Source organism: Lolium rigidum, chromosome 4 (genome assembly GCF_022539505.1).
Source record: "Lolium rigidum isolate FL_2022 chromosome 4, APGP_CSIRO_Lrig_0.1, whole genome shotgun sequence".
NCBI classification, from domain to species: domain Eukaryota; kingdom Viridiplantae; phylum Streptophyta; class Magnoliopsida; order Poales; family Poaceae; genus Lolium; species Lolium rigidum.
In genome coordinates this window covers 139,647,866-139,709,483 of record NC_061511.1, presented here as the reverse complement: position 1 = coordinate 139,709,483, position 61,618 = coordinate 139,647,866, and the positions used below count along the sequence as shown (strand labels likewise).

At 42.4% G+C, this 61,618-nt stretch overlaps 2 protein-coding genes across 2 annotated transcripts; both read right to left on the bottom strand.

The window, feature by feature from the left end:
* Positions 1 to 1,048: 1,048 nt before the first annotated feature.
* On the bottom strand, positions 1,049 to 6,312 carry LOC124705814 (trafficking protein particle complex subunit 13). Its single transcript, XM_047237501.1, has 12 exons — positions 5,934 to 6,312; positions 5,767 to 5,851; positions 5,021 to 5,151; positions 4,823 to 4,925; positions 4,725 to 4,739; positions 4,217 to 4,362; positions 3,925 to 4,120; positions 3,691 to 3,765; positions 2,753 to 2,869; positions 2,211 to 2,255; positions 1,325 to 1,423; positions 1,049 to 1,238 (listed from the first exon to the last, which is right to left on the bottom strand). Exons 1-12 carry the CDS (start codon positions 6,281 to 6,283, stop codon positions 1,218 to 1,220), a joined length of 1,383 nt encoding a protein of 460 aa, XP_047093457.1. The 5' UTR covers positions 6,284 to 6,312; the 3' UTR covers positions 1,049 to 1,217.
* Positions 6,313 to 6,683: 371 nt separating this feature from the next.
* LOC124705813 (mediator of RNA polymerase II transcription subunit 16) lies at positions 6,684 to 17,055 on the bottom strand. The gene is made up of 16 exons (XM_047237500.1): positions 16,923 to 17,055; positions 15,746 to 15,814; positions 15,444 to 15,532; positions 14,949 to 15,061; positions 14,673 to 14,774; positions 14,211 to 14,298; positions 13,514 to 14,104; positions 12,490 to 13,108; positions 12,339 to 12,418; positions 11,578 to 11,660; positions 10,798 to 11,034; positions 10,300 to 10,477; positions 9,592 to 10,118; positions 8,627 to 8,803; positions 7,356 to 7,733; positions 6,684 to 7,261 (listed from the first exon to the last, which is right to left on the bottom strand). Exons 1-16 carry the CDS (start codon positions 16,952 to 16,954, stop codon positions 7,121 to 7,123), a joined length of 3,504 nt encoding a protein of 1,167 aa, XP_047093456.1. The 5' UTR covers positions 16,955 to 17,055; the 3' UTR covers positions 6,684 to 7,120.
* Positions 17,056 to 61,618: the final 44,563 nt, after the last annotated feature.

Below are 61,618 nucleotides of genomic sequence, written 5' to 3'. Positions count from 1 at the left end.
TCTCTAAACCACACCTAGTTGATCCTCTATCTGGTTTAGAGTAGTAAAAGTTATAAGAGTCTGCTCCTCGGTCCTTCATATCTACTCCTCGACCAAGCTGTTTAGTATAATGTCGACCAAACCCTCCCCAATCTCCTCGTACCATTGCTGTTGTCGCCTCCGCCTACACCCGGCACCTTACTACCCACTATGACTCGCTCGCTGAAGGTTGTCGCTGATGGAATCGAGCTATAATCGGGCCACCGTGTTGTCGCCAAAAACTCCAACCATCAACCTCCTCCGAGTCACTCCATCGATGGCCGGTCATCTAGCAGACCCTACGCCGCCGGTCGATCCGTCGCAAATGACGCACGGCCAGCGTTACCGCTGACCCAGACCGCCACCATGAGATCCATCATCTCCGATTCTAGCGTGTCTGATCCAGAGGAGGAGATGGAGGAGGCTGAGCCGTTTGGAGTGCAAGCACTCACCATCATTGGGACACCGGTACCGATGGTGGAGGCATCCTTTCTTTCCCACCACGAGGCCGCACCAATGGCGTTCGGCACAATGCCTACAAGGTATCTTTGCCAATATCAGTTCCTTTGCACAATTTACGAATCTTATGAAAAAATTCTAAACATCCATTTGACAATCCAGATTTAACCTTCAGGGCGAAAACTCATGACCAATCGGACAATGGCGGTGTTTGTGCATAGTTACCTTCCTATAGACGTCATTTTGGAGAAGCTTGTTCAGAGTCAAGGTATTGTCATCTGTTTCGAGTCTCTGATTGCACCAACAGGGTTTTTGTTTTCTTTCTTTTTTACGTTTTTCGGTTATGTGCATCCTTGATGTTTTGACTCGCTCTAGTCATTATGTTGTTAATGAGGCTAGGTGTATTTGATACCATGAGAGTTTGCAAGTTGTAACATCTTTTGATGGAGGAAGTATTCTTGTATTTTTTTCATTTATTTTGCAATCTTTAATCCAAAGAGACCCTAAAATGTTAAGGGGGGAAAAACAACCAAGTTGTTCTTTCATAAGACTCCATCAGTCCGTGCTAGAATTACAGAACGAGCATGCGCTGATGCATTCAGGAGCTTGGTATAAAAGAGATGTGTTCAGTTACAACATGATGATATATGTCGCCCAACAAACGTAAGTACAACAGAATGGTTCACCCTGAAAGTCTAATCTAACACGCCAAATGGGTCTCCGGATGTGGATGCACTATTCTATTCTGCGTCGACGAAAATCTGCAAATGTTCAACAAACCAAAATGATGCCACTCACTTTAGCAAGTGGAGAGATGGAACTTGTTGGGAAAGTTACTACACTTTACCTCTATGTCTTGCAAAGGTTCATAGTGTTTCCTTTCCTGCACGGCATACAAGGTAATTCCAGAGATCTTTTGCACGCCTAGTTGGGTAGCTACCATGCTCTGCACAAGGTTATCACAGAGATAATCACTACTCATCGGTCGCATTCATACAAGGCCTCAGAAAAATGCATCACAATCTGCCTCTGATTTAATAAACTTGTAGGATAAGACAGCATACAATAGTAAAAAAAGAACAATCTACTGATTTTGATCATCAAAAGCAAAGATTTTGCTACAAGGATGCTTGTATGAAATGCAAGCTAAAATCTGGTAACTTGGTAAAGGTCCGGAGAACAGGGATATGGCACTTCAGAGAGGCTCGGGGACTATAGTTTGTGTGTTTCAACTAATTCATGACCTCATTATATATGAGTACATGGCTCTTTTTATAGGGAATATTTGACATGATGCCCTTAGAAACTAATCACTAACTTCTAGGAGAAATATTTCATCGGAAGGGATCATTATCTCAATCTCCCTAAATATTTCTATGTATATCTTCCTTAGCTCTTTATTTGATGGATTAGACTAGGTTCTGTTGTGCTAGGATGCACACGAATAAAACCTCTGCCCATAACCCATGACATGAAAACTCTAGATTGTTTCACATCCCAGTTCTTACATTATGGAAAGTGCAATCATACACTGACACAGACAAAGAAAGTCTATAAAGATTCACGGAAACAAAGTTGGAGTTGCTGAGCCACTAAGTGCACTCGTAATTCATCAAAACAATCACTTTTAGACTATATGCCATACCAAATAGGACACATTTGATGTTTCATTTGTCAAACAACAAGCAAGATATATATGCAGAGTATAAGCTATGTATGCATAGTGTTCTCACCAGGTCAAAGTTGATAGATTCAAAAGCCTCCACTAATGGCAAAACCTGTGCACAAGACAGATAAATTTAATGAGATTAGTTGCAACCCATCTCGTAGTTTACTCCAACGTAGACTTTCATTGTTTTTTAACTATTATTTAAAAATAGCGAAGAAACAAGTTCGATGATCTACACTAGCTAGTACAGATTGCTTACATCAGATATTAATAGCAGGGTGCAAAATTATTATTTACCTAAAAGCCATTAGCCTGAAAACAAAAATAAAAGATAATTCTGTTTAAGGTTTTTTAATCAGAACCACATGGCGCGATACATATCTAGAGACTACATTTGCATAACTACACCACACATGATCAGTGATTGTATCGAAGTGCAAGTCAAATGGAGCACCATCACAATTTTCACGGGACAATTGTTCAAGGAGCTGTCAGAATACAAACCATGTTCTAAATGAAATGCTCACTGATCAGACCAATCTATCTGCAGTGATCTTATCCTTGTATCACCGTAAATATTAAATAACATATAAGTCAGCAACTAACCAACTTCTGTAATCCATTGACCAGAACAGCTTTCTGTTCACCAGATATGCTTGGAGCTAGAAATACTTCAAAAGGGCCAACTGTTTTCTCTGTTTGGTTTGTAAGACATAGATTGACCTGTAGACATTAGTATAGATTAAGCAAATGAAGCAATTTGCAAAGGCATTGTCGTTATATAGGTAATATTTGTGCACTGAAGCCTAGTGGTAGATACTAGTCATAAAAATGAAAAGAGAAAAGTGAAACGTGACCGATTTAACAAAGGGAAAGCTTGAGATGCAGATGGAAGTGGGTTGTCAACTTGTCATCCAAGCAAACAGGGTTCAAATAAAAACAGTAGCTCGGGAAGACTAAGGACCAGAGAGTCGGTTCAAGGATGTAGTGAGGTAGAATTGTTGTTCAAGGCGGAAGGTAAGCTAAGAGCACGTGTGAAGTATGTTATCGCCCATTGCTGCAATTAGCCAATTACACAAGCCAACTAGGAAAAGATAACATCTCATCAGGGACATGAACGAACAAATACTTGACAAACTGGATATAGACTGACCCATTTTTATATGTGAACATCAGGGGGAAAAGTCGGAGAACCCTAGTGGAATTAAAAGAAAGATCAACTATATAGAGGGTCCACATCCACATGACCTGGCAGAAAGATTGCAAGACCAGCCCAATATCACACCCAGAAGCAGGATAAGCTAAGAATATATTACAAGGAAAAGCAGAAGCAAACTCAATCATTTTTAACCTCCATCTAGAACTCCCAAGAAGGAAAGTTCCTTAAACTTCACAGAACTCTAAGACCTAAGGTTTTGCCCTTCCACCACAATTGTGAAAGAAAATTCCATCATGCATGACTAACTAACTGTATTAGCTGACTATTCAGGACGAGTATTTTAGGCTGTAAAATTTTAGATGAATGTTAACCAAAAATTACTTACAATAAATGGTCTTTCTATAAATATGACAGCTGGAACTTTCACAGCACGAAGGTCAACATCTTTGCTTGGTGTGGGCTGCCAAAAAGAAAAGGCAGGTAAAATTATAGAACTCGACAATCATTTTTATTTCAGGTTTAACAGGAAAAACTGAATCGACACTGATCTAGTTAACAGGTTTAAAGGGTCAACACATAACATTAATAGTAAAAAAATAGAGGCCGGGAGGTTGCTGACAGTGCTATGAATGTTCTGAGTTTGCAGACGCCCTGGTTCGCCAAGATTTGTCCGCCATGTAATCTGAAATTTACCAAGTATACTGCTTCCCTCTGTCTTTGTTTGACCAGACTCATCGGACGATGGTCTAAGCTGATATAGATAATTGTATATTCCTCCTCCAGCTCTAATCAGAATTGGTTGTTTGCAGAGGTCCCTGTATAGAAATAACAAACCCAGAAGCCATTCATTTATTAATGTGGCAGAATTAAAATGCTGGCATCGACAAGCTTGTTTTCAGCGCTCAGATTACCGTATTGTAGACTTCACCACTGAGGGATGTTCATCAGCTTCTAATATTGTAGCGCTCCACTGTTGGGCAGGTTCAAAATCTACTTGATCCATGTAAAGGTTAGATTTTGTGTGATTCTCAATGCAGGCTTCCAGATATGTTGTATCCTGTCAGGAATGATCATATTATGAAGTTCAATATCAGCATGGTGAATTATTAAATGGAATAAACAATACATAGTACATAATAACATTTTAAAGGGAATAACCCCACTAATTTAAGATAATAGATTGTTACAACAGATTAGAATAAACCAGGGGGAAAGAACCACTCGGTCAATATGAAAAGAGAAGGTGGACTTCAATTGCTACAGCATATAATCTAAACATAGAAACAAGGACATAGTAATCTATATGCAAGTGTGTAATGATCTTTGAAAGCATATTCATTTGAGAGTCCCTAAAGAAGATGCCTATATTTAATCAAAGGACTTACAGTCATTTACACTTGCAAGCATGAGGTAACCTACCTTGATGGTGCGAACCTGAAAAGAAAAGCAAAGAAAAATTATTGATTCGACTAGAAAACATAAATCAGATATACATATAAATGTGAGAACTAAAGTACCTTTGTTCGAACAGACAATGGGTTTGAAACAGTGAACTTGAAGAACTGAGGAAGATATTTACGCTCCGCATCACCGTCATTATACAAAGCAGTACAGACAAGCCTGGATTCAATCACCACAACCAAATCAAAAGTGAAGATTGCTATATGCACCAAAACAATAGTTATGAAAGTTAAATAAAAGGAAAAGGAGCATACGTATGTGCACCCAGTTCTTTGACATCATGCTCGACGATAAAATCATATCTACCCCCTGATCTAATCGATTCAACAGGAGATTTTGATGTATCCAGAAGAAGTATCCTCTGTCTCTCGGTTTGTATTTCTGCCTAATGTGATTAAGGTTAGCAAAAGTTTATGACTGAATAAGCCGAAGCTGTATGAGAGAGCAAAGCCTACAATTCATATGAATACAAAGCAATACTTAAGTGCCACAAAGTTTAACGCAGAGAAACCTGCCAATCTATGGACAGAATTAGTGTCAATGCATAACAAGAACCATCCACATCAAAACTAATGAAACTACTTGGATGCATAATTTCTTACATGCGCTGATCACATAACACATATTTCTAACTCGACTAAATCTTTGGAACACAGCACAATGAAACTATAATGTACAAATTATTACAACTGACTGATCCAGTAACTGAACATCCATTACCATAAGCAAAGCGATCCAGCAATTGAACTTAACGATAGGCCATGACTGCAAATGTGCGAACTAAGGCTATCATTGGTCATGACTGCAGAGATAAGAGCAAAGGCTACCTTCCGACATGAACGCAATGACGAGAATACATGGCAAAAGCATTAACCTAGCAGTTTAACTGAATGTGCTGGCAATTTGCAACAAGCAGTAACTCGACCCATTTGATGCAATTATTTCTGTCTAAAAATGATGCAATTCAAACATGGTGAGACAAAAAAAAAAGTGTCAACACCTTGATAATGACTTCCCTGGCTTCCAAGCCGGAGCTGTTGTTGATGCTGATGTAGCTGCAGAATGTCTCCCCCAAATAGATCGCCCTAGCCACAGACACACAAGCATCAACGCAAGCGCTTACCCAGCGTTGCACACAGCATTCTAGAAGGAAACGGAAGAGCGAACCCGAAGGCCTGTGGGAGGACGAGGAGTCCGGGGGGAGCGAGGGCGTCGGCGGTGTCGTGGAGGAGGAAGCGATCGCGGAAGGTGAAGTCCCCGGGGACGGTGGTGGACGCGCCGGAGTCAGGCGGGTGGAGGAGTCCCTGCAGCACGTCGGCGGCAGCGGAGGGGTCGGGAGAGGTGAGCGCGTCCTCGGGGAGGAAGACGTCGCGAGGGTCGAAGCGGAGGAGCGCGGCCGGGTCGGGCCGGAGCGAGGGGCGGGACAGCCGCATCACGCGGAACGCCAGTGAGTGATTCTGCTGCGCCGCCGCCGTCGTCGGGGCCGGCGGCTGCGCGCCGGTGTAGGGCGACGACATCGCCGGCGATGTGCAGAGAGATCTGGATGTGATCTCGTTTCAGAAGCTGCGTCGCGGGCTCCCGGCACTCGACAGACTAGCTGCTAGTTAAGACGAAACCACAAGGTGCAATCAAAAGTTGTTTCTTTCCACCGAGCGTATGTAGGAGTACATCAGTAAATTGCTTTTTCGCGATGGAGCTGAAGAACTTGTTGATTTGTAGTGTAAGAACTTCGAACCAGTCCTATTAAAAAAATTACGCGAGTTCTATTTGAGTTTCAATGATTGGAATTCCTGTTCAGCACGCCACGATCACGTCAGCAGAAAGGAATAAACGAAGCATAAAACCCATCTTAAAGTGAAACGTCTTGCCACAAGATGATACTACCTGCCAGAGGAAAGGTTATTTAACAACATTGGCTTCCATGAAACATAACATTTGCAGTAACTTCACACAAATTTTCAATAAGATTGAGTGTATTTTTCGTTAAAGCAGTCCAGTACCCGTAAAGGATCAGGGGGGATCACCATCTTATATGACTAGCAGTTTACCAAAATCAAGCACTAGCAGTACTCGTGTAAGTGCATAGCCCATCTAACATCTTTCATCCAACATTGGGATACATTTATACACATAATGATCGCACAAACCTGTCTCCTAATACAACTACATTTTTACACAGCCGTCAGAGCTAAGCCTGTGTATCTGCTTTGAGCCTATGATCTCTGCAGGTAAATAACAGCGCTGGGGCCTTAAGACGAAGTTGTCCAACAAGGGAACCAACAATGCTGGTTCAGACTTGGCTAAACAAGCTACTGACTAACTGGGAAGAATCAGCGTGGTGAAGGTGTCAACAATCACACAACTTTCACCCATGACCCACCACACATTGGACATGCCTGTGTCCACCTGCTGATCCACCATGCCTCACGTTCATTTGCCGGGTTTGGGCCACCAGGCTGCGCAAATGCACAAGTTTGCCGCAAACACCGTATGCACTGCAAAAGAGAGGGCAGCCATATTTGAAATTAGGCACACGTAAACTGGATAGGATACGCTAAGAAAGCTGGATGCAAAGCAACTCATACTCACCTTATACCATTCACCTTCAAGACCTGTTCTCCACACGGCTGTGATAACATCTCGTCGAGACCCCATCACACCTAGATAAGTTCCAAGACCCATAGATGTTTTCAGACCAAATGCTGCATCTCTTTCAGATAAGCGGCGCTTTCTTGGCCAAAGACTTTGAATCCCAAGGTTAGTGTTGCCATCCTCTTCCATGTCGGATGAACGAGAGTTGCCACCAATTTTCAGATGTGGCATATTATCTAATGGACCAAGATCATCTGGTTCTGACCAGGGCCCTCCAAACATGTTGCGCCTATGCCATTCTTCAGAAGGAGGTTGCAGTTCTAATTCTCGAAGTAAAAGACCAGCAGCATCAGCTCCTCGTGGACGAGGCATATTCTGCAATAAGGGCAGAATTAAATGGACACATATATAGCACAATGCATATTCAGATCAGTGCACAACCTCTCCACACAGTTCGCTCAGAATGGCACGCCCAACTCATAAAAAATACCTGTTGAGGCTCTGAGCTCTGAAGTCTGAACCTCTAACAAGTGTTACAAGCAGAGGTACAAAGAGTAGATTGTACTGACAGGTCGATGGACCATAGCCCACCCTGCTATTTGCATATAATATTTCACTTGGTTTTAATTATCATGTATTGCAACTTGCAAGTACCGAAATCACTCAAGTAACTAAAATGCAGAAGAAATATTCTTTTAGGAGCTCAATACAACATTCATTATATGGGCAAGTTAAACGGATATCCATTTTGGCTCATAGGTGTAGATGAACCCATTACCCAAAAAACATATTTCAAAATGTTAAAAAAGTCTGAACAAAAATTCTAGGTGTACATTTCGACATTCTCTGTCCACACACAAAATCTCACAAAAAAATAGAGTAATATTTTATGTGACTTGTGTAAAAAAGACAAATTTCGGTGCTTCAATATAGCTTCTCACGAGATTTTTTTGGGGTTTTTTACACAGCCCACAAAAAATGTCTTTTCCCCACAAAAGTTTTTGTGCAAACAAAACATTTTCGGATGTACATTCAGGAAAAAAAAAGATCAGATTTTTTGACGTTTTGCAAGACATTTGCAATGCATTTTTCATAATAGGTGCATTTAGACCCATGAGCGAAATCACCATGAAAGTTAAAGTACTACAGAACAGACGAATACTAGATTCTCTGTTCCTATGATCCCATATTATTTCAAACATTGGAGACCAACAGAATATGCATAACTTACAACAGGCAGAGCGTCGTATAAGAAGTATGTACTGTACCTGCATATGGGGACCAAGAGATGCTTCCACTACCTCTGGCAGCACAGTGTAAGTGCCATCGATGAAGTGCAACCTTATAATAATGTTGCTGGTACCAACCTGAGAAACAGGCAATGGATGCTGCAAACTTGACGTCCTTCGACAAAGATCAACCAATATGAGAAAAAGGACCTTCACCTGCAACAATGAAACAATAATCTAGTCATTATACTTTGTATACAACTAAGTATTCCACGAACAAACTTAATTAGTAAAACTATAACAGAAGCATGTCAGCCATATCACTAGTAGAGATATATAGTACTCCCTCCATTTCAAATTAACTGACCCCGATTTGTCTAGATCCGAATGTATCTAGACACAAATGTGTCTAGATACATGCATATCTAGACGAATCTTCGGCAAGTAATTTGGAATGGAGGGAGTAGGTAATTATCCGATCAAATCGTTTGTGTCTAGATACATGCATATCTAGACGAATCTTCGGCAAGTAAGTCGGAATGGAGGGAGTACGCAATTATCCAATCAAATCATTATTATTGTCTTACAGCATCTCTGAACAAGTTAGCTACTCACGGGTCACATATAGCATACAGATATAGCACACCACACAATAGCTTACATAGATGGTTGGTCAGGACACGACAGATGCAGGAGATTGATTTTCAAATTGAAGGAGCAGAAACAATGTCAGGAATCTAAAATTGTCATCGGTAGTATGTTCAGATAAAATAATAATTTTAGCCAGTTTGGTAGGTGATTTAACTTTGACACGGTCCACTCTCTCTCCAACATTTTTGCACTTCTATTTCGTTCATATTATTTAGTCAATGAAACATGCAAAATCGTTAATGAACAACACAATCAGTGCTTCTCTTAAAAAGGCAAGTGTTACCGCAGTTTAATGAACAAAATCTCAAGGTAATCAAAATGAACTCGTACTAATCAATTATTTTGTTTGTTACCTCATCTGACGTATAACCCTGTCCAGCATTGCCAGAACCAATTCTAACAGACTTGCCCATTGGATTTTCTTCGAGACCCTTGGCTCCAAGAACCAACTGTCCACGTGCAGTTGGACCATCTTCCATTTTGGCAGCCCCTAGACCAGATCTTGCTGCAGAAACTGCAGAACTATTGTCCTCTATCTTACCGTTCATCAAGTGCTGTATTTTCTGCATGGCAGAATCAGGATTTTTCTGTGCATTTGCGAGCAATCTTGGTGACTGCCTTCTCCGGAAAAGCAAACAAAATAGCAGCAACTGGCATAATCTATGAAGGAAATGGCAGTCGCCAATAAGTCTAACAGCAGGTGTCCCAGGAAAAGTTCCTGTGTTGATGCTGATTGGCATAAATGATGACCTCCCACTAACTGGATTTGGTGCTGCGTTGGTAGCACCATCAGCAGTGTTGCTAATCTTAGCAATCGCACCTTGGACCCACTCTTGCATTTGTGAGCTCCCAGTCGTAGATGCTACTCCACTTTGATTACCTGTAAATTGCCAGAGAGGGAATATCACATGCTAAGCAGCAATGCTAGATGGGAAAGTACAGTAGCAACTCAGCATTTGCCAAGCATGAAATGACAGATGAAATATTTTGAGGTGCTTCTGTTCTGCACAAACTACAGAAATGCAAAAGTTTTAGCAAGATAGCAGGAACTAAAAATTAACCTTGGTTATTTGATGGTGATGGGGAACTGTTGGTTGGACTAGTAACCATATTCCTGGAACTGCCTGAACCAGAAGATGCTCCTACAGCATGGCTAGCCAAAGTCCGACAGAAACTTGCATACCGCCGCAAGCGTGTGATGAAATGTGATGCTAAATCAAGAACAGCATCAACATAACCCTGCATTCCAATGCTAAAAAGATAAGTAAATCGACAGAATAATACCCTAAAGTTTCTATGCATACAGCTTATGTTCAAATATATAACAAGGCAATTTAGTCAGAGCATAAGAGGCAGATGATGGGTTACACCTAACGTAGGGAAAGCAATGCTCAGAATAAAGGAAGTTCAATGCCATTTACGTACAAGTGCAAACAGAATGCCCCAAATTACCAATGCTCCGCAAGTACCAAATGCATAAAAGCAAAACCAATTAATGATAGCAAGTTATATTTAAGCTCCATGACAATGAAATGGAAACAACAGGAAGTAAAGTAGACCTGGATGTTTGGAAGTAGAGCTGGGTCAACCGTCATTTTGTCAGGCTCAATGTTAGACAGCATATCACTAGAAGCATGCCAGGGTTCAGGTAGCAGAGTTGATGGATTTATCAGGGCAGACTCTATTCCCTTGCCTAGCATATCCAGAAGCAATCTTGCTTGCATGTCCAATACAAGTGCTCTGACATCTTGAGCATTTGTTCCTTCCAATAGCCTACACTTTATCCTATCGAGGTTCTGCATGCAGTAAATCAACCAATAAGTTTTAGAAAGTTAAAGGCTAATCCATGTGCCAAGAAAACCATTTTCTTGCCAAGTAATGTAAGGTGCTAATCTTAACATCGCTGCTTGATAAGGCGGCAATGCGTATCAGGTGCTTATGCATATAAATAACCCCTAATTATTAAATAACATATCTGGCCAAGCATATATAAGGTACAAGTGTTTGGTGAAGCGGCTATGTTATCTCTAAGGTTTCTGTGACGTAATGTCACTCTTCACTCCAAAGCAGTGCCAGTAAATATGTAAATCACAAGGCTAGTGCTACAAAAAGAAGCGAAAGGAGGCTGTATTAAATTAAAGCATATGTATATGCATCTCCCTTTGTGATTGCAGGGAGAAAAATGGTAGAAGAACCATGGTAACTGATAAATGCACAACCTCAATAGGTCAAGAAAATGATTAGACACATCTACTGCACAGTAAGCAAGTCCATTATAGCAGATAAGTAATTGAAGGCAGTGCTACAAACTGCGCATAGTGAACCACAACATCACTTACAGGACAGTGTTGTTGCCTCTGTTGCATAGTTGGAAGACAATGGAAATCAGTATCCAGCAAGGCTATCACACTGTTAAGTGACACTGAAATAGAGAGGGAGTTTAAATTCTTTCTTAGTATAAATCACATGTTTCCAATGTATGCAACAAGTAGTAATATATAATGAAACAGAGACATTGCAGTTGCTCGGGAAATTCTGTCATGTCATAGCAGAAAAGAAAAGAACAACATACTCCCTCTGTCCCAAATAACGTGCTCAACTTTTTCTAGATACAGATGTATCATAACTAAAATGTGTCTATATACTACGGTATCTAGACAAAGTTGAGCAAGTTATTTTGGGACGGAGGGAGTATTATGGAATCTTGATATGGAACATGAGGTAAAAAAGCATATTTCAAGATGAGATAGATGCATGCACACAGTTCCAAGCTGGTGCTTGCAAAGCCATTTGCCCCATTTCAGATAATAGGGTTTTCTGTATATGACAAAACATGAACCTCCTCCCACTATTTTTGGACCAAGTACTCCTCCCAATATGGTCTGTTTTTGCAGAGAAGAATGTAACCTAGTACTTGTACCACTATCCCTTTGATTTTTACGGATCAGAAACATCATTTTTCGTTCAGTTCAGCCCTAAAATAGACTTGCATAAACCGAAATGCCAGTTATGGAAATTGTGCAGGGCAACAGACTTCGCTTCAAATTACATGGACAGCTCAAACAAATTAAACTGCACAAACTACAACTTCGTTACTTACCAATACCATCTTCAGCAGCACTCTGTGTGCAACCAACAGCATCCCACCAATCCACACCAGCCAGCAAACTCCACCAAAATCTGCCAACACAATGCAACTGTAAGATGGAAATAAATCATTTCAATCAGCTCATATTACGTGGATTGCATACCTATCTGCTATTGCCCGTTCCCACACAGCTGAGCTGACCTTTGTCTGAGCATTAAGAATGGCAGGAGGAAGCACACGTATTATCTTTAGTATGGTTCGATCTTTGAATGTGTCATGCCATACTGATGCCAAGCAACAGCTGGTAGAGGAGAAGGCTGGCTGAGCAATTGATGAGCCAACATTGACATGATAGCTGTCAACCTGATCAAAATTTGGGCCTGAGAAAATGTGCACTCCACCACGCAGGAAAGCAACAGCAACCTCACCACCATGTGCAGAATAAACTATTTGGGCCAGTTGTCTAACATCATTCGGAAGATCATAAGGATCAAAACTAAGTCTGTTTGCCCTGTCAACACTGCAGTCAGAAGAGCTCCGTTCATCTGAAGTTGTTGGCATTGGAACATATGTTTGAGGATTTTTAAGGTCTTCTGTTGGTGGAATGCTTTTGTTAACCCTAGTGGACCAAACAGTTTGCATAGGAGGCTGCCCACCAAAGCTAGACGGGCTTCCAAATATTGGGTGAAGAACAACAGGTTGAAGTGAAGATTCCCAGCATTGGACTCTCCATCCAGTGATGGAAGGTCCTTCGTCGGGGTCATACGGAGACATATACTGCCCTGCAATGATTTAATGATTGTCAGTAGAAAAAATAAACAAAACAGTAGATAAGAGGAACCAATTCAGCTAATAATATTCAAGATATCATCATATCAACAGTTAGGACCAATAAATACTGAGAAGAGTTTACATGTGTTAGTAAATGATCGAGAGCTTTTATGACCATGGCACAGACCACATCAGCAAGACATCAACAAACAGCTAGAACGAAACATGTTCAGAGGCCTACCAGGCTGTCAGGTGTACAAGCATAATGACCTCGGTTTTTTCCTTGAGATATCAATTGGATTCTTGGAGATGCACGTAATAAGAGATGTATGATGGTAACAGAAGAAATTACAACAGTCCTTCTGAGATTGCATAGCATTGTACTAATTGATTCCTCAATTAAACTGTATACGCACCTTCAACAATTACAACTGTAATGACTCCTCCTCCTCGAGTGGGATCAAAAGCAACTGAAGTAACCCCAGATCCCCATGTTGTAGTAGTGGCTGACTGGGCAGCAGCTTCAGGACTGACATAAGCTGAAAAATTGGAAACCGGGCAACAATGGATGGATGCAGCCTCAGTAATCTCATTATCTATCTGTTTTCTTGTTTGTGCACCCTCAGAAACAAGGTAATCTTGCAAGGAAAAGAGATACGCTGCTAATGGAGCAAAACCAGTCCAGGAAGGGGGGTTCAGAGATGGAGGAAGAGGGCTTGTTGCATTTATCTTTGCAGTTGCCTGAATACCATTACCAAGACCAGGCATCACCTCCCAAACCACTACAGTGGAAGGATTGACAAGGGGAACACCAGCAACATGTAAAGCTCCAGACTCAGTAATAATAGCATCAGCAGCCATTATACCGCTGGGGCCTGCTCCAAGAAGCCCTTTGCTAGTGGAAAACCATCTAGGTTCTGCTGAGTTTTTAGAAGGCCACTGTGACCAATGAAGCTGGACAGATCCTGATGAAAATACAGAACAAACACATAGAATATTTGGCCATCCTGCTGCAGTAAACAAGATTGTGTCAGAGTAAAATAAAACACACTTGAAGCAAGTCTCCACCCAACAAAATACTTATCTTTACAGGAATACATTTGGCTCACCAACCTGAATTTTGAGGGTGTTGTGTAAGGAATTTTTCCTCAAACGTTTTCATGCTTGAAGAAGAACTGGAGTTTGTAGGAAGCCATCTGTACTGCAGAATCAAGGAAAGTAAGAAATTCAGCAGCAGCTAGTAATTGTCAGGCTAAATAGGTAATCAAACACGGATGCAGTACACCCAGAAAAATAAACTAACAAACCAACTGAAACATACAAGGTGGTGTAATATCCGCAAGCTGGACCTATTATTGAATAGGTTCATATTCACTAGATAATACAGTCAAAAACTATGTGAGGTCATATGGTACAAAAAGAATGAATGGTCCAATGAGGCATAGAAATCTACACAGGTACACCAGGATACCAGGTCCCTGAATAGCACATGTAGGTAAAGTGTTGGTTCAATCGTGAGGCAGTACATCACAGCTTATCAAGCAAGCAGAAAATAGGAGCACATTAACAACATACCGGAGAAACTCCAGACAACCACTTGGTAACCACAGAAAGATCTTGACGCCATTCATGTTCACATTGCCAGGAGCTGGAGTCACGTACGAGATTAACAGGACCCTTCACCATGCCAAAAAGAAACTAACCCGATTATTAAAATGGCATCAAATGTATGAAGATAAAGAAAATCCTGAATATTAAAAACTGAATATTTTAATAAAATAGAACTAGATCCCATCCACACACAAAAATGCATTACTATGCGATTGGACTTCGAAGAAGAGAATTGCATACCTTAGTTGGCTGTGTCCATATAGTAATCCTCCCATGAAAATTTGCCACTAATAGTGAACGAGGGCATGACCGAGGAGACCATTCAATGAACTGAACAAAGTCACGTGGAGAATCTGTCCGATTAACAATGTAATTAGACAGGAAACTGGTCTTTTCTGGTTGAAGACAATTCGCACATGCAAACAAATTACAGCATGTATTTGTGATTTTAAGTTGTACTCCCTCCTTGCCAGAATGTGGTGCACATAAGTTTTTGTAAAAGTCAAACGATGTGAAGTTTGACAAGGTTTATTGACAAAATTATCTATATCTACATTGTCAAATGTATATCTAGATGTTGATTTTTTTCTGCATACTTGATCAAACTTTACATCGTTTGACTACTCAAAAAAAACTTATATACATTGTAGCAAGGAGGGGGTACATGTGGATTGTACCAATGCACAGGATAGAGGATGCGAGAATATTTAGAGTAACGGATAAATAGATATTTACCTGCTCTCACATTGAAAACAGCACATTCTGTCGGTCTCTCAGGATTCAGTATGTGTATAGGAATCCAAAAAGGTGGACTTGAATTAGAGCTGAAAGTATACAATGCATTAGTTTGCAGGAAAGAAAATTCACTAACGAAAATTGGCAAATAAACTTTTCTGCGAAATGATTATAGATAACTAACGGAGAACCTCTATATTAAAATGGCTAACAAAATTATATGATTCTGCCATCTAAACGTTCCTTCGTGGACAAGTGAGGAACAGAGTAAACTTGGGGTAGTGGATGGAGGAATATCTGACCTCGGAATCCGTGCACAAGTCTCTGATGCACATGCGATTTCATTCAGCTTCCCACACCAAGCAACAGCGCTGCAATTGAAAGACCACCAAGATGAGTATAATTTACAAGTTTTCAATAAATAGTACAGCAAATCAGAGTAGGCACACTAGGCCTACCAGATTTAAGCAGTTATACAAGAAGAAACTTGTTCACAAAAGTTTTTGAGGAGAACTTCAAGTTTGTCACCACGCGAGCTAACATATCAATATAATAATCGCATCTTTAGGTCTAACCAGTTTAAGATCACAAAGTATTATTAGCTCCTAAAAGCGTGAGCGAGAGAGAGATATTGGTATCAAAACCCACCCATGGTTCCGGAAACCAGGAAAACCCCCCACAGAATCATAAGGGCTTGTTTACTTGTAACGTGTTTGAAGTGTATTCCGGAGGATTCGGGGAATTATTCCAGATCTCGTAAAATCCCCCACAAACCATCCAAAAAAAAATTGTCTACACTAGATAAAAACTATCCACCATACTAGCGTATTGGGGTGGAAGTGTATTTGAAGGGATTGGGTGAAATGGAGGGATTCACCAAAACAGCTCTCATCCCAAACCCCTTGGGGGGTGAAAATACCAGAGAAGTAAACAAGGCCTAAAGGTGCAGCATGCAAATTGGCTAGAGAAGCTATTACCCGGCCACTAGACTCGTCGAACAAGAAAAAGACTGCAACAGATTAGCATGTTTAACCAAGCAATTACAGTCGCACCCTAGTGTGGCCGATAATTGGTGTCAGCACCTGGCAATTTATTTCAGAAACACTAGCTGTAGGAGGACCAATAAAACTCCACGAGATCTGCTCATGGGATGTGAATATTGTAAAATTGGATGTCATCACGTTTACTCCGGCTTGGGAAGAGTGACCAGCTTGACCGCATTAAGCTTGTCGACTGTAAGCCTGTGACCCGAGTTGCAGCTTGATTATGCAACCCAAAACATAATTATAATTTTGCGGCCACAGTAAACGAAACTACTAGCACAGTTCTGTCCACGCGCTAACCTATAGAATGAGCACAGCTACGCATTTTCCACTTGTCGCACGAAAATAAAAACGAAAACACGCAAATCAAATTTCAATTTCGGTCGAGCACGAGGCGCAAGTAAAAGCAGCCCGTGGGCGACTGGAGCGGGCAGACCTGAAGTTCCTGCAGAGTTCAGGCACGCGCATCTTGTGGCGGAGGCTCTCGGGGGGCTGCTTGAGGCGGATCCGGAACACGATCGCCGGTGAGGACGTACCGTGCGGCACTCCAGCACCCCCTCCCCCGTCCACATCCGCAGCTCCACCACCGCCCACGCCGCCATCAACCTCCATGGCCTCGCCCGCTACAGCCACCTCGGCCGGCTCGGAGCCGCCCCCGACCCCACCATCCAACCCCGCTACACTGCCACCACCGCCCGCGACGAGCCCGTCCTGGGTCTGCGGCAGCTGCTGCTGGTCCTTGGGCGGCGAGGAGGCGGGGATCGCGGCGTTGGCGGTCGCGGGAGTGGGGTTTGGGGGCGGGGTGGGGACGGGGACGGGGTTAGGGTTTGGGGCGGGGGAGGAAGAGGTCATAAGGACGGAGAGGGATGGGACGGGAGGGCAGGGGAGGAAAAAGGGGATGCTTAGGTCATTCGAAGCGACCGGCGGTCGCTGTCGCTGGGAAGGGGGAAGCCGGGTGGCCGCCGAGAGAGCTCGCTGTGGTGGGTGCGCCGGCGTCGCTTTCAGGTGGAGGTGGGTGGAGAAGGAGGTGGAAGGGAGATGGAGAAGGGGACGGGTCTGCCAAGGGAAACGCTGACTTGTGTTACTTCACGCTTTGCTTATTTGGCAGCACAACTTGGGGCGTGTTTGGTTGTCTGGTTCGATTTCCTGCATCACCGGGCGCAGCGAGATGGAGACATTGCGCGTTGTGAACAGGTCATGGGTCACTTTTGGCCGATCGTTTGGTAGCATGCGAGCCCTTTTACGCGCCGGAGAAGGAACCTAAGCCCCATCGTTTGGTTGCCTGTTTTCATCTCATCTTGCACGCAGGAAAATAGGAATTTGTTATTTGGTTGCTCAAATCACAAGTCCATATCCTTACCACAATTCAAATATGGTGAGATTACCATGCCATGGCATCTTACATACGATCAGAGACCACTCAGAAGAAGAAGATCCTCACGATCACCACGATAAGGAAGGCGATGATGTAATCTTTCACCCGGCTGGGACGTACCTCCGGTGGTGCTCCTTGTAGAGCATGTACTTCCTCCGGCGGTGGTCCTTGTAGAGCATGTACTTCCTCCGGCAGCAGCTGTGCTAATGGCACTACCTCATCGATGGCATGATCTTCCTGCAGCTCCTCCTCCAGGAAGCTGAGGTACTTGTTGTGCCTCCTCCAATGTTGCATATCCTCGGTAGTTGTTGTTGGAGTAGCCATTGACCTGATCTTGACGGACTCTCCATGAGCTGTAGATTCCTCGAACCCGGCCGCGAAACACCACATACCACTAGCATGGCAAAAGAAGAAGTTAGCAATCACAACAATGAAGCAATTCAGACATGAGCAATATAACAAGACAAGTATTGACAACAAATCTGAAACTAACAGGGGCATGCATATCATTCCAAAAGTCAATCAGAAGTTTATCCTACACTACCGTGGTGTCGTCCTACCACAACAACAAAAGTGGGTGTCTCATCCTACACCGCAAAGTTCACCATCACCTGAGGGGTTAGTATATACCACCTCATCATACTTACAAAAGGGGGCCAAATGTTTTTCATCCTAGCTACTGCCAGAATATACATCATCATCATCACCATCTCCATGCATGCAACCGTGATCCACCGCCTCAAGGGCACCACTACTTCTTGCCGTGGTACTTGCCAAGGTAGTTCCTCAGCCAGAGGACGCGGTGTGGCTCGATCATGCCGATGAAGCTGGATCCCTGGGCCTTGTGGTCGATGAGGTGGCTGAGGGCGACCATCAGATCATCCTCGGTGAAGCCATTTCATGGTGGCATTCCTTTCATGTCCGGTCTTCAACAAGGCCCTCTCCACTTGCCTGCACCGCTGGAAATTGCCGAACCGGGCGTTCCTCCAGGGCCTGGCCCGACGCTGCTTTAAGAAGCGGTTCCTACAACAACGCGGCTCGGCCCAGGCAACCAAACGGGCCAAAAATTTCTGGCCCGATGCGAGCCAAGGGGGATGCGAGCAACCAAACGCGCCCTTGGTTATCGATGGTAATGTTGATGCATTTCTTTTCCTTGGTTTAGAACATCTCCACCAGTTCACTTCCAAAAAAAAATTCTCCACCAGCTGCTTCTAAATAGGCATCGGCACGACTGTATGGGACGTCGCCCTGTCCTCCTAAATTATAGGGACGGCCGTTCCACACCGGTGTTTCCCATACCGGCGTTTCTAAAAAAGAATCCTATTTACACCATCTATACGATTTCAAATAATAGTTCAAACAGTTTTCAAACACATAAAATTATTCATACAGTAATTTAACATAGTTTAACACAAATACAAATGGAATTATTCATACAATAATTTAAATTTTAAATGATGTGTTCGTGGCTCCTCTCCTCGCCCACAAATGCACAGCCAGATCCACCTGAAGTTGAGCACGAGCATCTGCGTCTTCGATTTCTTCATGCATGTGAAGGAAAGCCGCGAACTCTTGGGGTACATGCTCAACTTCAGCAAGAGGCCCTTGATAATCAAATGGTTGATCATCATCTACAGGTGTGTCACGCTTGCTCTCAATGATCATGTTGTGCATGATCACACAAGCGTTCATCACCTTCCACATCTGAGACTCCGACCAAGTGAAAGCAGGGTACCTAACAACGGTGAAACGCTGCTGGCGGAGGAGGCTTGTCAGCATCAGCTGCTGCTGCTGCCGCCGGACGGCGACAATGTTCTCCTCCTCCATTAACAGCTGCACCAACATCTCGTCGTCGCTATCCATCGCGCCAATCCGCCGAACACCTTGCGGGCGGGACGAACGGACGATCGTGGCGGCAGCCTCCTACTATCGGCGAGTCGGCCAGGCACTGAGATTAGGCGTCGGCAATTTCGATGGTCGGTGGCTTCTGGACAGGCGGGGCGGAAGGCTAGCACGGGGGAGGCGATGGGAATCCAGAAGGGTTTGGAGCCGGATCGGGCGGGGGTGGGAGGTAACACGCGTGTGTGGCTAGCAGAAGGGCCCCGCGGGCGTTTTCCTACGTGGGCGAGGCTGCCGGCGCCCCAATTCGCACCCTTCGCGTAGGGGCGGACACGGGGTTGCCGACGATTCTATTGGGATCGTAACCGCTTCGACGCTTTATTGGGCGCGCCGGTGTGACCCCAATTTTGGCGTCGACCCCCAAATGGCTATCGGGGGCGCTATTGGGCTCGTCGGTGTAGATGCTCTTAGGCCACAAATATCTATCCTTTCCAACAATTTACAAATCAAACATTTTTTTAGTTTTACTATCTTTAAAAACAAAATCCCTTGGCCAATGGGTATGTAAGGTTTGTGGAATGCCCAGTTTGTAATATTTTTTACTTTTTAGGCTATATATGTACTACCGTTGATGGTTAATAATAGATGATGAAATTTTCGCAAATGCGTCGGTTGGAGGTAAGAGTTCAAATACTATATTGCCTACATATCAAAACAAAACATTAATGATATTCCCCTACAAGAACTAGTTGGAAATACCAATAAAAATGTAGATGCAACTAAATAAAAAATGTTGGTAAGAATGTATATGGGAACAACTACGACAACTTATATGGAAGGCCACCATATGGTCCTAAAAAATATACTAGTGGTAATAATAACTCCAATGATTTAGAAAATACCATTAGATCTTTTATATCAACACAAAAGGAACTAAATAATGAATTAGTAGCCGAGTTTGAAAGACAAGATGCTTTAAATGAAAAATTGGACCTTCTAACACAAGAAGTTATGTCCTTTAAAAATCTCATCCAAGCCCAAAAGAACCATGAGGATAGTATTAAATATGTGCAAGAAATAATAGACAAGTCTTAGGAGACTCTTAATATGATGGAAGAAGGAGAAGAGAAATAAACAATAATGATCACAAATGATACATAAGTAGAAGAAGTTAAAATGCTAAGTGAAACAAAAGAGCCTCTACTTGATATTGATAAATGTAGCATGCATGAACTTATTTATATTCTACAAAAGTTTTCTAATGACCCATCTATTAATGTTCATGAAGCAGGGTTTCGCTCCTACATAGCAAACTATGTAATCAAAGAAAAGATAGAAAGATTCAATAATAAAGCCATGATGCCACCAAATCTTTGGGGTGTTTGGATCCCTAAAATATTAATCACTATTGGCAAAGAGACCCATCATGCTATCTTATATCTTGGATATAGTGTCTTTGTGCGATCTACCAGAACTCAAAACTATGGAAAAATACGCAATATATATTTTGCTTGCTAATGACTCAACCACACATGCCTTAGGAAAATTAAATGATATAATGGTTGAGTTACATGTGACTTTTGTGCCTATTGATTTTGTTATCATGGACATGGGGAGTAAAGCCTCTAGTCCTATAATCTTTGGAAGACCTATTTTGAGAATTACAGGTGCAATCATTGAATCAAAGGAAGGTAATGTGAAGTTTTAATTCCCACATAAAAAGTATTACCTCCGTTTCGGTTTAACAGGCACGCACGCAGTTCAAAACAAACTTTGACCATTGATTTGGTCAACAAAATATAACTTTTATGTCTACAAAATATATATCGTTAGATTCATATGCAAAAAAGCTTTCCAATGATATAATTTTTGTGTCATATATTTCATATTTTATTGACTAAAATAATGGTCAAAGCAATTTCTTAAACTACGTGTGCGCCTGTTAATCTGAGACGGAGGGAGTACATGGAACATTTTCCAAGGAAGAAGGAGGTAGCACCAAGATACAAGCTACCACATGATCTACATGTCACTTGAACCAAGTAAGGCCTAGCTATATGGCTATAACTAAAGCGATTTGCACTCGTGTTGTATCAAAAAAGTTTCTTTTTTGGATTTCTCTCTTTTTTCAAATAAATTACCAAGTTTCACCCATTTGGATGTTTTAAAGTTGAGATACAAAAAGAGGAGTTACTAATTTTTCCATGCTACTTTTTAGTGGGTGATTTTTCTATTTTTTTTTGGCAACTCCCAAATTCACGAAAAAATCACTGAAGCTGCAACTTTCCATCCTCTATTTGCACAAAAATAGGCAAAAATTCCTGGCATGTTTAAGTGGTCGAATTAAATCTGTTTTCTTTGCAGCTAATTTTTTTAATAGATTCTTCCTATTTGTGTTTGAACGATTTCTTTGGGTTTCAGAATGATTTTCTTTGAATCTTTCGATATGCTAGAAATGTCTAGGACACAATATTCTTGCTGGACTATCAAGGATTTTTTTTCCTCTGATTTTATATTGCAGCAATCATCATTTTCTTGTACCACTAAGGTCACCCCATAGAAAAGAAATGGGAGAAAGTTTTGTGTTAAAGTTTTTTGACAAGGAATGGAGGAACACCACACCAAGAGCTATACAAGAATGGTGAATACCGCAAGCTTGAGGATGCCCAAGGCACCCCACTGGACCTACGAAAACTCTTGGTTCGCAAACCTCTCAACTTTTTTTGAGCAACATAGAATGATCGTATAAACTTAGAGCGTCTTTGTTAGTGTAATGTCTAGTTTTCCTTGGAAATAAATGAGACCACCATGATAGATATTTTGCATTCTTAGGAAAGAGATACTTAAACAAACTATCTCATGATTAAAAAAACTTGATTAGGATAAGTTGTATGCCATGAAAAGAAAAAGAGAATGAAAGCAAAAAAAACTGAAATTCAAAGTTATGCTTAGTGTTGCTAGTTTCAAATACTTTGATGAAAGATATTTTGCTACTGCCTTATATAGTGATACCTTTTGCTCATATACATGGATGTTTAATATTGAGGAGCCTTTTTGATAATAAATAATTGGCCGTATGAACACTATGGCATGCTTCTAGATCTTACTGCTAGCCCAAAAGTTCTCAAAACAAGGTAAGACTTGTCTCCAAACACCTAAAACCAAACACCCACCATGCCTACCTATGTGGCACTTTCTACTCCAAGTATAATATTGATAACCCCCAAGTGCAGGGAATCATCGCAGTACAATTTGATAAGTATTTGAGTGTAGAACCCACGAGGAGTTGAAGGTAAACTAACTATTCTCTAAAGATCTATAACCCATTTATATGGTCTTCTATGCAAAGCTAGGAGATATGGTGTGTGTGTGTGTGTGAAGAGTTTTTTACTATAAACTATAAGTGTTGAAAATAAAATGCAATGAGTAAAACAAATGCAAGGAAAGTAAAGTGCAATAAAGTAAAGTGACATGAAGTGAAGTTTAGTAACTCAAGGGAATAAGTGTTCTAGCAAATTGGTACTTCATTTGTGTGGTTGTCATGATTAGTGAAACACAAAGATAGTCTTTTGCCTGTTTCTTCTAGAGAGGAGCCATAGATAGGTATAGCCATGAATATGAGCAAATACACCCCTAGTGATTGATCCCAAGGCTAGTTAACAGCAAATAAGGGAATTATTAAGACATAAAGTCCAACCACCACTGTAAGTTTAAAGGTCCCCATAATGAAACCCCCCGTTTGATTAATCATGATTAATACAACATGCATCTAAGAATTAGGACAAGGTTTTTGTCAGCTCCCGCTGTCCCTCTCCCTATCAACATGCAACGGTGACAATGATGGGATTCATAGCATAGAAAACAAAAAAATTCCTACCGCAAGAACGAATAACAAGCCAAGATCCAATCTAGAAGATGGTAGCAACGAGAAGATCATGAGACTAACCCTCGAAGATTCCAAAGCCTACGAGATTAGATCTCGTTGTTGATGTAGTCGATCACTTGCTGCTTTCAAAAGCGCATAGAAGATCTTGACGGTGCCACAGTTGGGCAGCACCTCCGTACTCGGTCACACGTTCGGTGTTGATGAAGACGTCCTTCTCCCTGTTCCAGCGGGCAGCGGAAGTAGTAGATCCTCCTCGGAATCCCGACAGCAAGACGACGTGGTGATGGTGGTGGTGGAGATCTCCGGCAGGGCTTCGCCTAAGCGCTACGGGAGAAGCCGGAGGAGGGGTCGGCTAGGGTTTCGGGAGAGGGGACACTTGGGGCGCCGGCCTTGGTGCCCTTGGGTGGTGCGGCTGGTGTGGTGGCCGGCCCCCTCCCTCTCTCCCTCATTATATAGGTGGAACCCCAAGGGTTAGCCCAAAGATTCGAATAAGAGTCCAACTCCAAAACTTACCAAAGGGTGAAACCCAGGGGGATAGGGACTCCTCCCTTTCCTTCTCCCTTGGCCGGCCAAGGTGGTGGAGTCCACCATGGACTCCACATTCCCTCTTGGCTGGCTGGTTAGGGTTGGTGGAGTCCATCCCGGACTCCACCTTCCATGGTGATTTCTTCTGGAAGGTTCTAGAAGATTCTAGCGCTTTCCATAGATGCACCGGATCATTTCCAAACTTGGAAAGTGACTTCCTATATATGAATCTTATTCTCCGGACCATTCCGGAACTCCTCGTGATGTCCTGGATCCCATCCGAGACTCCGAACAACATTCGAACTCCATTCCATATTCCATATCTACTTAAAACGACATCAAACCTTAAGTGTGTCACCCTACGGTTCGTGAACTATGCAGACCGATACGTCTCAAACGTATCTATAATTTCTTATGTTCCATGCTAGTTTTATGACAATACTCACATGTTTTATATACACTTTATATTATTTTTATGCATTTTCCGGTACTAACCTATTAACAAGATGCCGAAGCGCCAGTTCCTGTTTTCTGCTATTTTTGGTTTCAGAAATCCTACACATGAAATATTCTCGGAATTGGACGAAACAAAAGCCCACGGTCCTATTTTCTACGGAGGATTCCAAACACCGAAGGAGAGTCGGAGGCGGCCAGCAGGGGGCCCACCCCATAGGGCGGCGCGGCCAGGCCCCCAGGCGCGCCGGCCTATGGGGAGGCCACCTCCTGGCTCCCTCGACGCTACCTCTTCGCCTATATAATCCCTCGTATCGGAAAACCCTAGTACCGAGAGCAACGATACGAGAAAAGTTACTGAGACGCCGCCGCCGTCAACCCCATCTCGGGGGGTTCTGGAGATCGCCTCCGGCACCGTGCCGGAGAGGGGAATCATCACCGGAGGGCTCTACATCACCATGCCCGCCTCCGGACTGATGCGTGAGTACTTCATCCTTGGACTATGGGTCCATAACAGTAGCTAGATGGTTGTCTTCTCCTATTGTGCTATCATGTTTAGATCTTGTGAGCTGCCTATCATGATCAAGATCATCTATTTGTAATGCTACATGTCGTGTTTGTTGGGATCCGATGAATATGGAATACTATGTCAAGTTGATTATCGATCTATCATATATGTGTTGTTTATGATCTTGCATGCTCTCCGTTGCTAGTAGAGGCTTGGCCAAGTTGATACTTGTAACTCCAAGAGGGAGTATTTATGCTCGATAGTGGGTTCATGTCTCCATTGAATCTGGGGAGTGACAGCAACCCCTAAGGTTGTGGATGTGATGTTGCCACTAGGGATAAAACATCAATGCTTTGTCTAAGGATATTTGTATTAATTGTTTACATTACGCACAGTACTTAATGCAATTGTCTGTTGTTTGCAACTTAATACTAGAAGGGGTGCGGATGCTAATCCGAAGGTCGACTTTTTAGGCATAGATGCATGCTGGATATCGGTATATGTTCTTTGTCGTAATGCCCTAAGTAAATCTCATAGTAGTCGTCATAATATGTATGTGCATTGTTATGCCCTCTCTATTTGTCTATTTCCCAACTGTAATTTGTTCACCCAACATGTTATTTATCTTATTGGAGAGACACCACTAGTGAACTGTGGACCCCGGTCCATTCTTTTACATCTGAAATACAACCTACTGCAATCATTGTTCTCTCGTTGTTCTTTGCAAGCAAACATCATTCTCCACACCATACATTTAATCCTTTGTTTACAGCAAGCCGGTGAGATTGACAACCTCATTGTTAAGTTGGGGCAAAGTATCTTGATTGTGTTGTGCAGGTTCCACGTTGGCGCCGGAATCCCTGGTGTTGCGCCGCACTACACTCCTTCACCAACAACCTTCACGTGGCCTTCATCTCCTATTGGTTCGATAACCTTGGTTTCTTACTAAGGGAAAACTCGCTGCTATACGCATCATACCTTCCTCTTGGGGTTCCCAACGGATGTGTGCTTTACTGTCACAAGGAGCTACTTCCTGGCGCCGTTGCAAGACCCGTCACGCGCAAGCAGCTATTTTTCTGGCGCCGTTGCCGGGGAGATCAAGACACGCTGCAAGGGGAGTCTCTCATACCCAATCTCTTTACTTTGTTTATTGTCTTGCTTTATTTTATTTTCTGTCTTGTTTGCTTTCTTTATATCAAAAACACAAAAAAATTAGTTACTTGCATTTAATTTATATTGTTATCATGTCTAGTCCTGTACTTGTTACTCTGTCACCTGAGGAATTGATCTTTACTTTTAAACAAGGGGATGGGGAGAGTTTTAAAGAAGCTTGGTCTAGAATTTTTGATTCTTGTGGTAAAATTGAACCTAAAATGACTCTAAGTTTGCTTCTTAGTAACTTTTATTTTGGGCTTATTGTTCGCTATAGATATGCTTTGGATGCTATAGTGGGAGGAGATTTCCTTCACTACGATGGGGATCAAGCTTTTAATGCCATAAAAAATGGTTACATCATCTAGCTCCGCTAAAATTTTTGATTCATCTCTTGCTAGCATTCATAATAGATTAAACACTCTCGAAACAAATATATCTTGTTTAAAAGAAGGGTACAACCAGATTCGTGAATATTATGATTATGTTCCAGTAAGCTTTGAACCTTCAATGTGGGTCCCTACTATTAAGGTTGCTATTTGTGGTGAATCTATTTATGCTCGTTGTGATATTATGTCTGAGTTTTTCCTTATGCCTAAAAGTATTTTTGAATCTTTGACACTTTGGGGACTTACTGAAGGTGGAGAAGGAATAACTCTTACTGATAATTCTGTTATAATTCCTAAGGGGATAGCTGAAGGAGTGTTCACAACATTTCTTGGAAGAACGGTATCCACTGATTATCTCATTATTGAATGTGTAGGGAAAGGACAAATCACACTTGGAATATCCCTGCTGAAACTCTTGGGAGCAACCGTAGATGTGGAAAAAGGCACTCTAAATTTTACCTCTACACCCGGATGCGGTCATGTATTCCCTAGACCAAAGAGTAAGAATAAGAGTAAGAAGGGTAGGCGCAAAGCCCCTGGTAATAATGTTAATGCTTCTTCTCTTGATGTTACTTGATTTACACTTTACGCGCCTAGGCGAAAGGCGTTAAAGAAAAGCGCTTATGGGAGACAACCCATTATTTTATTTCTGGAATTTTTGTTTTATATTTGAGTCAAGGTGCTTGTTACTACTGTAGCAATACATTTGTATCTTTACTTTATTGCATTGTTGTTTCAAGTAAAGTCTTTGATAGAAGGTTGATACTAGATTTGAATTTCTGCGCAGAAACAGATTTTTAGCTGTCACGAATTTGAGTTGTTCTCTCTGTAGGAGAATCTAAAAATTCTGTAAAAATTCATGAGTAATCCTCAAATATGTACGCAACTTTCATTCAATTTGAGATTCTTCATCTGAGCATGTTGAGTTCCTCGAAAAAATTCTTCTTTACGGACTGTTCTGTTTTGACAGATTCTGCTTTTTATTTCGCATTGCCTCTTTTACTGTGTTTGAGCGGGTTTTCTTTGCTCCATTAAATTTCATTAGCCTTGGATAATGTCCAGAAGTGTTGGGAATGATTGTGTCCTCGCTGAACATGTGAATTTTTGATTATGCACTAACCCTCTAATGAGATTGTTTTGAGTCTGGTGTGAAGGAAGTTTTCAAGGATCAAGAGAGGAGGATGATATAATATGATCAAGAAGAGTGAAAAGTCTAAGCTTGGGGATGCTCCCGTGGTTCATCCCTGCATATTTCAAGAAGACTCAAGCATCTAAGCTTGGGGATGCCCAAGGCATCCCCTTGTTCATCAACAACTTATCAGGTCACCTCTAGTGAAACTATATTTTTATTCTGTCACATCTTATGTGTTTTACTTGGAGCGTCTGTGTGCTTTTATTTTTGTTTGTGTTTGAATAAATTCGGATCCTAGCATTCCTTGTGTGGGAGAAAGACACGCTCCGCTTTTTCATATTGAACACTCGGTGTTCTTAGTTTTACTTTTAATGTTCATGGCGAAAGTTGAAAGCCGCTTCATTTATTGCTATTTGGTTGGAAACAGAAAATGCTTCATGTGGTAATTGGTATATTGTCTTGAATAATTTGATACTTGGCAATTGTTTTGAGCTCTCAAGTAGATCATGTTTAAGCTCTTGCATCATGTGGTTTAAACCTATTAGTGGAGAACTACCGTAGAGCTTGTTGAAATTTGGTTTGCATGATTGGTCTCTCTAAAAGTCTAGATATTTTCTGGTAAAAGTGTTTGAGCAACAAGGAAGACAGTGTAGAGTCTTATAATGCTTGCAATATGTTCTTATGTAAGTTTTGCTGCATACCGGTTCATACTTGTGTTTGCTTCAAACAACCTTGCTAGCCAAAGCCTTGTACTGAGAGGGAATGCTTCTCGTGCATCCAAAACCTTGAGCCAAAACCTATGCCATTTGTGTCCACCATACTACCTACTATGTGGTATTTTTCTGCCATTCCAAAGTAAATTGCTTGCGTGCTACCTTTAAAAAATTCATTCCTTGTCTTTGCAATACATAGCTCATGGGAAAGTAGCCTAAAAAACTATTGTAGTAAAGAATATGTCGCTTATGTAACTTAGTTCTTATAAGTTGCTTGTTGAGCGGTAACCATGTTTCTGGGGACGCCATCAACCTGTTACACCTTTGTTGAATATCATGTGAGTTGTTATACATGTTCGTCTTGTCTGAAGTAAGGGAGATTTGCCATGATTTAAATGGTTTGAGTATGCATATTGTTAGAGAAGAACATTGGGCCGCCAACCAAAGCCATGTATCATGGTGGAAGTTTCAGCTTGGACATTAATCCTCAAATCTCTTATGAGAATATTATCTGTTGTTGAATGCTTAAAGCATTAAAGAGGAGTCCATCATCTGTTTTCTATGTTGTCTCGGTATGGATGTCCTCAAGTTGAGATCTATCAAAATCGAGAAATCAAATGCGATTTATCTCCTTGGACCTTTGTACAAGTGGCATAGAGGTACCCCTTTGTGACACTTGGTTGAAACATATGTAATGCAATGATAATCCATGGAAATCCGAGCTAATTAGGACAAGGAGCGGGCACTATTAGTATTCGATGCATGAGGCTTGCAACTTATAGGAGGTTTTATGCATAACACATATGAATAATTACTATCGTTGACAAAATTGTTTCCATGTTTTCAAAATAAAAAGCTCTAGCACATGAGTAATCCCTGCTTCCCTCTGCGAAGGGCCTTTCTTTTACTTTATGTTGAGTCAGTTTACCCACTTCTTTCTATCTTAGAAGCAAACACTTGTGTCAACTGTGTGCATTGATTCTTACATACTTGCTTATTTGCACTCATCATATTACTTTGTGTTGACAATTATCCATGAGATATGCATGTTGAAAGTTGAAAGCAACTGTTAAAACTTAAATCTTCCTTTGTGTTGCTTCAAAACCTCTTATTAAGAATCTATTGCTTTATGAGTTAACTCTTATGCAAGACTTTTTGATGCTTGTCTTGAAAGTACTATTCATGAAAAGTTTTTGCTATATGATTCAGTTGTTTAGTCATCATCTATTTGTTAACAAACTATAGACCATTGCTTTGAGTCACTTCATTCATCTCATATGCTTTACAAATAGTATTGATCAAGATTATGATAGTAGCATGTCACTTCAGAAATTATCCTTTTTATCGTTTACCTACTCGAGGGCGAGTAGGAACTAAGCTTGGGGATGCTTGATGTCTCAAACGTATCTATAATTTCTTATGTTCCATGCTAGTTTTATGACAATACTCACATGTTTTATATACACTTTATATCATTTTTATGCATTTTTCGGTACTAACCTATTAACAAGATGCCGAAGCGCCAGTTCCTGTTTTCTGTTGTTTTTTGGTTTCAGAAATCCTACACAGGAAATATTCTCGGAATTGGACGAAACAAAAGCCCACGGTCCTATTTTCCATGGAGGATTCCAGAACACCGAAGGAGAGTCGGAGGCGGCCAGCAGGGGAGCCACCCCACAGGGCGGCGCGGCCAGGCCCTGATACGTCTCCGACGTATCGATAATTTCTTATGTTCCATGCCACATTATTGATGATATCTACATGTTTTATACACATTATATGTCATATTTATGCGTTTTCCGGAACTAACCTATTGACGAGATGCTCGAAGGGCCGATTCTTTGTTCTGCTTGTTTTTGGTTTCGAAATCCTAGTAAGGAAATATTCTCGGAATCGGACGAAATCAACGCCCGAGCATCTTAGGATCACGCGAAGCTTCCGGAACACCCGAGAGAGGCCGGAGGGGGCCACTCGGGCCCCCGGATGACGAGGCCGGCGCGGCCAAGGGGGCGCGCCCCCTAGTGTGTCGTCGCCTCGTCGACCCTCCGACTCCGCCTCTTCGCCTATATAAAGGTCCCCGACCTAAAAACCACGACACGTTCGACGAAACCAGAGAAAACCTTCCGGAGCCGCCGCCATCGCGAAGCCAAGATCCGGGGGACAGGAGTCTCCGTTCCGGCACGCCGCCGGGATGGGGAAGTGCCCCCGGAAGGCTCCTCCATCGACACCACCGCCATCTCCATCAACGCCTCGTTGTCTCCCATGAGGAGGGAGTAGTTCTCCATCGAGGCTCGGGGCCGTGCCGGTAGCTATGTGGTTAATCTCTCTCCTATGTGCTTCAATACAATAATCTCATGAGCTGCCTTACATGATTGAGATTCATATGATGATGCTTGTAATCTAGATGTCATTATGTTAGTCAAGTGGATTTTACTTATGTGATCTCCGGAGACTCCTTGTCCCACGTGTGTAAAGGTGACGAGTGTGTGCACCGTGTGGGTCTCTTAGGCTATATTTCACGGAATACTTATTCACCGTTATGAATGGCATAGTGAAGTGCTTATTTATATCTCTTTATGATTGCAATGTGTTTTGTATCACAATATATCCGTGTGCTACTCTAGTGATGTTATTAAAGTAGTTTATTCCTCCCGCACGGTGTAATGGTGACGAGTGTGTGCATCGTGTAGTACTTGGCGTAGGCTATGATTGTGATCTCTTGTAGATTATGAAGTTAACTATTGCTATGATGGTATTGATGTGATCTATTCCTCCTTTCGTAGTGTGAAGGTGACGAGTGTGCATGCTATGTTAGTACTTGGTTTGGTTATGTTGATCTGTCATGCACTCTAAGGTTATTTAAACATGAACATTGAATATTGTGGAGCTTGTTAACTCCGGCATTGAGGGTTCGTGTAATCCTACACGATTAGTGGTGTTCATCATCCGACAAGAGGGTGTAGAGTCTAGCATCTATCTATTTATTCTGTTATGTGATCAATGTTGAGAGTGTCCACTAGTGAAAGTATGATCCCTAGGCCTTGTTCCTAAATATCGCTATCGTTGCTTGTTTCTTGTTTTCTCGCATCTTTACTTCCTGCAATATTACTACCATCAACCGCACGCCAGCAAGCACTTTTACGGCGTCGTTACTACTGCTCATATTCATTCATACCACCCGTATTTCACTATCTCTTCGCCGAACTAGTGCACCTATTAGGTGTGTTGGGGACACAAGAGACTTCTTGCTTTGTGGTTGCGGGGTTGCATGAGAGGGATATCTTTGACCTCTTCCTCCCCGAGTTCGATAAACCTTGGGTGATCCACTTAAGCGAAACTTCTGCTGCTGTTCTACAAACCTCCGCTCTTGGAGGCCCAACACCGTCTACAAGAATAGAAGCTCCCGTAGACATCAAGCACTTTTACGGCGCCGTTGCCGGGGAGGAAAGGTAAACGGCACACACACACGGACCCCGGCAACTAGCCACTTTTCACGGCGCCGTTGCCGGGGAGGAAAGGTAAAAGGCTCTCATACTCCGGTCCCGGGTAAGAGTACTTTTCCGGCGCCGTTGTGTGTGTGCTCGAAGCTATTTCCTTTAGATCCTGCAATTGCATCTTTTTGTTTCTTGTTTACACTAGTTTGGCATAATGGACAACAATGAGCTTCTTATTCTATTTCCGATTTAAGACATGGATGGTTTGATGCGAAAATTAAAAAACCCATGGAACATATTAGTATGAACACTTTGAATACCATTGTTGCTAATGATATGGAAAATTCTAAGCTTGGGGAAGCTGGTTTTGATGAGCATGATCTTTTTAGTCCCCCAAGCATTGAGGAGAAAATTTTCTTTGATGATACTTTGCGTCCTATTTATGATGATTATAATGATAGTGGTCTTTTGGTGCCACCTACTATGGAGAGTAAATTTTGTTGTGATTATACTATGCCTCCTACACTTGATGAGAATAATAATGATAGCTACTTTGTTGAATTTGCTCCCACTACAACTAATAAAATTGATTATGCCTATGTGGAGAGTAATAATTTTATGCATGAGACTCATAATAAGAATGCTGTATGTGATAGTTATATTGTTGAGTTTGCTCATGTTGCTACTGAAAGTTATTATGAGAGAGGAAAATATGGGTGTAGAAATTTTCAGAGCTATATACACTAGTAGTCCCACAACTTGCGTGAGATGTGCAAATTAGTCCCACAACTTGCAAAATGGGGTACCGTAGTCCCACAACTTGTTTTGCTGTGTAAAAGCTAGTCCAATCAATTTAGGAGGTGACATGTGGCGATGTCTTTTATGCAAAATGACCCTCCATATTTTTCTAATAAAATTTATCTACAGTTCTAGATTACAAGTGCGGGTCCCACTTGTCAGAGAAGATAATAAAATTAAGTGCGATACTGTGATGAATCGAACCGTGAACTCCATGTTGGATGCATGACCCTAGCCAATGCGGCACAAGACCATTTCTGCTGTAACTTCCACAGCAAACTATCTATTCTTTTCTTGCAGATCTGATCGTATAGGTCCTTTATCCATGTGGGTCCCACTTGTTAGAGGTGAAGAAAGAATTAACAAAAATTAAAAGGGTCAGCTAAGAATTAAAAAGCCTCCGCGGAACAGATACAGCAACCCGTACTGTAAATTTTTAAAAATAATCGCGGGAGACATTGAGCATTGAAATTCAACCTTGATCATCCAAAATGCGGCACAACTCAACATTGCAATTCATATTCCAAAACTAACAAATGCGCTGCCACGTGTCACCTCCTAAATCGATTGGACTAGCTTTTGCACAGCAAAACAAGTTGTGGGACTATGGTACCCCATTTTGCAAGTTGTGGGACTAATTTGCACATCTCACGCAAGTTGTGGGACTACTAGTGTATATCTCTCAAATTTTCATGTTACTAAAATGCCTCTCTATGTGCTGAAATGTTTGAAGCTACACTTGTTTTATCTTTCTATGCTTGTTGCATTATGCTTCATGAATTTGTTTATTTACAAGATTCCTATGCATAGGAAGCATGTTAGACTTAAATGTGTTTTGAATTTTCTTCTTGATTCTCTCTTTTGCTTCAACTACTATTTCTTGCGAGTGCATCATTAAAACTGTTGAGCCCATCTTAATGGCTATAAAGAAAGAACTTCTTGGGAGATAACCCATGTGTTTATTTTGCTACAGTACCTCTATTTTATATTTGTGTCTTGGAAATTGTTACTACTGTAGCAACCTCTCCTTATCTTAGTTTTGTTGCATTGTTGTGCCAAGTAAAGTCTTTGATAGTAAGGTTGATACTAGATTTGGATTACTGCGCAGAAACAAATTTCTTGCTGTCACGAATCTGGGCCTAATTCTCTGTAGGTAACTCAGAAAATTATTTCAATTTACGTGAGTGATCCTCAGATATGTACGCAACTTTCATTCAATTTGAGCATTTTCATTTTAGCAAGTCTGGTGCCTCAATAAAATTCGTCTTTACGGATCGTTCGTTTTGACAGATTCTGCCTTTTATTTCGCATTGCTTCTTTTGCTATGTTGGATGTATTTCTTTGTTCCATTGACTTCCAGTAGCTTTGAGCAATGTCTAGAAGTGTTAAGAATGATTGTGTCACCTCTGAACATGTGAGTTTTTGATTATGCACTAACCCTCTGATGAGTTTGTTTCGAGTTTGGTGTGCAGGAAGTTTTCAAGGGTCAAGAGAGGAGGATGATATACTATGATCAAGAAGAGTGAAAAGTCTAAGCTTGGGGATGCCCCGGTGGTTCACCCCTGCATATTTCAAGAAGACTCAAGCATCTAAGATTGGGGATGCCCAAGGCATCCCCTTCTTCATCGACAAATTATCAGGTTCCTCCCCTGAAACTATATTTTTATTCCATCACATCTTATGTACTTTGCTTGGAGCGTCGGTTTGTTTTGTTTTTGTTTTGTTTGAATAAAATGGATCCTAGCATTCATTGTGTGGGAGAGAGACACGCTCCGCTGTTGCATATGGACAAGTATGTCCTTAGGCTTTACTCATAGTATTCATGGCGAAGGTTGAATCTTCTTCGTTAAATTGTTATATGGTTGGAATCGGGAAATGCTACATGTAGTAATTTTAAAATGTCTTGAATAATTTGATACTTGGCAATTGTTGTGCTCATGTTTAAGCTCTTGCATCATATACTTTGCACCTATTGATGAAGAAACACCTAGAGCTTGCTAAATTTGGTTTGCATATTTGGTCTCTCTAAAGTCTAGATAATTTCTAGTATTGAGTTTTGAACAACAAGGAAGACGGTGTAGAGTCTTATAATGTTTACAATATGTCTTTTATGTGAGTTTTGTCTGCACCGGTTCATCCTTGTGTTTGTTTCAAATAACCTTGCTAGCCTAAACCTTGCATCGAGAGGGAATACTTCTCATGCATCCAAAATCCTTGAGCCAACCACTATGCCATTTGTGTCCACCATACCTACCTACTACATGGTATTTCTCCGCCATTCCAAAGTAAATTGCTTGAGTGCTACCTTTAAATAATTCAAAATTTATCACCTCTGATTTGTGTCAATGTTTTATAGCTCATGAGGAAGTATGTGGTGTTTTATCTTTCGATCTTGTCATTTACTTCTGATAGACTTTCACAATGGACTAGTGGCACATCCGCTTATCCAATAATTTTGCAAAAAGAGCTGGCAATGGGGTTCCCGACCCCAATTAATTAACTTGCATTAATAATTCTCTTCACGTGTTTTGCCCTGATCTATCAGTAAGTAACTTAATTTTGCAAATAGACACTCCTTCATGGTATGTGAATGTTGGAAGGCACCCGAGGATTCGGTTAGCCATGGCTTGTGTAAGCAAAAGGTTGGGAGGAGTGTCAACCATAAATAAAACTAAAATACATGTGTAAACAAAAGAGAAGAGGGATGATCTACCTTGCTGGTAGAGATAACGTGCTTCATGGGAGCCGCTCTTGAAAGTCTGGTTTATGAGGTAGTTAGAGTGCCCACTACCATTCGTTGACAACAACAAACACCTCTCAGAATTTTACTTTTATGCTCTCTTTATGTTTTCAAAAACCAAAGCTCTAGCACAAATATAGCAATCAATGCTTCCCTCTGCGAAGGGCCATTCTTTTACCTTTTATGTTGAGTCAGTTCACCTATCTCTCTCCACCTCAAGAAGCAAACACTTGTGTGAGCTGTGCATTGATTCCTACATACTTGCATATTGCACTTGTTATATTGCTTTGCATTGACAAACTATCATTGAGATATACATGTTACAAGTTGAAAGCAACCGCTGAAACTTAATCTTCCATTGTGTTGCTTCAATGCCTTTACTATGAATTTATTGCTTTATGAGTTAACTCTTATGCAAGACTTATTGATGCTTGTCTTGAAAGTACTATTCATGAAAAGTCTTTGCTTTATGATTCATTTGTTTACTCATGTCATTACCATTGTTTTGATCGCTGCATTCATTACATATGCTTACAATAGTATGATCAAGGTTATGATGGCATGTCACTCCGAAATTATCTTTGTTATCGTTTACCTGCTCGGGACGAGCGAGAACTAAGCTTGGGGATGCGATACGTCTCCGACGTATCGATAATTTCTTATGTTCCATGCCACATTATTGATGATATCTACATGTTTTATACACATTATATGTCATATTTATGCGTTTTCCGGAACTAACCTATTGACGAGATGCCGAAGGGCCAGTTGTTGTTTTCTGCTGTTTTTGGTTTCAGAAATCCTAGTAAGGAAATATTCTCGGAATCGGACGAAATCAACGCCCAACATCTTAGGATCACGCGAAGCTTCCAGAACACCCGAGAGAGGCCAGAGGGGGGCCACTGGGCCCCCAGATGACAGGCCGGCGCGGCCAAGGGGGGGCCCGCGCCCCCCTAGTGTGTCGTCGCCTCGCCGACCCTCCGACTCCGCCTCTTCGCCTATATAAAGGTCCGTGAACTAAAAACCACGACACGTTCGACGAAACCAGAGAAAACCTTCCAGAGCCGCCGCCATCACGAAGCCAAGATCTGGGGGACAAGAGTCTCTGTTCCGGCACGCCGCCGGGACGGGGAAGTGCCCCCGGAAGGCTCCTCCATCGACACCACCGCCATCTCCATCAACGCTGTCTGTCTCCCATGAGGAGGGAGTAGTTCTCCATCGAGGCTCGGGGCTGTACCGGTAGCTATGTGGTTAACCTCTCTCCTATGTGCTTCAATACAATAATCTCATGAGCTGCCTTACATGATTGAGATTCATATGATGATGCTTGTAATCTAGATGTCATTATGCTAGTCAAGTGGATTTTACTTTTGTGATCTCCGGAGACTCCTTGTCCCACGTGTGTAAAGGTGACAGTGTGTGCACCGTGTGGGTCTCTTAGGCTATATTTCACGAATACTTATTCACTCGTTATGAATGGCATAGTGAAGTGCTTATTTATATCTCTTTATGATTGCAATGTGTTTTGTATCACAATATATCTGTGTGCTACTCTAGTGATGTTATTAAAGTAGTTTATTCCTCCTGCACGGTGTAATGGTGATAGTGTGTGCATCGTGTAGTACTTGGCGTAGGCTATGATTGTGATCTCTTGTAGATTATGAAGTTAACTATTGCTATGATGGTATTGATGTGATCTATTCCTCCTTTCGTAGTGTGAAGGTGACGAGTGTGCATGCTATGTTAGTACTTGGTTTGGTTATGTTGATCTGTCATGCACTCTAAGGTTATTTAAACATGAACATTGAATATTGTGGAGCTTGTTAACTCCGGCATTGAGGGTTCGTGTAATCCTACACTGTTAGTGGTGTTCATCATCCGACAAGAGGGTGTAGAGTCTAGCATCTATCTATTTATTCTGTTATGTGATCAATGTTGAGAGTGTCCACTAGTGAAAGTATGATCCCTAGGCCTTGTTCCTAAATACTGCTATCGCTTGCTTGTTTCTTGTTTCTTCGCATCTTTACTTCCTGCAATATTACTACCATCAACCGCACGCCGGCAAGCACTTTTACGGCGCCGTTACTCTCTGCTCATATTCATTCATACCACCTGTATTTCACTATCTCTTCGCCGAACTAGTGCACCTATTAGGTGTGTTGGGGACACAAGAGACTTCTTGCTTTGTGGTTGCGGGGTTGCATGAGAGGGATATCTTTGACCTCTTCCTCCACGAGTTCGATAAACCTTGGGTGATCCACTTAAGGGAAACTTGCTGCTGTTCTACAAACCTCTGCTCTTGGAGGCCCAACACTGTATACAAGAATAGAAGCTCCCGTAGACATCAGGCCCCCAGGCGCGCCGGCCTATGGGGAGGCCACCCCCTGGCTCCCCCGACGCTACCTCTTCGCCTATATAATCCTTCGTATTGGAAAACCCTAGTACCGAGAGCCACGATACAAGAAAAGTTACTGAGACGCCGCCACCGTCAACCCCATCTCGGGGGGTTCTGAAGATCGCCTCCGACACCCTGCCGGAGAGGGGAATCATCACCGGAGGGCTCTACATCACCATGCCCGCCTCCGGACTGATGCGTGAGTAGTTCATCCTTGGACTATGGGTCCATAGCAGTAGTAGATGGTTGTCTTCTCCTATTGTGCTATCATGTTTAGATCTTGTGAGCTGCCTATCATGATCAAGATCATCTATTTGTAATGCTACATGTTGTGTTTGTTGGGATCCGATGAATATGGAATACTATGTCAAGTTGATTATCGATCTATCATATATGTGTTGTTTATGATCTTGCATGCTCTCCATTGCTAGTAGAGGCTCTGGCCAAGTTGATACTTGTAACTCCAAGAGGGAGTATTTATGCTCGATAGTGGGTTCATGTCTCCATTGAATCTGGGGGAGTGACAGCAACCCCTAAAGTTGTGGATGTGCTGTTGCCAGTAAGGATAAAACTTCAATGCTTTGTTTAAGGATATTTGTATTGTTTACATTACGCACAATACTTAATGCAATTGTCTGTTGTTTGCAACTTAATACTGGAAGGGGTGCGGATGCTAAACCGAAGGTGGACTTTTTAGGCATAGATGCATGCTGGATAGCGGTCTATGTTCTTTGTCGTAATGCCCTAAGTAAATCTCATAGTATTCATCATGATATGTATGTGCATTGTTATGCCCTCTCTATTTGTCAATTGCCCAACTGTAATTTGCTCACCCAACATGTTATTTATCTTATTGGAGAGACACCACTAGTGAACTGTGGACCCCGGTCCATTCGTTTACATCTGAAATACAACCTACTGCAATCATTATTCTCTGTTGTTCTTTGCAATCAAACATCATTCTCCACACCATACGTTTAATCCTTTGTTTACAGCAAGCCGGTGAGATTGAAAACCTCACTGTTAAGTTGGGGAAAAGTATCTTGATTGTGTTGTGCAAGTTCCACGTTGGCGCCGGAATCCCTGGTGTTGCGCCGCACTACACTCCTTCACCAACAACCTTCACGTGGCCTTCATCTCCTACTGGTTTGATAACCTTGGTTTCTTACTGAGGGAAAACTCGCTGCTATACGCATCATACCTTCCTCTTGGGGTTCCCAACGGACGTGTGCTTTACCGTCACAAGGAGCTACTTCCTGGCGCCGTTGAAAGACCCGTCACGCGCAAGCACAGACATGGTCGAGACTCCTCTTCGACCAATAACCAATAGCGGGATCTGGAGATCCATAATGGCTCCTACACATTCAATGATAACTTAGTGATCGATTGAACCATTTACATACGATACCGATTCCCTTTGTCACGCGATACTTTACTTCTCCGAGGTTCGATCATCGGTATCTCCATACCTAGTTCAACCTCGTTATCGACAAGTACTCTTTACTCGTACTGTGGTATGTCATCTCTTGTGACCTAGTCACATGCTTGCAAACTAATCAGACGACATTCCACCGAGAGGGCCCAGAGTATATATATCTGTCATTGGGATGAAAAAATTCCACTCTTGATCCATATGCCTCAACTCACACTTTCCGAATACTTAATCCCATTTTTATAACCACCCATTTACGCAATGGCGTTTGATGTAATCAAAGTATCCTACCGGTGTAAGTGATTTACATGATCTCATGGTCAAAGGACTAGGTAACTATGTATCGAAAGCTTATAGCAAGTTGAACTAAATGACTTTATCTTATGCTACACTCATATGGGTGTGTGTCCATTATATCATTCATCCAGTGACATAACCTTGTTATTAATAACATCCAATGTTCATGATCACGAAACCATGACCATCTATTAATCAACAAGCTAGTTATACAAGAGGCTTTCTAGGGACTCCTTGTTGTTTACATAACACACATATATCAATGTTTTGGTTAATACAATTATAGCATGGTATGCAAACTTTGATTTTTCAGATCTAAGGCGGAATCTTCCTTAGGAAGCTCCAGCATCTCAGATCGGATCTTCACGACTGCGTCCTGCTCAGCGGCGGTCGCGTTAGTGTTACTTACCATGGCGTTTTCGTCGAGATCGACGGTTTCGCCGATGAAGATGTGAATGCCGCCAATTGGGACGATGGAGAGCTTGACGGGGTCGGTCCTAGCCGGAATCCAGCACTCGTCCCGAGGGACGATCGGAAAGTTCCCGGCGTAAAGGACACGCCCCACAACGATGGATTCTTCGTAGCTTCCCATGGCGGAACCCTCCCGGTTCCGGCCTCCAGACACCACTGGCCCCGCGGTGGGCGCCAACTGTCGTTGCCTATTCTACGGTACTCCAGAGGAGGGATCCTAATGGAGGGGAGAAGAAGTAGGGGTCATATGGCGGAGAGTCCCCGGGACGGTGGTACGCGATTTACCCAACTTCGGAACACCTGCTCGAAGACAGGGCCTACTACTGCTTGTCTGGATTTATCTGGGCGCTTTCGCGTTGTTACAATGAGTTGTGGTTGTGCCTCTAGGGCTCCCGGGATCCGGCTTATAAAGGCGCACGGATATAGGGTTTACATGGAGAGTCCTAGCCGGAATACAAGTTGCCTAACTACGGTACAATGTCTTGCCGTGTACGTCAAGGATCCTCCTTCCATCAAGACCGTGCTGGATCCGGATACTTCATGGGCTTTCACGGATGCGGCCTCCTTCGTAGGTCGGTTGGGATCCGGCTCCTCGTTCCTGGGCTGGACTTCATCCTTTAGGATCCACGACAGTCGGGCCGCCCGATGGGCCACATGCCACATCACCATCTGTGGGCCACCCGGGCTTGCCGGATCTAGGCCATGCCGTTGATATACCCATAAAGTATACCCACAACATATTGCCTCTTGAGCATATCTCCAACAGTCTCCCACTTGCACTAGAGTCAATAATCTAGATTACATTGTAAGGTACCTAACACCAATGGCATTTTGGTGTTGGTCATGCTTTGCCCTAGGGAGAGCTTTAGTCAACGGATCAGCCACATTTAGATCTGTGTGTACTTTGCAAATCTTTACTTCACCATCTTCGATGTACTCACGAATCGAATGAAAACGCAGCCTGATATGCTTCAGCTTCTTGTGTGACCTTGGTTCTTGTGCATTGGATATGGCACCCATGTTGTCACAATAGATGACTAATGGGTCCAATGCACTAAGAACCACACCAAGCTCAACAATGAACCTCTTCATCCATACCGCTTCCGATGAAGCCTCCGAAGCCGCTATGTATTCAGATTCAGTTGAAGACTTCACCACCATGCACTGCTTGGAACTCATCCATCTTACTGCAGCACAATTCAATATAAACACATACCCAGACTGAGACTTAGATTCATCAGGATCAGTGTTCCAACTTGCATCGGTGTAACTGGTTACAACGAGCTCTTGGTCACCGCCATAACAAAGAAACATATCCTTAGTCCTTCTCAAGTACTTAGGATATTCTTGACTGCTGTGCAGTGTTCCATTCCTGGATCACTTTGATATCTGCTAGTCAAACTAACAACATGTGCGATATTCGGTCTAGTACACATCATGGCATACATGATAGAGCCTACTGCCGAGGCATAGGGGATCTTGTTCATCCTCTCTCTTTCTTCTGCCGTAGCCGGACCTTGAGTTTTACTCAAGACCTTACCTGGCAACATAGGCAAGAACCCTTTCTTGCTTTCATCCATTCTAAATTTCTTTAGAATCTTGTCCAGGTATGTACTCTGTGAAAGCCCTATGAGGCGTCTTGATCTATCTCTAGAAATCTTGATGCCTAAAATGTACGCTGCTTCACCAAGGACTTTCATTGAAAAACACTTATTCAAATAACCTTTAACACTGCTTAATATATAGTTCTATATCATTCCCAATTAATAATATGTCATCTACATATAATATCAGGAACACTACAGAGCTCCTACTCACTTTGTTGTAAATACAGGCCTCACCATGAGTCTGTATAAACCTGAAGTCTTTGATTACCTTATCAAAGCATCGGTTCCAACTCCGGGATGCTTGCTTCAGTCCATAAATGGAACGCTGAAGTTTGCATACCTTGTCAGCATTTTTAAGATCGACAAAACCTTTGGGTTGTACCATATACAACTCTTCCTCAATGTCACCATTAAGGAACGCCGTTTTGACATCCATCTGCCAAATCTCATAATCGAAAAATGCAGCTATTGCTAACAAAATTCTCACAGACTTTAGCTTCGCTACAGGTGAGTAAGTCTCATCATAGTAAACTCCTTGAATTTGTCGGAACCCCTTCGTGACAAGTCGAGATTTATAGACAGTAATATTACCATCAGCATCTGTTTTCTCTTGAAGATTCATTTATTCTTGACAGCCTTGCGGCTATCAGGTAAGTCTACCAAAGTCCATACTTGGTTATCATACATGGATCCCATTTCGGATTTCATGGCTTCTTGCCATTTGTTGGAATCTGGGCTCACCATTGCTTCCTCATACGTCGCAGGGTCTTCATCATTGTTATCCACAATCATGACATTTAGACAGGGATCATACCAATCAGGAGTGGTACGCTCCCTCGTCGATCTGCGAGGTTCAGTAGCTTCCTCGTTCGAAGTTTCATGATTATCATCATTTTCTTCCTCTCCTATCGGTGTAGGCTGTACAGGGACATCTTCCGGCACTACGCTACTCTGATCTATGAGAGAAGGTTCAATAACCTCGTCGAGTTCTACTTTCTTTCCAGTCACTTCTTTCGTGAGAAACTCCTTCTCAAGAAAGGATCCGTTCTTGGCAACAAAGAATTTGCCTTCGGATCTGTGATAGAAAGTGTACCCAATTGTTTCATTAGGGTATCCTATGAAGACGCATTTCTCCGCTTTGGATTCTAGCTTGTCAGGTTGTAACTTTTTTACATAAGCTTCGCAACCCCAAACTTTAAGGAACGACAGCTTACGTTTCTTCCCAAACCATAATTCATACGGTGTCATTTCAACGGATTTAGATGGTGCCCTATTTAAAGTGAATGCAGTTGTCTCTAATGCATAACCCCAAAACGATAACGACAAATCGGTAAGAGACATCATAGATCGAATGATATCCAAGAGAGTTCGATTACGATGTTCGGACACACCATTGCATTGTGGTGTTCCCGGCGGTGTCAACTGTGAAAGTATTCCGCATTTCCTTAAATGCATGCAAAACTCATAACTCAGATATTCGCCTCCGCGATCAGAACGCAGAAACTTAATCTTCTTGTTATGTTGATTTTATACTTCACTTTGGAATTCCTTAAACTTCTCGAAAGTTTCGAACTTATGTTTCATAAAGTAAATATACCCATATCTACTCAGATCATCCGTTAAGGTTAGAACATAACGATAACCACCGCGCGATGCTACACTCATTGGTCCGCACACATTGGTATGTATGATTTCCAACAAGTCTGTAGCTCGCTCCATTGTACCAGAGAATGAAGTCCTAGTCATTTTTCCCATTAGACATGCCTCGCATCTATCAAGTGACTCAAAGTCAAGTGATTCAATAAGTCCATCAGAATGGAGTTTCTTCATGCGCTTCACTCCAATATGACCAAGACGACAGTGCCACATATAAGTAGAATTATCATTCAATTTAATTCGCTTAGCATCAATGTTATGAACATGTGTATCACTACTATAGAGATTTAATAAGAATAAACCATTCATCTTAGGCGCATGAACATAAAAGATATTATTCATATAAATAGAACAACCATTATTCTCTGATTTAAATGAATAACCGTCTTGGACTAAACAAGATCCAGATATAATGTTCATGCTCAACGCAGGCACCAAATAACAATTATTAAGGTTTAAAACTAATCCCGAAGGTATATGTAGAGGGAGTGTGCCGACGGCGATCACATCGACCTTGGATCCATTTCCAACGCGCATCGTCACCTCGTCCCTCGCTAGGCTTCGTTTATTTCGTAGTTCCTGTTTCGAGTTACAAATGTGAGCAACCGAACCAGTATCAAATACCCAGGCACTACTACGCTTACCAGTAAGATAGACATCAATAACATGTATATCAAATATACCTTTCTTCTTGACATGGTCGCTCTTCAGATCAGCCAAGTACTTGGGGCAATTACGCTTCCAGTGCCCCTTCTCCTTGCAGTAATAGCACACAGTATCAGGTTTAGGGCCAGCCTTAGGCTTCTCAGGAGGCGCAACAACTTTCTTGTCGCCCTTCTTGAAGTTGCCCTTGTTAGGTTTGCCCTGCTTCTTGAAACTGGTGCTCTTGTTGACCATCAACACTTGGTTCTCTTTCCGTATCTCTACCTCAGCAGATTTCAGCATGGAAAAGAGTTCAGGTAACTCTTTGTTCATGTTCTGCATGTTGTAGTTCATCACAAAATTCTTGTAACTAGGTGGCAGTGATTGGAGTACACAATGAATACCCAGCTGGTTAGGAATCACTATCCCCAAGTCACTGAGCTTCTTCGCATGCTCGTACATAGCGAGCACGTGCTCACTAACAGAGCTACCCTCTTCCATCATACAGCCAAAGAAGTGTTTCGAGGCCTCATAGCTTTCCACGGCCGCATGAGTTTCAAAGATAGCTTTTAGCTCACGGTCCAGCTCATAAGGTTCGTGGTGCTTAAAACGCTTTTGGAGCTCCGCTTCTAGGCTGCACAGGATGGCACACTGAACTTGGGAGTACCGAGTTACCCGAGTCTCGTAAACATTCTTTACATCCTCAGATACTGCAGGTGGAGGTGGGGCATGATACGTCCAAAACGTATCTACTTTCCCGAACACTTTTGCTATTGTTTTGCCTCTAATTTGTGTATTTTGGATGCAACTAACACGGACTAACGTTGTTTTCGGCGGAACCGTTGCGGTGTCTCGTTTTTGTGCAGAAATCCAACTTTCGGGAAAAACCTCGGGATTTTGACGAAAGGCCCTATTTTCCCGGAATGCGACGGAGCCGGAAGGACAAATCAAGTGGAGGCCCGAGGGCCCCACACCATAAGGCGGCGCGGCCTAGGGGGCCGCGCGGCCCTATGGTGTGGCCCCCTCGGCCGGCCTCCGACGCCCTCCTTCGGACTATTTATCGGCCTCGACCTAAAGCGCACGGGGAGAAGTCGAAGTCGCCGGAAACCCTCCCGAACGCCGCCACATCGCGAAACTCCGTCTCGGGAGCCGAAGTCTCCGTTACGGCACTCCGCCGGGATGGGGAATTGGAGGAGATCATCGCCGCCATCACCGCCAACGCCTCTACATCAACCAGCCATGTTTCCCCCATCCATGTGTGAGTAATTCCCCCGCTGTAGGCCGTAGGGGATGGTAGGGATTGGATGAGATTGGTCATGTAATAGCATAAGATTGTTAGGGCATAGTGCCTAGTGTCTGTAGATGTTACTTTTATGATATTGTTGCAACTTGTTATGCTTAATGCTTGTCACTAGGGCCCGAGTGCCATGATCTCAGATCTGAACATGTTATTGATTCATGAAGATATTCGTTGTTTATGATCTTACCTGCAAGTTGTATACACATGTCGCTGTCCGGAACCAATGGCCCCGAAGTGACGAAATTGGGACAACCGGAGGGGATGGTAGTGACGTGAGGATCACATGTGTTCACGGAGTGTTAATGCTTTGCTCCGGTACTCTATTAAAAGGAGTACCTTAATATCCGAGTAGTTTCCCTTGAGGCCCGGCTGCCACCGGCTGGTAGGACAAAAGATGTTGTGCAAGTTTCTCATTGCGAGCACGTACGACTATAATTGGAACACATGCCTATTGATTGATTAGTACTTGGATACCGTTTTATTATTATCCGCAAATGCCCTGCTATGATTGTTACATGAGTTTCTTTCATCCATGCAACGCCCATCATCCGATCCCCGTGCCTACGGTATTTTAATCCTGCTTCGTTTACTAAAATCACTACTGCTTGTCTTTGTTACTCTCTTGCTCGTTATTTTACTACTGCTACTTGCTATAAAAGCTGTTACTACTTGATAAACTCTTGCGAGCAAGTCTGTTTCCGAGTGCAGCTGAATTGACAACTCACTTGTTAAGGCTTCCAAGTGTTCTTTGTCTCCCCTTGTGTCGAATCAATAAATTGGGTTTTACTTCCCTCGAAGACCGTTGCGATCCCCTATACTTGTGGGTCATCAAGACTATTTTACGGCGCCGTTGCGGGGAGCATAGCTTGATTTGGAAGTTCACTTGGATTGATATTGTTCGCTGCAAATTCTCCATCATGGGTAAAACTCGCGATACTAAGGTCGCCATATTACCATCCACTACAAGAAAAGGTACAACTCTGAGTACCTCTGCTGCTCTTGATTCACCATCCGTGATAAGTAAACTTGTTTCACCGCCACAAGCTTCACTTGCTGGTACTTCTGCTGAATCTGAAAATTCCTCTTATAATATTGATGATGCTTCTGCTGTGCTTGATGATAGTGGTTCATTGGGAACTTTTCTAGATGCTACAATTGCTAGGTCTAGACAAATTGAAAATACTGAAACTCCGATGTTACTACACCTGTTAATTCACCTGAACTTGAATACTCTAGTGATGATCTTGATGAAGATTATGTGGAACTTGATGATGATTTTATTGAAAAATGCAATGCTACTACTGATGCAAGAAAAATTAAAAAGTTGCTTGCGAGAACATACTCGTTAGATATAAACTGTCTCCTGATCCTAAATTTGCCACATCTCCTATAAACATTAAGGATAAAGATTATGATTTTTCTCTTGATCTATCTCATATAGCTATTGTTGAGAAAACACCTTTTTGTGGTACTTGAAAAAGAAAGTGATGTTGAACACATGATTGAGTTATCTACTTTGAGTAGCTTGTTTTCTGATGATGTTAAGAAGCGTACTTACTTTGTTGCTAAAATCTTCCCATTCTCATTAAAGGATGACGCTAAAACTTGGTATAATAGTTTGCCACCTAGTTCTATTAAAAGTCCAAAAGGATTGCTTGATGTTTTCTTCCGTAAATACTTTCCTGCTAGTGCTCAACATGCTGCTTTGCAGAGAATTTATAATTTTGATCAGGGAGATGGAGAGAAATTGCCTGAGGCTTGGGCGAGATTCTGCTCTCTTATTAGAGCTCTGCCTGACCATGATTTGGAAAAGCATGATTTACTTGATATATTTTATAGTGGACTAACCATTGAGTCTAGGGCATACCTGGATAGTTGTGCTGGTTGTGTTTTCAGGAAAAGAACTCCAGACGAAGCTGAAGAATTATTGGCTAAGATAGGCCGGAATCATGATGATTGGACTACACCTGAACCAACTCCAACGCCAATATTAAAGAAGAGGGGTTTAATTAAAGGGATTTCTAGTTTCGTGCCCCTGCTTCGTTAGTTGTACTCAGTTTTCCCCAGCTCGTTAGTTTTTCCTCAGTTTTCCCCTCCCTCTAGTTTGAAACCCCTCGAAGACGCGGGTTGCCGTCGGGTCGAGGCCTTACCGTTACCGTGAGGTCGGTTCCTCGCCGACCGGTCTCGTGCCGACGGGTGGATCCATCTACCGCCGACGCGTGGGCCGTTTTATTTCCTGATTGTATACGCGGTGCTGCCAATGACAAATGGGGCCGCTCTATGGGGCTGCCGCAGCCAATGACCGAGTGGGTCGTCTATTTATTTATAGAAAATTATATATTGCCGCTCTGTGGGGCCTCCGCAGCCAATGACCGCTGTGGTCGTCTATTTTATTTAGAGAATATAATATAGAGCCGCTCCGTAGGGGTCGCCTCAGCCCATGGCACGTGACTATTTTCGCGGCTTAATCTAAAGTGACTCTTATGCTAAACATTGTGCATCCCGACGTTGACCTAGCGAGTGGCGGCGAGCATAGCCGTTCGACCATGCCGATATCGGCATAGGCATCGGCATCGTTTGGAGGATGTGGTGCTCGAATAATAGTGGAAATGCGATATTATTTTTTACATGCATAATATATAGAAAATAGCTAGATCTCTAAATCGATGCATATGAAGCTACATATATATTCTTGGTCATAATCCCCTTAATTATCTAAAGGGGATGGATGCATGGCTTCACGTCGTCGTCGCTTTCATCGTCGGTATCTTCGTCGTCCGAGTAGTAGTACCTCCCGCACATTGTTCCGTCGAACACCTTCACTGTGAGCACATCATCGCCTTCATATTTGAAGTGTACGAACCAGCCGAAATCCACACCGTGCGCGATGGCGAATTTCTCCCAGCCCTTGTCGAGGTACATCCGGCCTTGTCCAGTCAAATAGGACCTCCACGGTCCGAGAGACGAGGACCGCGATCGACTGCTCGCGAGATACACCTTAGCTGGCTCCTTGCCGTCAAGATAGTCCACAAATTTTTTTGGGAGTTCCTGCAAAGAGATCGAGCGCCGATCGTTTGAAATTAGGGAACCCTTGAAATTAAAGGTTTTTTAGAACATGCCCATAATTAATCACATGCATCATATATGTGGGAACGCGTACGTACCTTCTTGACCAAAGGGTCTTCATAGACGACGATGAAGAACTCCTCTATGATCAATGGCGGTGTTGACGGTGGTGGTGGCAATGATGATGATCCCCTTCCCCTTCCCCTTCCGGTCCGCGTCCGAGACGTGGAAGCCATGGCAATGGATAAAGTGTATGTGAACGAAAAGAAGAGAGAGGCGGAACCTATTGACACAAGGGATGGCCGTGTGGGTGTTTATAAGGGAGAGATGACCGTTGTAGGGTTTACACAATAAAATAAGGAGGAGATGACCGTTGTGGGGGTTTATACACAATAAATTAAGGAGGAGACGACCGTTGTGGGGGTATAGTTTATCATTTTACCGTGAAAAGTAATGCCTAAAAGGAAAGTAATGGCTACAAGAAATCGGTGATGGTTTATCGTTTTTTGCGTGAAAAGTAATGGGTACAAGAAATGGGTGATGGTGTATCATTTTTTGCGTGAAAAGTAATGGCTACACGAAATGGGTGATGGTGTATCATTTTTGTGCGTGAAAAGTAATGGCTACAACAAATCGGTGATGGTTTATCATTTTTGTGCGTGAAAAGTAATGGCTACAACAAAATCGGTGATGGTTTATCATTTTTTGCGTGAAAAGTAATGGGTACACGAAATGGGTGATGGTGTATCATTTTTGTGCGTGAAAAGTAATGGCTACAACAAATCGGTGATGGTTTATCGTTTTTTGCGTGAAAAGTAATGGGTACACGAAATGGGTGATGGTGTATCATTTTTTTTGCGTGAAAAGTAATGGCTACAACAAATCGGTGATGGTTTATCATTTTTTGCGTGAAAAGTAATGCCTAAAAAGAGTTTATAATTTAGCTCGTGAAAAATAATGCAGAAAACCAAACTTTGCGTGAAGCTAACCGACGACAGAGAGAGAGAGAGGGTGGTGGCCCCGACCGGAGAGAGAGATAGGGGTTATCCCTGCCCGTTAGATCATACGATCAACGGTCGTCGGGCACGATCCGCGTGACATGGGCTAGACCAATCGGGGCAATGTTGGGCGTCCGTGAGAGTTTGTGAAGGGAGAGGGCAAAGCTGAGTAGTATCAAGAAACCAAGGGCAAGTGAGTAGTAAACGGACTAAGGGATTCAAATATGAGATTTAAAAAAGGGAAAATGCGTGTTTTGTACAATGAAACCCATCTTGGCCTACCTCAAACTATTTGCAATACAAATCTACATGAGTGTGAAAATTATGGTCTCATTCAGACAAAGTATGTTTTGGGGAAAGTCTGTTTTGGGTAGGGCTTATTATGGAAAACCATGCACCTTCATAGCTACTAGGTGATTTGAGAAGTGGCAATTTGTGGTGAAACTTGATTTATCTACGATTTATCTATGATTTGAGAATTGGAAATTTGTGGTAAAGACTCCATGAGTAAGTGCCACTCTTTTTCGGAATTTTTTGCACATTAAATAACTCATTTAACTAGTTAATCCCATTTGTTGACTCTCTGTTGACCAGCCACTTGAGGGTAAAGCTGAGTATATTGCACTAGCCGGTATTAGCACTCAAGGTGAAAACGAGCATACAAAAAATGCTAGTATATGACTCGAGGGTATACCCGAGTATATCTAAATTTCCGGGGTTAGACTCGAGGACGCGTGTTGCGGTGCGAAGTGGAAGACGTGCCATTGTTGACGCGTGTCGCGGTGCGGACGTGGAAGACGTGCCATTGTTGATGCGGGTCGCATTTAGGACGCGTAAGCCCCTCTCTCCCTCCCTCCGCACACGAGTACGTCTCATTATCGCTCACGCACGAAACCACCCCTCTCACGTCCCATCAACTTCTCCAAAAAACCCCAACCGCCGTACGAGCCCTCCCCTGCCGGCGATGGAGAAGAAGAATGCGCCGGCGGCCATCGCCCCCCAGCCCGTCGCCGCCGAGCCCGTCGCCTCCGAGGGCGGCGCATCCGAGGGCGGCGCATCCAAGCGCGGCGCCTCCGTGAACTGGGCCGGTCTCACGGCTGACGGACCACTTCACAAGATCGGCGAATGCTTATTGGCGAAAGAGGAGTACGTGGACAGCTACTCTGCTATGAGGCAAGTCCGTAGAAATTGGCGCTCGGGTTTACCCGATCCCGACGTGCACCTGCACGAATGGATCATGCTACACCACGCCCTTCCACGCGCCGCTGAGTTCACCTTCCTCCATCTCGGCACATCCCGCTACGTCACCATAGATCTATCCGCGGTTCGTGCAAGGTTCAAATTCCTCGGCTTTTCCCGTGGCGTCACCATAGATCTTATTTTCAATCTTAGTGCTTGAATGTTATCTTTTCAATATATTTTAGATTCTACTTCGTCGGCTTTCCCCGTGGCGTCATCGTGCTTGCCCGGAAGAACCCGCCGCACAAGATACGGCTGCTGAACCCACTCACAAAGAAATCGAACGGTATGTTTGAGGCGCGGATGCCATCTGTTTTTCCGAAATCGAGTCGCTGTTATCAAATCCCCGACTATGGTCTTCGTTGCCGCACATTACCCGCCGGAAATTGGTTGGGTCGATGAGAGCACTCCAACTAAGGATATAAATGAAGATGGGGATTGGGGAGAAGGAAGATTTTCGATCAAGAACCATTGTTTGCGTTGCATTACCCCGTTCAATGGTGAACCGTATGCGGTAGCTGCGGACAATTTTGAGATCGGAAGAATAGTGTGCACCAATGTACGAGTTGCAGCAGCGCGCGAGCACCTGTCAAGATGGAGACACTAATTTCATTTCCAGAACTTGGACGTCGGAAGTTCTACCTTGTGAAGTCGGATGGTGATCTGCTGCTTGTGTTGTTGGTCAGCGAGGCTTTGGCGGGCAAACCATTGGTGTACCGTGTGGACACTCAGAGCCGCTCTCTCCATCCGGTCAGTAACATTGGCAGTAATGCCTTCTTCGTGAATTATATCCGGTGTATCTCCATCGACACCAGAGTGTACCCGACACTTTGACCTGGCAGCATCTACTACACGGATTTGGGTTATATAAGAGAGTACTCTCATGATACAAAGGCCTGGGATGAGTGGCCAGTACGTGTGGATAGAATAGGAAGCTACGGTATGAGAAATGAACAGAAGCCATACCGTTTGGAGGATGTATTGGCCGCACACTGCAGACGGAAGGAGTTCAATGAATATTTCCTTGGGGTAATGCACGAATGGAGCGACGAAGAAATATATGAGGAGGAATGAAGAACAAATTCATTCATCCTAATCTTCTTGTTGTCCATACATTGCGTGCGTCTTGTATATCAGCTTAGTTTGTCGTGAACATTAACAACGTTATTGCTCGCTTTTGGCTGCTTGTATGCAGTTTATGTATTATACTTAGTTTTGTGATTATGCTTTGTTGTGAATTTATCATATACTAGCTTCTAGATTTGCTACTAGATTTTCTGCCATATTGGGCAAAAAACGAGGGCCAAAAGGCATAAATAACCCCGGAGATTTGCTACTAGATTTGCTAGTAGATTTGCTGCCATATTGAAGAAAGACAGAAATAGAAGCTTCTCTAGATTTGATACTAATTTGGTGAAAAAGACAGAGAGAGAAAGAGGGGAAAAGGTGCTCTTAAAAATGCCAATTTGGGCCGAGAGAGACAAAACCCAGCTCCTGCTCACGTGCAACCAAACGCTTCTCGTCCTGTCCCATGCGGTCCCTTTCTACCATCCCCACGCGACGCGTCCCCACATGACGCGGCCCCACACGACGCGGCCCCACAGACGACGCGGCGCAACACGTCAGCACAGAACGTCCAAATAAACGGATTCCTTCCGTCTGAGCTCCTTCTGCGGGTTTCAGACATAGGCTTGGGGAAAACTGAGGAAAAACTAAGGGGCTGGGGAAAACTGAGTACAACTAACGACCCGAGGGCACGAAAATAGAAATCCCTTAATTAAATTGAATGAAGAAGATATGAGGGAAGCCAAGAAGTCTCTCAAGGAGAAAGGTATTAAATCTGAAGATGTGAAGAATCTACCTCCCATAGAAGATATATGTGAGATAATTCCCCCTTCATCCATGATTGAGGTAAACTCCCTTCGGCGCTTTACTAGGGAAGATATTCCGTATTCAAAACCTCTGCGCAATGCTTAGATGAGTTTGATAATTATATTGTTAAGCAAGAAAATTTTAATATGAGAGTAGAGAATCATCTAATGGAAAATTCTCAAGCTATTAGTGAATTGCATGATATTGTGGAGAGAACCTCCAATGATGTTAAGATGCTTGTTAAACATTTTCATATGGTTCAAACTCAAATTGATCAACTCACTAAAGTGCAAAATGACTTGTTAGGAAATAATTCTAAAGAAAAACATGCTTATGAAGTAACAACTAGAGGTGGTGTCTCTACCCAGGATCCTCTATATCTTGAAGGGCATCCAAAAAGAGTTGAACAAGATTCTCAACGAACTAAAACTAGTGCTCCATCTAAGAAAAAGAAAAAGAAACATAAAAATGTTGTAGAATCCTCTCGAACCTGTTAATGATCCTAATAGTATTTCTATTTCCGATCTCTGAACTGAAAGTGGTAATGAACATGATAAATATAATGATAAGAATGATACTCCGATAAAGAAGAGGTTGAAAAAGAACCCGAAAAGCATGCTAAAAATAAAAAGTATACTAAAGAAGATTTTATTGCTGAGAAACATGGTAATGAAAGAGAACCTTGGGTGCAAAAGCAAATGCCTTTTCCTGCTAAGAAACTAAAATCAAAGGAAGAAGAACACTATAATAAATTTTGTGATTGGATGAAACCTTTATTCCTGCAAATCCCTTTGACTGATGCTATTAAATTGCCTCCTTATTCAAAGTATATGAAAGATATTGTTACTAACAAAAGGAAAATCCCCAATGAGGAAATTTCCACTATGCTTGCTAATTACTCTTTCAATGGCAAAGTTCCAAAGAAGTTGGGCGACCCGAGTATACCTACTATTCCTTGTTCTATTAAGAATAATTATGTTAAAACTGCTCTATGTGACTTGGGCGCCGATGTTAGTGTTATGCCTTTTTCTCTTTATAAGAGACTTTACTTAGATAAGTTGATACCTACTGATATATCTTTGCAAATGGCTGATAAATCTACTTGCTATTCCTGTTGGTATATGTGAGGATGTTCTGTTCAAGTTACTAATAATCGCTTGATATTAACTGATTTTGTTGTGTTGGAAATGCCTGAAGATGATAATATGTCTATTATTCTTGGGAGACCTTTTCTTAACACCGCAGGGGCTGTTATTGATTGCAATAAAGGAAAGGTTACTTTCAATGTTGATGATAAGGAACACACCGTTGATGGCGTGTATTTCACACGTTCGTTGGGGAACCCCAAGAGGAAGGTATGATGCGCACAGCAGCAAGTTTTCCCTCAGAAAGAAACCAAGGTTTATCGAACCAGGAGGAGCCAAGAAGCACGTTGAAGGTTGATGGCGGCGGGATGTAGTGCGGCGCAACACCGGAGATTCCGGCGCTAACGTGGAACCTGCACAACACAACCAAAGTACTTTGCCCCAACGAAACGGTGAGGTTGTCAATCTCACCGGCTTGCTGTAACAAAGGATTAACCGTATTGTGTGGAAGATGATTGTTTGCGAGAGAAAACGAGTAAAAACAAGTATTGCAAGCAGATTTGTATTTCGAGTATTATAGAATGGACCAGGGTCCACAGTTCACTAGAGGTGTCTCTCCCATAAGATAAAAGCATGTTGGGTGAACAAATTACGATCGGGCAATTGACAAATAAAGAGGGCATAACAATGCACATACATGTCATGATAAGTATAGTGAGCTTTAATTGTGCATTACGACAAAATACATAGACCGCCATCCAACTGCATCTATGCCTAAAAAGTCCACCTTCGAGGTTATCGTCCGAACCCCTCCGGTATTAAGTTGCAAAGCAACGGACAATTGCATTAAGTATGGTGCGTAATGTAATCAATAACTACATCCTCGGACATAGCATCAATGTTTTATCCCTAGTGGCAACGAGCACATCACAACCTTAGAACTTTCACGTCACTCGTCCCAGGTGTCAATGCGGGCATGAACCCACTATCGAGCATAAATACTCCCTCTTGGAGTTACTAGCATCAACTTGGCCGGAGCCTCTACTAATAACGGAGAGCATGCAAGATCATAAACAACACATATGCAATAACTTGATAATTAACATAACATGGTATTCTCTATCCATCGGATCCCGACAAACACAACATAGAGTATTACAAATAGATGATCTTGATCATGTTAGGCAGCTCACAAGATCCAACAATGAAGCACAATGAGGAGAAGACAACCATCTAGCTACCGCTATGGACCCATAGTCCAGGGGTGAACTACTCACTCATCACTCCGGAGGCGACCATGGCGGTGTAGAGTCCTCCGGGAGATGAATCCCCTCTCCGGCAGGGTGCCGGAGGAGATCTCCCGAATCCCCCGAGATGGGATCGGCGGCGGCGGTGTCTCTGGAAGGTTTTCCGTATCGTGGTTTTTCGCCTCAGGGGTTTCGCGACGGAGGCTTTAAGTAGGCGGAAGGGCAGAGTCGGAGGGCTGACGAGGGGCCCACACCATAGGGCGGCGCGGCCCCCCCCTTGGCCGCGCCGCCTTGTGGTGTCGCCACCTCGTGGCCCCACTTCGTATGCTCTTCGGTCTTCTGGAAGGGTCGTGGCAAAATAGGCCCCTGGGACTTGATTTCGTCCAATTCCGAGAATATTTCGTTACTAGGATTTCTGAAACCAAAAACAGCGAGAAAACGACAATCGGCACTTCGGCATCTTGTTAATAGGTTAGTTCCGGAAAATGCACGAATATGACATAAAGTGTGCATAAAACATGTAGGTATCATCAATAATATGGCATGGAACATAAGAAATTATCGATACGTCGGAGACGTATCAAGCATCCCCAAGCTTAGTTACTGCTCGTCCCGAGCGAGGTAAAACGATAACAAAGATAATTTCTGAAGTGACATGCCATCATAACCTTGATCATACTATTTGTAAACATATGTAGTGGATGCAGCGATCAAAACAATGGTAATGACATGAGTAAACAAGTGAATCATAAAGCAAAGACTTTTCATGAATAGTACTTCAAGACAAGCATTAATAAGCCTTGCATAAGAGTTAACTCATAAAGCAATAAATCAAAGTAAAGGTATTGAAGCAACACAAAGGAAGATTAAGTTTCAGCGGTTGCTTTCAACTTGTAACATGTATATCTCAATGATAGTTTGTCAATGCAAAGCAATATAACAAGTGCAATATGCAAGTATGTAAGAATCAATGCACGAGTTCACACAAGTGTTTGCTTCTTGAGGTGGAGAGAGATAGGTGAACTGACTCAACATAAAAGTAAAAGAATGGTCCTTCAAAGAGGAAAGCATCGATTGCTATATTTGTGCTAGAGCTTTTATTTTGAAAACATGAAACAATTTTGTCAACGGTAGTGATAAAGCATGTGAGTTATGAAAGTTATATCTTACAAGTTGCAAGCCTCATGCATAGTATACTAATAGTGCCCGCACCTTGTCCTAATTAGCTTGGACTACCGGATCTTTGCAATGCACATGTTTTAACCAAGTGTCACAATGGGGCACCTCCATGCCGCTTGTACAAAGGTCTAAGGAGAAAGCTCGCATTTTGGATTTCTCGCTTTTGATTATTCTCAACTTAGACATCCATACCGGGACAACATGGACAACGAGATAATGGACTCCTCTTTAATGCATAAGCATGTGGCAACAATTATTATTCTCATATGAGATTGAGGATATATGTCCAAAACTGAAACTTCCACCATGATTCATGGCTTTAGTTAGCGGCCCAATGTTCTTCTCTAACAATATGCATGCTCCAACCATGAAGGTGGTAGATCTCTCTTACTTCGAGACAAGACGGACATGCATAGCAACTCACATGATATTCAACAAAGAGTAGTTGATGGCGTCCCCGAAACATGGTTATCGCACAACAAGCAACTTAATAAGAGATAAAGTGCATAAGTACATATTCAATACCACAATAGTTTTTAAGCTATTTGTCCCATGAGCTATATATTGCAAAGGTGAATGATGGAATTTTAAAGGTAGCACTCAAGCAATTTACTTTGGAATGGCGGAGAAATACCATGTAGTAGGTAGGTATGGTGGACACAAATGGCATAGTGGTTGGCTCAAGGATTTTGGATGCATGAGAAGTATTCCCTCTCGATACAAGGTTTAGGCTAGCAAGGTTATTTGAAACAAGACAAGGATGAACGGTACAGAAAAACTCACATAAAAGACATATTGTAAACATTATAAGACTCTACACCGTCTTCCTTGTTGTTCAAAACTCAATACTAGATGTTATCTAGACTCTAGAGAAACCAAATATGCAAACCAAATTAGCAAGCTCTAAGTGTTTCTTCATTAATGGGTGCAAAGTATATGATGCAAGAGCTTAAACATGATCACAACAATTGCCAAGTATCAAATTATCCAAGACATTTTAGAATTACTACATGTAGTATTTTCCAATTCCAACCATATAACAATTTAACGAAGAAGAAACTTCGCCATGAATACTATGAGTAGAGCCTAAGGACATACTTGTCCATATGCTACAGCGGAGCGTGTCTCTCTCCCACAAAGTGAATGCTAGGATCCATTTTATTCAAACAAAACAAAAACAAAAACAAACCGACGCTCCAAGCAAAGTGCATAAGATGTGACGGAATAAAAATATAGTTTCAGGGGAGGATCCTGATAATGTTGTCGATGAAGAAGGGGATGCCTTGGGCATCCCCAAGCTTAGACGCTTGAGTCTTCTTAGAATATGCAGGGGTGAACCACCGGGGCATCCCCAAGCTTAGAGCTTTCACTCTCCTTGATCATATTGCATCATACTCCTCTCTTGATCCTTGAAAACTTCCTCCACACCAAACTCGAAACAACTCATTAGAGGGTTAGTGCATAATAAAAATTAACATGTTCAGAGGTTACACAATCATTCTTAACACTTCTGGACATTGCATAAAGCTACTTGGACATTAATGGATCAAAGAAATTCATCCAACATAGCAAAAGAGGCAATGCGAAATAAAAGGCAGAATCTGTCAAAACAGAACAGTCCGTAAAGATGGATTTTATTAGGCTACCAGACTTGCTCAAATGAAAATGCTCAAATTGAATGAAAGTTGCGTACATATCTGAGGATCATGCACGTAAATTGGCTTAATTTTCTGAGCTACCTACAGGGAGGTAGACCCAGATTCGTGACGAGCAAAGAAATCTGGAACTGCGCGAGTAATCCAAATCTAGTACTTACTTTACTATCAAAGACTTTACTTGGCACAACAAAACTCAAAACTAAGATAAGGAGAGGTTGCTACAGTAGTAAACAACTTCCAAGACTCAAATATAAAACAAAAATGCTGTAGTAAAAACATGAGTTGTCTCCCATAAGCGCTTTTCTTTAACGCCTTTCAGCTAGGCGCAGAAAGTGTATATCAAGTATTATCGGAGAGTGGTGCATCATCCTTACCTTGGGCTTTACCCTTACCTTTCTTGTTGTTTTTCTTTCTCTTTGATTTAGGAAATGTATGATTCCCCCCCGGTATAGAGGTGAAATCCAGGATGCCTTCTCCCACATCTATGACTGCTCCCAATAGTTTTAGCGGGGATCTTCCGAGTGTGATTTTTCCTGTCCCTACACATTCAATAACAAGATAATCAATGGATATTGTTCTTCCAAGAATGGTTGTATGCACACTTGCGGCTATTCCCTTAGGAATTATAACAGAGTTATCAATGAGAGTTATTTCTTCTCCTCCTTCATCAACTCCCCAAAGTTTCAAAGATTTATAAATGCTCTCTGGTATAAGGCAAAATTCAGACATAATATCATAGTTGGCACGAAGAGTTTGATCACCGATAACAATTTTAACAGTAGGATCCCATAATGAAGGTTTAGAGTTCACTAAAACTTGTTCAAGACGATTACGAATATGGTGATAGTTGTCATCCAGGCGAGATGTACTTATCTCGAGATTGTTTAATCTATTATAAATGCTAATAAGGGCTGAATCAAAGTTATTAGCTGAATCATGTGATGCAACCAACTTCTTTATGGCATTAAAAGCTTGATCCCCATTGCAATGAAGGAAATCTCCTCCCACTAAAGTATCCAAAGCATATCTATAGCGAATCATAAGACCAAAATAAAAATTACTAAGGAGCAAACTTAGAGTCATTTGAGGTTCGAGTTTTACGATAAGAAGTAAAAATTCTAGACCAAGCATCCTTAAAACTTTCCTCATCCCCTTGTTTCAAAGTGAAGACTAATTCTTCAGGCGAAGAAGTAACAGGTTCAGAGCTAGACATGGTAACAAAAGTAACTAATTTTTTTTTTGTATTTTTAATATAGAGTGCAAGACAGTAAATAAAGCAAACTAGATAAAGTAAATGCAAGTAAACTAATTTTTTTGTGTTTTTGATATAGCAAACAAGACAGTAAATAAGGTAAAACTAGCAACTAATTTTTTTTGTGTTTTGATATAATGCAGCAAACAAAGTAGTAAACAAAATAAAGCAAGACAAAAACAAAGTAAAGAGATTGAGAAGTGGAGACTCCCCTTGCAGCGTGTCTTGATCTCCCCGGCAACGGCGCCAGAAAATATGCTTGATGGCATGTATTTCACACGTTCGTTGGGGAACCCCAAGAGGAAGGTATGATGCGCACAGCAGCAAGTTTTCCCTGAGAAAGAAACCAAGGTTTATCGAACCAGGAGGAGCCAAGAAGCACGTTGAAGGTTGATGGCGGCGGGATGTAGTGCGGCGCAACACCAGAGATTCCGGCGCCAACGTGGAACCTGCACAACACAACCAAAGTACTTTGCCCCAACGAAACAGTGGGGTTGTCAATCTCACCGGCTTGCTGTAACAAAGGATTAACCGTATTGTGTGGAAGATGATTGTTTGCAAGAGAAAACAGTAAAGAACAAGTATTGCGACAGATTTGTATTTCGGTATTAAAGAATGGACCGGGGTCCACAGTTCACTAGAGGTGTCTCTCCCATAAGATAAAAGCATGTTGGGTGAACAAATTACAGTCGGGCAATTGACAAATAAAGAGGGCATAACAATGCACATACATGTCATGATAAGTATAGTGAGATTTAATTGGGCATTACGACAAAGTACATAGACCGCCATCCAACTGCATCTATGCCTAAAAAGTCCACCTTCAGGTTATCGTCCGAACCCCCTCCGGTATTAAGTTGCAAAGCAACGGACAATTGCATTAAGTATGGTGCGTAATGTAATCAATAACTACATCCTCGGACATAGCATCAATGTTTTATCCCTAGTGGCAACAAGACAAAGACAACCTTAGAACTTTCCGTCATCGTCCCGAGTGTCAATGCGGGCATGAACCCACTATCGAGCATAAATACTCCCTCTTGGAGTTACTAGCATCAACTTGGCCGGAGCCTCTACTAATAACGGAGAGCATGCAAGATCATAAACAACACATATGCAATAACTTGATAATTAACATAACATGGTATTCTCTATCCATCGGATCCCGACAAACACAACATAGAGTATTACAGATAGATGATCTTGATCATGTTAGGCAGCTCACAAGATCCAACAATGAAGCACAATGAGGAGAATACAACCATCTAGCTACTGATATGGACCCATAGTCTAGGGGTGAACTACTCACTCATCACTCCGGAGGCGACCATGGCGGTGTAGAGTCCTCCGGGAGATGAATCCCTCTCCGGCGGGGTGCCGGAGGAGATCTCCGGAATCCCCCGAGATGGGATCGGCGGCGGCGTCTCCGGAAGGTTTTCCGTATCGTGGTTTTTCGCCTCGGGGTTTCGCGACGGAGGCTTTAAGTAGGCGGAAGGGCGAGTCGGAGGGCGACGAGGGGCCCACACCATAGGGCGGCGCGGGCCCCCCTTGGCCGCGCCGCCTTGTGGTGTCGCCACCTCGTGGCCCCACTTCGTATGCTCTTCGGTCTTCCGGAAGGTTCGTGGCAAAATAGGCCCACGGGACTTGATTTCGTCCAATTCCGAGAATATTTCGTTACTAGGATTTCGAAACCAAAAACAGCAGAAAACAAAGAATCGGCACTTCGGCATCTTGTTAATAGGTTAGTTCCAGAAAATGCACGAATATGACATAAAGTGTGCATAAAACATGTAGGTATCATCAATAATATGGCATGGAACATAAGAAATTATCGATACGTCGGAGACGTATCAACCGTCTATTTCCCCAAGAGGATTGAGAAAGCGTGTGGAGTTAATACTATTTCTAATGTGAGAACTGTCAAAGTGGGAACTATTGATTGTCCTATATATGAGCCTAAAGAAGAATATCAAACTCTTGTGATTGGATCCATATCAATACAATTCAAGGTAACATGATTGATTTGAGGTTTATATCTTCATATGCTATGTAAAATTTATTTGGTGGCAAGACTTGATCAACCTTGTTAACAAATACTTTTTATATGCATAGAGGAGGTAAACAACATCTCTTTCTTCCTCCATTTGCTTTAGTTGCTGTAGCACTTTTAATTTGCAAAGTTTCTTAGTTAATTAGAGTTTTCAAAAAATTTCCTGGCCAGTAATAATAAACTTAATACCCAGAAATGTGCATTTTTCAAAGTTTTCAAAAATTCGCGAAAATTACACCGTTGGTCCTATTTTTCGACGAGGCACTCGGGAGTACCGGAGGATGACTCGTGGGGCACCACAGGGTGCCACACCACGAGCCGGCGCGGCCAGCAAGGTGGGCGCGCCACCCCGTGGTGTGGGCCCCTCCTTGCCCCACTACTTCATCTCTTTCTCCCAAGCACCTTCTCTCTCCCGAAAAAACTCGAACCAACTTTCTCTCACTCGCGTTTTTGCTCAAGAGCTCAGGATTTTTCGATCTCTTTGCTCAGCCCGATTTCGTTTGAAATTTGGCACATTTGCTCTCCGGTATGTGACTCCTTCGATTATCCAAATAGAATTTTGTTTGGTTGAGTATATCTTGAATATTTTGCTGCTGTAGGTAACATGTTTAGTGAGCTTGCATGTTTGTTCTAAGTGGTAGAAACTAGTTTTGATGCATGTTTAGTACTCTAGCAAGTTCCTATGGTAGTTTCCCTCAGTTATATGTCACCAAATCAAGTTTTATATTGTTTGTTGAAAAAT

What these genes read in the sequence shown, in the direction of transcription:
- LOC124705814 (XM_047237501.1), bottom strand. Translation starts at nt 6,283, where the DNA reads ATGTCGTCGCCCTACACCGGCGCGCAGCCGCCGGCCCCGACGACGGCG. An exon ending in CCAGGGAAGTCATTATCAAG is followed by an intron (nt 5,152 to 5,766) that starts GTGTTGACACTT and finishes TAATCACATTAG; the next exon opens with GCAGAAATACAAACCGAGAG. An exon ending in TCAATGGATTACAGAAGTTG is followed by an intron (nt 2,256 to 2,752) that starts GTTAGTTGCTGA and finishes TCTTGTGCACAG; the next exon opens with GTTTTGCCATTAGTGGAGGC.
- LOC124705813 (XM_047237500.1), bottom strand. Translation starts at nt 16,954, where the DNA reads ATGCGCGTGCCTGAACTCTGCAGGAACTTCAG. An exon ending in TATGGACACAGCCAACTAAG is followed by an intron (nt 14,775 to 14,948) that starts GTATGCAATTCT and finishes GGCATGGTGAAG; the next exon opens with GGTCCTGTTAATCTCGTACG. An exon ending in ACAACACCCTCAAAATTCAG is followed by an intron (nt 14,105 to 14,210) that starts GTTGGTGAGCCA and finishes TTACTGCAGCAG; the next exon opens with GATGGCCAAATATTCTATGT.